Here is a 69,710-nt window from a genome sequence, read left to right as displayed (position 1 = left end):
GACATACGAGTCAAGAAGTTTTTCCCACAGCGATTCATAGTGCTGTGCGCCTCGGAGGCCATTAAAGATCGTGTCTTGGCGACCTCGCCGGCGCCGTTCGGAGTCTCCACTCTGATCCTGCTCCCTTGGTCGCGGGTGGCGAACGCCGATCTGACCACGCTGTACTACAAACTAACCATCGAGCTTGAGGGAGTGCCACCTCACGTATGGCGCGAAGAGACGGTGGCCAAAATCCTAGCACCGTACTGCTGGATCCAGGAGGTGGAAGCGGTCACTGCGGTGGCCAACGACCTGTCTGCATACAAGCTCACGGCGTGGACTGCAAACCCGAGCAATCTGCCCAAGATCATCTGGCTCAGCGTCGCCGAGCCGCCGGCCGACGCCATCCAGGGTGAAGGGTTTCGGTTCCGAGGTACGACGCCATTCCTCAACAAGAAAGACATGCTGCGCTACAAGGTTATCGTCCACCTCCGAAGCGTTCGCGACTTCGACCCACCGACCAGCAGCGACGACAGTTCCACTTCCGACGACCCGGCAGAGGAAGGACGGAACCGCAAGCGGCACCGCGACGCCAGGGGTGCTGGGGTGCGCCTCCACCCATTCCCCTGCCATCGCGGGACGCCGGACGGCACGCCGCCGACGAGCAACGCCATTGCCGACCATGGCAGGCAGCACTCAGCTGGATTGAAGCCGCGACGTAGAGTGCCAGCCACCGAGAGGGTGGGCCCGAATGCGGTACCGAGGGTGGCGGTCCACGATAGGCTCGGTACACGTGGACCACGCCAACGGGTGCCAGCTATCTACAGGGTGGGTCCCAACACCCAACCAAGAGTACCGGCGAAGGAAAGGATCTGTTTCGAACAACAAACTCAGCGTGGTCCAAAGTAGAGAAAGCAGAAGTGGCAGGAGGTAAAGAAGCAGCCGCTGCGACCGGCCTGGCAGCCAAAGACCCAGACGCGACCGGACGCAGGGCAGCAAAGCAGCGGCACGACGACCAATTCGATTGCTGCCGCTTCACCTGCCCCTAACGCCGCTGCCACCTATCAGAAGGGAGAGAGCAGCACGTCCATCGTGGCCACTCCAATGCCAGAGCAAGACAAGCAAGAGCAGATGACCACTGTTCACTTGCAGATGGAGTGCAAGGCCCACCAACACGATGACACCTCTGAGGTACAGCCAATCGCCAGTGAGCACGATGACGTGCTCAGGGAGGGCACAGGGACCAGGGAAGGAGCACCGGGGGAGCTCTTACCCAGGGACACACAGGTGGCCGCGCTGGGGGCAGCGCCACGATGCTGCACCCAGGCGCCTTCTGTCGCGTGCACAGCCCCCCAGAGAAGATTGGGCTCAGCAGCACAACCCATCTTCCATTCCTGGAAGCCCAAGACAAGCAGACCGAACCCGCTATGGGCCTACCAGAGCTGGAGCCTACGGAGGCGGCCCGTAGCGACGGGGGCCACCACGAACAGGCCATCGGCCAACTGGCGGAGGAGGACCGAGAGCAGAGCCTGGTGCTGGATTCGGAACAGGGCGCAGACTAGAACACACCTGGGCGCAATGCTCTAGGAGCAAAGCCAGCAGCAACGCCAAAGAGCACACCGTCGGCACAGAAGAGGTTCAAGGTCTTCGCGCGTAGGGTCAAGAAAGCCAAGACCTCACCGCTACTCAGCAAGCCACCCCCAATGGAATCGACAACGCCCAGGCCTCACATCAAGCGAAGCCGCCGGATCGCAGCGCAAAGTCTGTCCAGAATCCCCACGGCCAAGCGTGGTGAATATCTAGTACTCAAGCGGCTCGGCCATGCCTCAGCGCTCAACGAGGAGTCAGCACCAGGAAAGTTCGAAGCACTGTTCAGCGGCAACCCCGAGGATGAAGAAGCTCTATGGGAGCTGTTCCCTGTCGGCTGTCTCGATGGGCATAGCCGGAGGCGCCGTCGGGCGCCACGGTCCAGACCATGACCGGCCGCCGCCCACATCCAGTAGTCCACGTTTATGGCCAACACAACTGTCATATGCTGGAACGTCCGCGGACTGAACGCCACAGCCCGTCGCGACAACGTCCGAACCTTAACGGCTGATGTTCGTGCGCACATTGTATGTTTAGTTGAAACTAAGTTAAGCACTGTAAACCACTGGCTCATAGCCTCTATGTTGGGCAATAACTACAGAGACTTTGCCTATGTCCCCGCTGCGAGCACGAGGGGAGGGATTCTGATTGCGGCGCGATTCCCAGAGGTCGAGCTGAAGGAACCGACCATTGGTTGCTATTCGTGCACCGTCAAGATCGTCCCAACCGTGGGGATCCATGGTGGCTTTCAGTCGTATACGGTCCTCAGGAGGACGGCGATAAGAGCCTATTCCTGGAAGAACTGGAGGCACCACTGCCCCGGGCCATGGGCAATAACAGGGGACTTCAATCTAGTCCTGGACGAAGAAGACAAGAACAACGCCCGCATCAACCGCCGCATGATGCGGGCCTTCAGGCACACGGTGGCAAACCTGCAGCTACTTGATATACACCTACATGGCAGGAGATATACTTGGAGCAATGAACGCGAAAACCCGACCCTCGTGCGCCTGGACCGCGTGCTGGTGTCGCTGGATTGGGAGGGGATGTTCCCAGCGTGCCACCTTCAAGCCCTGGCGTCTGACGCTTCAGACCACTGCCCTCTACTCCTGCAAACGAACTTGGCGATCCATCCCAAGCCACGATTCCACTTTGAGGCCTTCTGGCCGAAGTTCGCGGATTACCAAGAGGTGCTACAGCAGGCATGGACATGTGACGAGGTTATCCTGGACCCGATCGTGCGCCTGGACTTCTTGCTTAGGAAGCTAGCAAGAGAACTCAGGAGCTGGGCGGCACGGCGGATTGGAATAATCCGAGAACAGCTGCTGATGGCTCGGACAATAATCCTCAAACTTGATCAGATTGGTGACACGCGCCAGCACATCGACTCAGAGCGTGCGCTGCGCTCGGACCTGAAATACAAATGTTTGGGGCTCTCATCCTTGGACCGCACGATTGCAAGGCAAAGGTCCAGAGTGCGCTTCCTGGCAGATGGAGACGCCAACACTAAGTTCTTTCACATGATGGCCAGAGGGCGAAGACGGAGGAACATGATCACCCGGCTCCGGGTGCAACGAGCGTTCACCGCTGATCAGAAGGAGATGGAACAAGCCATCCACGACCATTTCATGGGAGTTTTCGGCACGGCAGGTCAGAGTGATGTGACAATCGACTTCCAGGCAATCGGAATCGAGGCCCAGGACTTGGAGGCGCTGGAGCAGCCGCTGTCAGAGGAGGAGGTTTGGAATGCAATCAAGGAGCTGCCGCCGGACAGAGCGCCGGGGCCGGACGGTTATACTGGTGCCTTCTACAAGCACTCCTGGGGTATCAACGCCGTGCTGTTTGGGGACTGCAGATCATTCGGCAGGTTGAACGGAGCACTAATAGTGCTACTGCCCAAATCAGCGGAAGCCTGCGAACCTGCCCATTACAGGCCCATAACCATGATCCACAGCTTTGCCAAACTCATTTCGAAGATCTTGGCACTTCGGCTTGCTCCAAAAATGCATACACTTATATCACCCGAACAAAACGCCTTCATCCGTGGCAGGTCGATTCTTGACAACTTCAAGTACATTCAGAGGGCTGCCGTCATGCTGCGGAAGAAGAAGAGACCCAAGATACTGTTGAAGCTCGATGTAGCCAAAGCATTCGACATTGTCTTGTGGCCATTCTTATTGGACGTACTGCAGGCCATGGGTTTCGGGGTGCGCTGGAGGCGATGGATTGCCACACTCCTCACCACAGCGTCCTCCAGCATCCTAATGAACGGACAGCCAGGCAAGCGAATTCGACACCAGCGAGGTGTGCGCCAGGGAGACTCCCTCTCCCCCCTGCTGTTCATTTGCGCCATGGAAGTACTTGGCCACCTATTCGCAGCAGCTAGAGAAGAAGGCGTGCTCAGGAGCCTAGACAATGATGGAATCAAATTCCAGTGCAGCATGTACGCAGACGACGTCATCCTTTTCGCGTATCCGGACGCTGACGAAGCCACAGCCATCAAGGGATTGCTGGGAATATTCGAGGAGGTCTCGAGCCTCAAAACCAACCTGGCGAAGTGTTCGATCACGAACATTTATGGAGCAGACGAGGCTATCACCGACCTGCAGTTGATCCTTGGATGCTAGGTCGCGCCGTTCCCTATCCGCTACCTGGGATTGCCCTTAAGCACAACAAAGCTTCCCAAAGCCGAAGTGCGACGCACGGTCGACGCCGTCGCTCGCCGGCTGCCCGCCTGCCAGGGACCTCTCATGGCCAAGAGCGGGCGCTTGATCTGGGTAAAATCGGTCCTCGCAGCCATACCCACTTACTGCATGATGGCGGACGGTCTACCGCCCTGGGCGCGAGCGGAGATCGATGCGGTCTGCCGGCGATTCCTCTGGTGTGGGAAAGATGGAGATGTGAGAGGCAAATGGATGGTCGCCTGGAAGACATGCACTCGGCCAAAGGAACTCGGAGGGCTGGGCATCCCAGACTTCAAACTGGTCAACACGGCATTTGAGGTCAAGTGGCTCTGGCTCCAGAGCTCGGACGCATCGCGGGCATGGTCAGAGCTGCCGCTCAAGCAATCCGCCGAGGCACGGGATTTCTTCAGAGCATCAACACAAACCATCGTCGGGAACGGAAGAGGGACGCTGTTCTGGCTTGACAGCTGGATTGACGGTGTGTCGATCAGGACGTTGGCGCCAACACTCCTGAAGTTCGTCCCCAGGCGGGTCGCCAATTGACTGACAGTCGCCGAGGCGCTACCGGATCGGCACTGGGTACGCACCATCGGCGGCGGCGTCACTGCACCAGCGGCAGCCGAGTACCTGCGTTTGTGGCACGCAATCAACGGAATCACTCTCAATGGAAACCAGGACCGGATGATTTGGCGCTGGACTTCAGACGGCGGCTTCTCCGTCCAGTCAGCCTACCAGGCGCTGCACCTTGGTTCTCACCCCATACTGGGCTGTGTTCGTGTCTGGGAAGTTTGGGCGCCAACGCGAGTGAGGCTCTTCCTCTGGCTGGCAATTAGGCGACGACATTGGACGGCGGACCGACGACGGCGCCACGGGTTGGAAGCCCGCAGCGCCCGCTATCTATGCGACCAGCAGGGCGAAACAATCGACCACATCATCGTCGAGTGCCCGTTTGCTCGGCAGCTTTGGGTTGACGTTGCGGCAGCACTAGGGTGCCATATTCAGGAGCAGCCTGCCGGGGCCATCGTCGAATGGTGGGAGGTTTGGCGAGGCTTATGGCCATCGGAGTATACCAGAGGAGCAGATTCCCTTCTCGCCCTGATCGCCTGGGAGTTATGGAAGGAACAGAACGCTAGATGCTTCCGTAGAGCAAACACACAGCTCAGCGCGGTTAAGGACACGATCAGAGGACAGGCCGAGCTCTGGATCTCTGCAGGAGCCAAGAACCTCGGGCGTCTAGTTCAGAGAATAGACTAGACTAGACTGAGCTGCGAGGAAGAGCGATCCTGCATATGTAAACCGCCTCGCTTGTACTCAAACTCTCCTTCTTAATGAAAATACGCGCAAACCTTTTGCGTGATTGAGAAAAAACAAATCGATTTGATCAGTATCTAATGTAGTAACAATATATCTATTTATTTGAGCTGTGGTTTTTTTTTTAAAATAGTTATGAGTCGTGATTTTTAAAAAAGCAGCTGTGGGATTTGAGTTATGGGGAAAATAAAAAACCCTTTGGGCCTTGTTTAGTTCCCCAAAAATTTTGTAAAATTTTTCAGATTTCCCGTCATATCGAATCTTTAGAGGTATGCATGAAGTATTAAATATAGATGAAAATAAAAACTAATTGCACAGTTTGATCGAAATTGACGAGACGAATCTTTTGAGCCTAGTTAGTCCATAATTAGACAATATTTGTCAAATACAAATGAAAATGCTACTATTCTTATTTTGCAAAAATTTTTAGAAGTAAACAAGGCCTTGATTGAGCAGTACCACTAGGCGTCGCCCTCCTCACTCAACCTCTGCACCATGTGTCATCCATGGACCATGGAGATGCCATGAAGGAGTTTGCCTGTAAATCGCGAGACGAATCTTTTGATCCTAGTTAGTCCATAATTAGATAATATTTACCACAAACAAACGAAAGTGCTACAATAGCGAAATCAAAAAAATTTCGCATCGCCATATGTACTATTCTTCTACCGCGAAGGCGTGTTGTATTAAATATCTTTTTTAATATTAAAACATACAAACCTTTTACGTGATAAAGAAACAAAAAATGATCATAAGACTCAGAGGTGGAGGGAAATTGAATGTCAGGTTGGTGTAGAAGGCATTTCACACCTTGAAAATCTGAGATGACACATATGTATTTGCTTATATCGATAGTTCAAGTAGAACCAAATTATTATTCATATCGACATAGGAGTTTAAAATATAACAACGATAGAAGAAAAAAAAATATAAAAATAAATAAAACTATAGATAAATATCTATCAATAAATAAGTTTAGATATATATAAAAAATTCATCACTATATGAATAACTAAAGTACTTAAAATTAGTATGATCATACATATTAAAATAAATTAAAATTAATCTTTTTATGCCATTAATAACAATAAAATTAATTTAACTTCATTAGCCATATAGGTAAGTTTGAGTAGATTAAATGATAAATATCTTTTTTTGTTAAAACTTGTATCATTTATATAAATTACTAATTAGTTATAGATGTAAGTTTTAGATGGTTTTACCGGACACTTTGTTATTCGTTAATATGGATAATTTCAAATGCGGACGTGGAATCGGATGAAGAGAAGTCGCTATATATTCACTTAGCATCTATATTACCATAAATACAGATGTGGAATACGGATATTTATATTGACGTTGAATACGCATACTACATTTTATTTATATATATATATATATATATATATATATATATATATATAAGATCCATCCCTGCCAGGTACGACGTCTCCGTATTCACCCGTCAAGCCACGTCATAGTTACTACTATTCCCGTCCCGTCACTATGCTTCTTTATCCATCCACAGTCCTCCAATCGCTTCGCCTCGCCGTGCTGCCACCGATGGCGACGAACCCGGCCCCGGGCGTTCTCTGCCGCGCTCCCCGCCCCTCGCCTGCGCCAATGGCCGCCGCCCCCACGCAGTCTTCCTCTGCCTCCGTACCCATTCCGCATGCTACCCGCTGCATCCGCCTCGCCGCCGCAGCCCCACCACCACCACGTAAGGCACAAATCCATTTCTCCTTTCTCTGTTTCTTTTCCTTCTCTTTCTCTCTCCTGTCAATTCGTCGTGTGCTGGTTCGCTTGCTCGCGTCGCGAGGTGCTTAGTGTCAGCGGTGAATCAAATCGGTTGCGCTTGGCTTTTGCGGGGACATAGAATAGAAGCAACCTGCGGCGACGAACTGTGGAGTGACTATTCTGTAAGACTCGGGTTCTTTTCCTAGCTCGGACAGTTCGTGTAGGTAGGTTGTGGCGACTTTGTGTTGCCTTTACACGTATTCGATGAATTCCCATAATGGCATGTTGGATGTTGCTGAATGCTGAGCACCGACGGGATTTCGCTAAGAGGCGCAACTATTCTTAGGCCAATTGCGATGTTCTTTTAGCGAGAATTCCAAGTATTTGAGGGTCTGCTTCGGTTTATTATACAAGATATGGAATCTGAATATCTGATCCTTGCAAATTTTAGAACTAGGGCCCAAATCTGGTAGCAGTAAATATAGGGAAAGAAGTTCATTAACAAATCCACTAAGGTAATCTTATGGGAGGTTCGGGTCTCTTTTTTACGAAATTTTGAATTGGGGATAAGTGATTCAAACTAGAACTAAGTTCAAAATAATCGGAGTATATATATGCTTTATTGACAAAATCGTTTAGGGACTGATCTTATTGCGACTCAATTGGTAATTTTCTTCTTATGACTAATTTATGCTTGTTAAGGGGACATTTATTGAGTTAGATTATCATTTCCCCCCAGTTTTGCAAATAGTAGAAGCGTACTTCTCAAATGACACATTTGATCTACTAGGTGCATATACCCCTTTCTCTCTGTTTGTATGCTCCAAACACTCATGCTAACATTGCGTAATAACTTTGAAAAATATGCCCTACATCATGAACTACATTTAATTACAGGTTGTGTAGCTAGTCCAACCATTGCTAATGTGAAAGACCAAACTGAGGCTGAAGTTGCAATGGGGTACACGATGACTGAAATCTGCGACAAATTCATTGAGTTCTTCATGTATAAGAAACCAGAAACAAAGGACTGGAGAAAATTATTGGTGTTTAGAGAGGAGTGGCGAAGGTATAGAGAGCACTTCTACAAGCGTTGCCAAGTGCGCATAGATATGGAAACTGATCCTTCAGTGAAACAAAAGTTGGTTGTACTTGCTAGAAAAGTTAAGAAGGTAAGTCATTATCTATTCTCCTTAGAGCATCTCCAAAAGATTAGCTAAAAAGACTAGCCAAATTTACTAATTTAGCTACTCTCTAAAATAGACTTGACAAAAAGATATTAGAGTACTCCAACAGAGTCTATAAAGGATGACTAGTGAGATAGACTATCCAAAAGTAGAGAGCGAATAAGGTAGGATGGAGAGTTTCTAAATTTGAAGTGTCATTTACAGAGTCTATTGGAGACGTTTTTCCTTCAACAATAACAAAATATACCTTTAGAAAATGATTTGGCTAAGGCTGTCTCCAACAGGAGACTCATTTGGGAACCCAAACCTAAAATGGGTCTCCAATACAATACCTATAGCCTCCAACAGAGTACCCATACAGAAGACCCATTTTGGGTATCAGGAGAGGCATAACCCAAATTTGGGTATCCTTTCTCCTCGAGACCTATTTGCAGAGAGTGTTGTCTTTTAGGTCTTGTTGTTGGAGAAGACTAAAAATAGATATGGAACTTTTTACCTGTAGCGCTACCCAAAGGACAAATGGGTCTTGTATTTTAGATTTTTAGGTGACCATTGTTGGAGATAGTCTAATCTCTTGGAGATGCTCTTACGTACATTCACCCTTTTAAGCGAGCTTTCATAGTTCCCAGTATAATTTTTGTCACATCAACCTTAAGAACTCCATGTATTAAGATTACATGATATTATTATCAGATTAGGTGCAATATAATCAAACCAAAATAATATCTAGATGCTCTCATAACTATGTGGATATTCTCCATGTTTTTGATTCAGATAGATGATGAAATAGAGAAGCACATGGAACTGTTCACTGAGCTCAGTGAGAACCCTGCTGATATTAATGCTATTGTTGCAAGACGACGAAAGGATTTCACTGGGGAGTTCTTCCGCCATCTTAATTTCCTTGTGAATGCTTATAATGGCCTTGACGAGCGAGACGGTAACTACCTACCTTCTATCAATTTTTACTCACATATCACACTTTATTACTTGATTCATACCAAGGTGAACCGCTAACATATAATCACACCATAATATGGTTATTGAAACAGATCAAATTTGAGAATTTGATTCTTTGTTTCCTGAGCACATGGATCATGATTCTTGGTTAACCAAAATTGCAGAAGAAAAAAAAAGCGTTGCAAGCAGAACATAGAAGTTATCACTAGATTGTCTTTATTTTTAGTCTTGTTTGTTGCTCTGGGTTGGTTGACAAGGTCAACATATTCTAATGAGCATGTGGTTACTGGTTAGTACCAAATTCTTGTCGTGTGAATTGGCAGGCAAATGTATCTACTTTACTTGTAGTTATTGTTCTGAATGGTGTACTTTATATTATGGGCTGATTAGTTCTTAATATTATGCAGGAGTAGTCAGGCTCGGGGCCAAATGCCTATCTGCAATTCATGCATATGACTGCACACTAGAACAGTTAGACATCGAATCTGCTCAGTTGAAGTTTGATGATATACTGAATTCCTCTTCACTAGATGGTGCTTGTGACGAGATAAAAAGCTTAGCCAAGGCTAAAGAACTTGATTCATCTCTAATTCTTCTCATTAACAGAGCTTGGGCTGCTGCAAAAGAATCTACAACTATGAATGATAAGGTTAGTCTTAATGAAATATAAACAAAATTGTATAAGTTTTCCTGTGTTTAAGCATGATTTATTGCTACATTTTTGGCCACCTGGGCTGTTGGTACAGTGGTACACTCAACCCATTAAGATATTGTGCTGATTGGCCCACTGTGGTACTATCAAACAATATAGACCATCGAGGCTAGAAATATAGCCATCTTGTCAATCTGTGCTTCAGCAGAAGTGAGGCATGAAGTGATGAAAATTTGGTATATATGTATAATAAATGCAACATAGCATTTTGGTCTCCTGAGAGTGGATGTAATATCACACAGCTTCATTGTTCGGTAAATTTGCACAAAGATTCAGTTTCCTTTATATTCTCTTTGACATATTATTTTTGAACTTTTAGTTTTATGTAAACCTTGAATAGGCAAATGTTTAATGATTTCTATTGTGTGTTATGAAAGTTTTTTTTCATTAAAAAAAAGTCTGTTATGAAAGTTGACAACATATAATTCGTCATAATACTTATTAGGATTCATTTAGCCTTTGTAAAAATGTACACATGACTAAGTGTAGCAAATATCATGGTACAGTTAATCTAGATGAGTCTACTAATCTTCCACATCTTTTTAACTAAATAAAAATTGTTGTCTTCAGTACCAGTATTGTTTTTCTGGTACTTCTACAATGTTTTTCCATGCATCATTGTAATATAGTAATAATGTGCCTTTGCCTTTTACAAGTGCTGAAATGTAATCATAGCTTACGTGATACCAAATGAGTTGTTTGGCACAGCTCCAGGTTTGAGCTCAGATCTGTTTAGTCTGTGTATTCTACAATCAAGAACTTTGAGACAATTTTTTTTGTCTAGAGTAGAAAGCAGTTTAATCAAACAATTCAGGTGTATCCTGTACCCATCAACGCGGTTTTTTTGCCCTTAAGGGCATATGCCCTCACTCTCCCACCCATTGGATTCGCATTGAGAAGTGTGCAAACACACATCTCAAAGCAGATTCGCATTGAGATGTGTGTTTGCACACTTCTCAAAGCGAATCCAATGAGTAGGAGAGTGAGAGCACATGCCCTCAAGGGCAAAGAAAACTTTACCCACATTCGTGGAGTCTGGAGCTAGGAAAACCCAACTCCAACTCCACAGATTTCTGAAGCTAGGAGTATTCAGCTCTAAGAATTCTTGGAGCTAGATTTCTGCCAAACAAGACCTAAGTGGATTCTATTTCAAAATCATATTTGAAATCTGAATCACCAACATGTTATATAAAACGACAAACCTTTTTGGCACTTACTAATTGTATGATAAAGTAAGTAACATTGGTTAAGATTTTGAATTGGTAAATGACACTATTATAAAATTAGTGATTAAACCTTGTAGATAGTATTTTCTGATTCATATCCATGGCATAGGTCAAGGACATAATGTATCATATTTATACAACTACAAAAGAAAGCCTCAAGAACATCTCACCTCCGGAGATGAAGCTTCTGAAGTATCTGCTGAATATTGAAGACCCTGAAGAGAGATTTGGTGCTCTTGCAACTGCTTTCTCTCCCGGGGATGAGTGTGAAACCAAGGATGAAGATGCTCTTTACACGTAAGAGTTTTTCGACAAAGATATTTGTTTGTTGTCTCTATTGATTTCATTATTGCAAAAGTCTTCATGATGTGGCATATCAGTTTTGTTGGGGACATGTAGCTGTTCTTGTTCCCTCATTTTCCTTTAGGAATAAGTCTACATAATCCCCTCAAGTATTGATGTTTCACAACTTAGACGTCCAAACTATAAAACCAGGTATTGAGTCCCTCTAACTTTTTCAAAAACCATCATAATAACTTCCTTTTGGAGGGCGGTTTTACTGATGTGGCATGCTGGCATAGAAAAAATGTACTTACACCACATGCCACATCACTCTAGACCCACACTTCAGTGTCTTACTCTCTCCATCCCTCTAGTCCCTTCACCTCTCCCTATCACTAATGACACCATGTCAACGTAGACTGAGAAATGTCAAAGCTTCACCAAACCACAGCCCCCTTTCTGTGCAGCCAAGACAATGACAACATCTCTCTGTCTGATGAGGACGATCAACATCTCATTCACTAAGTCACTAGCACATGCACATCAGTGTCAATGTGATGTGCCACATGAGCAAAACCACCTACTGGTTATTTTGATGGTTCAAATATTTTGGGATGCTCGACCTGGCTCATAGTTAAGGGGGTTAAGTAGACAAACAGCACAAGGTTATGTAGACTAATTCCTTTCCTTTGCTACTATTTGAGTTGATTGGATTGATCCATGGGGAATTTGATTAGTTTATTATCCTCAAAATTATGTTTTTTTCTGGTCACATGCTCCACTTAACTGTCAGTTAATGTTATCAAGTGTTAAGCTGGCTTCTCCAATCATTATGTCATCTGTTCAAAAGGAACTCTCATGAGATAGTCAATTCTTAATGAGCATGTATAATATAAAATTGGCTGCATGGATCTGTATTCTGTTATCTAAATGCTTTGCTAACATTATAACTTATCAAGTTCCTTATGTGTTACCAAAAAAAGGTTTGTCATCAGAGTAATATCCTGGGAACCCAGAAAGTAATTTTTAATGAGGAAATTATAATATTTTACCTAAGAAAATAATAATAATTCACAATTGTTGCTGCCCTTATCTAAGTTTGTTTAGCTCAACTAGTTAATGTTTGGGACTGCCTTGGTGCTTAACTATTATTTTCAGTTTCTTGTGTGTCCATGTAAACTATGCATGCTAAATGGTTATGGGAACATTTTCTTTTTATGTTTATGCATTGGATTTTCATTGTGGAACAAATGTTCGTACTTCAAACGGAGGCTGAAATTTGAAGGCCAGAATAGACTCCATTTTTCTTGTTAGAAAGCAAGTCAGTTGGGTGCCCAATAAAATGGGTGCCATTTTATTTTTGAGCAGATCTTTTTTTTTGTATATATATTATTTGAGGTAAGGTTGTGATAAGATAGTAAAGATGCTTTCTATGCATTGGCATAATCGGGTCTTTGCATGCAGAACTCCCAACGAACTCCACAAATGGATCAAAATGCTGCTCGATTCATACCATCTCAACAAGGAGGAGACGGATTTTATGGATGCGAGAAAGATGAGCGACCCGGTGATCATCCAGAGGTTAACTTTGCTGAAGGAGACGATCGAGGAAGAATACATGAAACAGTATATACATCCCGAGGAGGAAGAATCCATGGACGAGGACGACAATTAGCACCAGAAAACTGAACGAGCCTGTATTTGTAAGCCGACTTGGAAGGAACGCATCTGGTGAAGAAGATTCAGAAGGGATACATTCTAATCGCTGACAACGCTGACGATAAGATAGCGGATGCCCTGCTGCTTTTATTTATTTACTAGTGATGGATGGTAAATTTGTATCATGGCAATGGCATCATCATAAAGGGTACTATCTGTTTTACAGGTGTAGTAAAGCTCAGGGTTTGTTTTGTTCTTAGGTTCGCGATTTTACCGGTTTTGAAATATGCCACGCTTAATTCTGCACATCTATTTTCCGGAGCTCTGATAATGGCCACCGGATGTCCGGTCTGGGACGCCTATATAAGACTTGCCCGTGACTCAGGAACACATTTTCTAAAGTTCGTGAACCTAATAAATGATATACATACATCTACAAAATTTAGTGCCGGTGGTATATATTTTAACTCTTGGATGGAAAAAAGAGAAATAATAAAATCAAAACGTATATATACCTATCCTCCAGGCTCCAGCATGTTTTCTACTTCCCTCCTCACCCGGAGGCCCATTAACGCTCAGGCCTACTTTGGCAACTCAGGGTAACAAACCCAGGGAAGAAAGAGGGGGAGGGATTTTTTTTAGACATGCTAATCCCCTGCCCACCCGAGGGGGAGATTTCACGGACAGAGTTATTTCTCTGCTGCTGTTTGGAAACATTTTTCCCATGGATGATAAGATGCGTGCAGTGGAGCTCTAGCACGAACAAAGTTTCTGGCAGGTAAGGACATACACGTACGTCGACCAGGCTAGTCAGTTCAACCAGCTCGGCCTTTGCCCTGTGCCTGCGAATCTTTGCCCTGTGCCTACAGTTGTTTCGAAAAAAATCCCCAAGATGCACATTCATGTGCAAAGTTTGATTCAGGAACCTAATAATATCCAAATCAAAACAAGCTAACACATGCATCACGAATTCATCTCCATCCACAAATTGTTGACAGATATATATAAAAAAATGGAATGAGTCTCTTCACTAAAAACTTGAACACTAAAAAACTATGACTTTAAGTTTTGCAAAAAAAAAATAAAAATAAATCTATGACTTAAAACCCTTTCCAGAAGCTTGTCACATATGACATAGGCATTGCCACCGCATGTTCAGTACCCAAGTAGAGAGATTATATAGCTCAAGGGCTCCTCAAATCATGTATTGCTTCCACCAAGAGCTCTACAAGTAACACCAGGGAAACACGTTAGATACTTGTATTGTATAAATGAAATAAACATGTTTCCATCTACGGTTCCTTGCACTTAGAACATGGTTGTCCATTGGTAAAGCTAGCTAGATGAATCACTCCGATACGAGTAGTGCACAATCAACCCCCCCCCCCCCCCCCCCCTAAACTCAAGAAATCAAATTCATATAACATAAGTAGGAGAAGACTGTTCTCATGATGTCCAAGACTATCTATCAATTCAGACTAAGATAAATGAAATACACAACTAGCACCGCACAAACATAAGTTAGATGGTGCTTTACTAGCAACCCTGATGGCCACCAAGTTATAAAAACCTGAAACACTATTGTGAAAAACTGAATGAAAACTTAAAAAGAAAAAGGGAAAAAATTACTACTACCTGAATACTGAGCAAAGGACAACCGTATGAGACTAATCACTATTCTACACTGAGATCAGCTGTATGATAGCACAAGAAAGAAACATAGCAACATAACAAGGACTACCAGAGTTACCATTACTAAGAGACTGAAAGAACAGGATAAAAGATCTGGCGTGAACTCTAAATAGCAGATTGACCTACTTACAAGTTTCAAGAGTAACAATGGTTAAGGCAGATTACAAACAGCCCCATATAATGTGGAAAAAAAAACAAACTGTCTTAACCATACTTATGCCTTGGATGCAGCCATTTCAGAATCTAAAGTGCCCAGGTCATGTAGGTCATTTCAGAATCTATATTCTCAGCAAGAATTGTAACTAAACTGCAAATGTGACAAGCTTAATAGCAAGATCGGTTCTGTTTGCAAACATGAAGAAGAAAAGGACCTACAACCCATGCAGCTAATTGCAAGATGGCAGCAAGCAGTACAGTTTAGAGGAAAGAAGCTTAATCATTTCTGAAGAAAAAACAACAGCTCAGTGAACTGAATTTTCTAAAGGTCGAACACTGAACTACAACTCTTTATTCGAAACAAAAGGTTGATCACCTTGAAATGAAAACACAAATCCGTATGATCGTAATATTAGCTAAGATAGCAGTAGTTGCTTCAAAAATAAAGGAATACCATGGTTCTAGTCCTACTAGTTGCTGCAAAAAAAAAAAAAATGGAACCTGACACAGCAGACTTGACCTGTCAGAAAACTATCAACCTATGGCTAATGCTTCCGTGTGCAATTGTGCAGAAAAACTTCTAGCATGCTAGGATGGATTATAGAACATGGGAGATGAAGTTGCTCCAAACGGCCGAAGCAAAGCATATAGCAATTAAAATGTATCCTTTTATCAAAATCTAGTGTATCAGTAAGAATCTCACCAATTCATATCAACTGTGGGAGTCAAACTGGATCTACCAAAACCAGTTCATGCTCCCAATTTGTATCAACAAGTGCATTCACGAACCAGTAAACTGGATCTACCAAAACCAGCTAGTGCTAGAAACAAGAAATTCAAGAACACACTACTAGAACCAGTAAACCTAAGAACCAATAATCTACTGAAACCCTAGATCGGCTATATTTGGGCACCTGTGAATCAACAATTTAGTAAACCCTAGTCAATCGGGTTGGGGCAAGCAAAGTGGATCAACCATGAAACAAGCACGTCACAGATGATGAAAACAATCTAGGCAGATGCTCACTTGAATTCGACACTATACAACAAAACATAGAGAAGGGGGACGAATCAAGCGGGTGCATACCAAATCGAGACCATCTTACTTTGTTCAGAGGGAAGACAAATCTGAGAAGAACTGAAGTGGATCTTGGAGCCGTCCTCTCAGTAGCTGCAGTGGTCACATCTCTCCAGTGTGTGGGGACGAAGCCGATGTGGAGGCGAGGACGACGATGGTTCAGAAGGGGGATGGTGGCTGGGAGGTGACGGGGATGGCAAGATGAGAGTCAAGGCGAAGGCGGAGGGGCCACGGCGGAGAGTCGAGGCGAGTGCGGAGGGGCGGCGACGGAGGAGTCGTCGAGGTGAGTCGAGTCGGCGGGGAATGCCGCCCGACGTGACGAGGTCGGACAGGTTTCCCCGTCAAAACCCTGCTCCTTCGCGGCGGAGAGCCCTGTGTCGCGTGCTTCCAAACCAGTCCGAGTAGCGGCGCGTGGAAACCATCCTCGTGGGCTCCCTCCACGGGGAAATGACCGGCCAAAGTGGGGCCTTACAGAGAAGGGACACATGGCCAGAAGTCCGCTGCTGCCAGGTGGGCCTGGGATAGGAGCGAGTGAGTGCGGCCCCACCCCACCCCACCCCACCCCACCCTAACGCACTTCACAGACACGGACAGAGCCCAGAGGCCACCCACCCACCAACGCGGCGCGCAGGCACGCACAATCACAAGTCACAACTCCACAAGCCACCCACTTTCTTCGACGACTTCGCCTGCCTGCCTTCCCGCTTCCCTCGTCAACCAAACCAAACCAACTCGTGAGGTCTCGTCCCCATCGCCACGCCACGCCACGCGCCGCGCACCGCCCGCCTCCTCGAATCTCTCGAGCCCGCGCGCCATCCGATCCCCTGAAATCGATCGGCCCGACCCTAGCCCCGCCCGCCGCCGGCCAACGCCCGCCCACCTCGGCTCGATCAGGCGGCCCCCGGGGGGGAGCGAGCGAGGCCTCCATCGCGGCGGACCCCGATGCCCCGCCTCCCGGTCACTCCGGCGGCGGCGGAGGCATGAGCCGGCGGGGACTCGCCGGAGCTGTCAGCCATGGACGCCACCGCGCGCCCGGCCATCGTCATCGACAACGGCACAGGGTAACTCCCGACCCGACCGATCCCTCCACCCTCTCTCTCTCTCTCTCTCTTCCTCACCAGCTCGCTGTCCTGTCTCCGACCCGACCTGACGACCTCCCTCCAAGTCGCTGGTGCCAGTATACTGCTCTATCAGCGCGCGATTCCCCCGTGTGGTCGGCTGGTTCTCGCCGAGCTTTCAGCCATGATCCCGCGGCTCGCCCCCCTGAAATGGGTTGTGCCCGTGCCAGAGGGGATGGGTGTCAGGATACCAGGTATTGATGGGGCCCGTTGTGGTTTGGTTTGTCGTGGGCTCACATTCTCGGTGTACACTTTGGAGGCACCGGTTTGGTGAGGACAACGGACTCCATCTGGTTGTGCTGTCTGTTGTGCAGTCAGGATAAATCTGTGCAGGGTAAGGGGGGAAGAGTTGGGGAGGAAACTGTTTTAGAGTGGTAGCCTTTATTTGATACTGCTCCTCAGTTTCTCTTGAAGTAGAATGTGAAATATTGCCTCTGTCCTGCTTGTGCTGTACTTTATGGTACATATGGTATCCACTATCCTCAACTCAAGGCAGATTCCACGATGACTTTTCCTCTTGTACTCTCAGCTTGCAGCAAGTTTAGGTTGTAAGGCATTGCATCGTTGTCACATTAAGATTCCATATCTTTTTATGAGCAACTAACAAAGTCACGAGAACAGATCCTAAAGTAATAACGCTCACAAAATGAACTTTCCCAGGATATAAACAGTTCTAATTGATTCTGGGTTGCTTCAATTTCTATGCAATTGTTAAACTATTTGCTAAATTATGTCACTTCTGCTTCTTCTTCTTTTCTTTGTCTCAGTACCACTTGCACCCTTTTTTCTACTATGAGTTTATGACTTGACTATCACCATTTTTTATTCTTACAAGATTTTTATACTCTTATTTTTTTAGGTATAGCAAACTTGGATTTTCTGGGAACTCGGAGCCGTCTTTCACCCTCCCTACTGTCGTAGCTGCGAACGAATCTTTTCTAGACCAGACAGAGCTGTTGAGTAGTGCAAACTGGATAGCACAGTATAATGCAGGCATCATGGCTGATCTTGACTTTTTTATTGGTGATGAGGCTCTATCGCGGTTTAGGTCTAGTGGGCTGTACACACTAAGAAGTCCAATCCGTCATGGTCAGGTATGTATATACATTTCCTTTTACTGATCCTGTCCTTTGTTTGTGTTCTACCTCCGTATGCCTTATCCTCTTTCCTGTTTTGCAGGTTCATGACTGGGACACAATGGAGAGATTTTGGCAGCAATGCATTTTCAATTATCTACGTTGTAATCCTGAAGAGCACTATTTCCTTCTTACGGATAGTCCTGTCAGTACACCTGAAAGTCGTGAATGTACAGGAGAAATAATGTTCGAGACCTTCAATGTCCCTGGACTATATATTTCTGTTCAATCTGTCCTCAGCCTTTCTGCTGGATATGCCTATCTGAAAAGTATTTCTGATGACGATTCAGATACCGTGGTAGGTTCTGAGAATACCTCCTTTCGTGCTTGTTTACCAAGTATTTGTTACTGCATAAACCACATCTTCTTGATTGGCATTCATTGCTTTTATTGAATTCTTTTTTTTAAAAAAAATGGAAATGTAAAGTTATTATTGTGATTGCATGCCCTCACAAAGATCAGCCACCCCTTTACTTATATATGTCTCTTTGAATCATGATGTGTATTAAAAAGGTCAGCATCATAATTAATATATAATCTGTTGCTTGTCAAATTCTAGAACTCATGATTGAGGGCAGTCATTTGTATAGCAAATCACTGTTTATTGTTCCAGTCTCTTGACCCTTTTTCATTTAATGCCTATAAATTCTTTGGTAGAGCACATTGCTTCTCATTAACTTTGGCCAATATACTTTGTCAGTCTGATATGACAGGAGTAGTAGTTGATATTGGGGACGGAGCTCCACAAATCGTGCCAGTTGTAAATGGCTATGTAATTGGGAGTAGCATAAAGTCTTTTCCTTTTTCTGGAAGTGATGTAACCCAGTTTGTTTCGCAGCTTTTACAGGTACATCATGCTCTCCATTTTTTGTTGTGATTACTTTCAGATGCAAAATTACTCGTATTGCTCATAAATAGGGCTGTATCGATCTCTGGTTCTGTGCTCTTAAATCAAAGTTTATTTTAGCGTTATAATAAACTTGGTGTTCAGTTTCTTTTTTTTACCAAGCAGACATATATACATATTGTTTAAATAGGGTTGCTTTGCATAGGAAAAATGTAATTATTGAATTTTATGGATGCCAACATCAAGTATTGTAAAAGCAAGAATATTGATCTGGATTGATCAATAAGATTGATTATTAGATAAGACTGCAGACTGGTCAATGTCGGTGGGAATGCTGCCTGCTGCATGGAAACAAGGGCAAAACCAGGCTATTTTACTGCTGTGAATGGGCAGCAATGGATATTTTGATATCCCAGGCTAAAATGTTGTCGATCCAAAAAAACAAGACCAATGCTTACTACTGACATCTATGATTCTCTATCCTGGATCTGCTCATGTGGCAAGTCCGCAAGTGAAACGTAGATTGGGTCGACCCTAGATATTTTTTGCCGGATTGCTTGTTATTCTTAATGCTAGTGTTTATCTTGTTTTATGTGCATAGATGATGTGTGGATAAATTAGCATAGCTCGTACTGAGTTATGTTAGATCCATTCAGATTGTTAATGACAATACCTTAAAAATGTTAGCCAGCATTGTCTCAAGAAATCAAGTTTTGACCCTCCAAAGTGTTAGCGTGCAGATCATACATTATCACTAGAAATTCAATCAGTAACACATAAAACCGGGATACTTGTTATTTTGGCCATTCTTCTAGAATAAATTGAATGGTACGTTATTCATTAATTCCTATTCCCTCTGTTCTAAATCATAAGTCATTTTGGCTTTTCCAAATATATAGTCTTTGCTATGCACATAGAACACTATGTCTTGATAATAGCAAAAGCTATGTACTTAGAAAAAACAAAACAACATATAATTTGGAATGGAAGGAGTATATAGTATTTGAATGCCATCCTATCCTTGACTATTATTGTGTGATTGGGAAAAATATTTACTTGAAAATGGGGAATTCTCATATTACCATGATTAGTCACCTGGTGAGAAATTGCATCTTACTGCAGAGCCACTGTGAACATAAACCATATTCGCAATTAGAGTTGTACTGATCGGTATTAGTCCTTTATGCTCTCAATATTTACTTCTACTTTTGAGGCATTCTCTTGTGGTCCCCTGTAAAAGCTGGATGAATTTTCTCGGGCGCATGGATGCTGTCCTGCTGATGGTGTATTACATTATAAATGCTGTTATTGACTAGTGTCATCTGGTGGTTTTGCAGGAAAGAGGTGAGCTTTTGCCACCTGAGGATTCTTTAGATATATCTCGTAAAGTGAAAGAAATGTATTGCTATACTTGTTCAGACATTGTCAAGGTATTGACATTTTATTTTCCATTGGTCTTCAACTCTTCAGAACTAGCAAAATTGTTTAATGGGAGTTGAAGTCCCCTAATGAAGTTAAGCGTGCTAGTAAAACTTGTTCCCTGTGTAAACACTACTTTTGACCTGGTTGTAGAATCTGTTTAATGTTATTTTATGTTTGCTTCTGTTGCTTAACAATGACTGTAGATACCTTTTGGTCTTCAGCTTCTCAACATGTAGACTAATTTTATGCACTGTTTTCTTTTATAAATATATATGTGGCAAGTTTGATATAAGTAGTACTTCTAGCAAGAGGCCATACAGTAGGCATCTATGTTAAACAAACAAAAAGATTTAGATTCTTATGCATCTCCATTACAATTTCAGGAGTTCAAGAAACATGACAAGAAGCCTGATAAGTACATCAAACATTGGACAGCTGTTAAACCAAAGACTGGGGTCCCATATACAATTGACATCGGATATGAACGCTTTCTTGGGCCAGAGGTTTATTCCTATTTCTGTCATCAAAACTGCAATAGTCTGTCATCAAAACTGCAATAGTTTTTTTGTTCCCAAACTATTGATCCAAAATGGTATAATATTATGGCCAACGATCATCTTTTGAGTGTCAATTACACTGTGTTGCAGTGATGAATTTATTATAGCTTTTGATCTTACATTACTCTGAGTAAGACAGAAATTTAGCTTGTTGTTGCTGTAAATTAAGAGATAAACTTCATACAAGACATCCCGGTTTCTTGTGAGCATTTGTTTCTGTTAATTGCGTAGTAAAGGAACTGGTTAACAATGTGAATGTACAGACTTCACTGGATGGCCATTTCACACTGTACTTATTCTTGTCCTGTGGCAATATCAATGGAGTTCATGGGAACAAGGGTCAAGGATTGCCAATCTGCGGTTCACATGATTGCAGCACTATTTGTTCATGAGTTTCTACGAGTTGTACTCATTTACATTGTCATACTGAACTAAAGCTTCATATTATAATGTAACATTTATGACCAACTTGAAGAATGAGGTCACATCAATGAATGGATTTGTAGATGTAGAGTTGCCAATGACAGTCTTGCATACTTATAGAAGCATCTTTTGGCATATAGATTTGCTACTATTTAGGAACTGAGATCATGGTTTCCTTGGTTCATCCGCAAAATGAAATAGATTGTAAATTTTGAAACTTTGGTATTTCTTTTCTTCTGGACAAGATAGTTGCCCTAGCGAGTACTTGCCAATTGCTATTATTCTCTGGAACTGTCTTAACCTTTGTTTGGCACTATCTTGGTTCATTACCTTCTTGTAGTTACTATATAAACATTGGTCTCTACTTCCAATCGAATACTACCGTGTGCTTCATTTTTACACTGTCAAGTGATATCGATAAGCTTTTGTAGTAGTTCAGCCCGTACATCATGGGTATGAAATTGGCACTAAAAAATGGGTGTTATCAAATATATCTTGAAAAGGTTATTAGGTGCTAGAAATTATAAGTTTGTTTTGCCTTGAGCTTAATTTTGTTGGTATTTAACCTTTTTGTTAGAATAAACTTTTAACTTTATACAGTTGGTTATGATTTTTCTAAAAAGTCAGAATTAGGTGTGCATCTCTAACCATCTACTAACAAATGCAGATCTTCTTCAATCCTGAGATTTACTCTGCCGATTTCTCCACTCCTTTACCCGAGTTGATTGATAACTGTGTTCAGTCTGCACCAATTGACACAAGGAGAGCTCTGTACAAGGTGCTTTCTTCAAACCCTGCATGGATATGTAAGATGGGAAGTGATATATGCGAATGCTGTGGCATTTATCAGAATTCTATTTTTTTGCAGAATATAGTATTATCTGGTGGATCTACTATGTTTAAAGACTTCCACAAGAGACTCCAAAATGATATAAAGAAGATAGTGGATGAGCGTGTTGCCGCGACTAATGCCCGTCATCGTGTGGAAGTGAGAGTAAGTACAGCTGATTGATTCTCGATCCCCATTTAATGTACTCTTGTTGTCAATATTGTACATGTTAGTAATTTTATGTACTTGGTACTGTCATTTAATTTGACTTTTTCCCCCTGTTGTCAGCCTATTGAAGTCAACGTGGTTGCCCATCCAATACAGAGTTATGCAGTTTGGTTCGGGGGGTCAGTAGCTGCGTCTAACCCTGAATTCTTTGAGGTACCTGCCACTTGACATTCTAGGGGCCTCAATAAATTGGCAATCTTCAGTAATCACTGTATTTCTGCTATCTTATCTTATCTTAAACTTATAATGCCAGTAAAATGTGGTGAATTGCAATGCTTTATAGCAGTGTTATAACTGAGTTATGAATACAATTATTCCTCGTGACCCTAAAAAAATAATTATTTCTCGTGACCTGAAAAAAATAAAACAATTATTCCTCATGAATTCATTTTATGTGAATGAAATCTAAGTGATTTCCCTTTTTCTCATGCAGTTTTGCCACACAAAGGAGGAATACGAGGAACATGGAGCCAGCATCTGCAGAACAAGCCCAGTTTTCAAAGGAATGTACTGAAATTTTCCTCACAACCCATCCTCTGTTAGGAGCTCATTTAGGTTTCTTTTCGATAGAATATAGCCAATTTTGATTCTTTTTTGGTCCGTTCCAACCATTATCGGGCCACCCTGACTAGATTTGTAGCTCTGTTTGTACCAGTTGTTTGTTCTGTGTTCTGCGTCGCATGTTGTGTATAGCCAACAGCTTGGTTCCTGTTCGAGGTGCTTGATTGTAGCCACAACCTTGGACAGTTTAGAGGAAAAATATTGGTTATTCTTTTACATTAGCTTGTTCAGACAGATTTACGGAACTCTTATTAATAAGAAGTCAGGCTAAATTTAGGACTCTGTTCAACAATACAGTGCGTGGAATAAAGAAATCTGTCGTGGATGATCTTGAACAGCAGCAGAGCACCTTATTTCAACTAAATAATATGGTACCCCTACTTTCAACAATTCATCTCGTGATCTCGTCAATCATTCGTTTAGTGAATGCACAGAGAAAGGGTATCCTAAAGAGGGACAAATGATCGCATGGCACATTTCGTCAGGGTTGTATATATACATTTAAATGACCGTTCCATGGCTTAAAAAAATGGTAGAAAATATACTTCTTATATCATATTGGTTTATAGTATATTAGTACGTATACATTGCGTATTATATTATAATATACACGGCAAAAAGAATGGAAGCCCCCGGATCACTTACCCGCCCAAAACTGTACACGTCACGACCCTAACCTTCATCCAGCCTTCATTCAGCCTGCAGCACGCTGAATGCCTGGATTTTTTTTTGAAAGTCTAGAATGCCTGGATTGGGAGCGCATATGATTTGCGCTTTCTGGAGCAAGACCAAATCTGCCACCATTCTTACTGGTTTCTCTCACTCTGACGTGCAAACCTCGGTAACCTGTCATCAAATCCCATCTCCTAACTGAACTTGAACCTGAATGCTTCAATCTGTACAACGCAGATTCGCAACGGTGTAGTAATCACGGGAACCCGATGTAGCTGTGTACCAGTGTCTTGGCTGGGATCACGACCGTCTTGCTAAGCACGAAGAGCACAAGAGTTAACTCGAGCATCAGGATGGTGTTTAGGAATGCTCGGTCGACGATCCAGCCAAATATCGTGATGCCGCCTGGGTTGGCCAGCAGGTACAGCACTGAAAATCATGCAGACGAGAAGCAGAGCATAAGCACTGAAATGATATGGATATTGTGGAGCATGCTCTTTGAAGTATCACATTGGATGGTTGGAGATTAAGCGCTGGAGAATCAAAGGAAGCTTTGTATTACATACCAAGTGATTCCCTCTTGTGGTATGAAGACATGTAGGAAGCCAACTGAGCAGTGCCATGAGAACTGCCATGAAGCGACGCACTGTCCAGGGACTCCAGATCACTTTCCGATAAATCTCTCAGAAACAGATGCGCAGGAAAGGGCACAAGGTTCCCAGAACTGTTTGGGGTGTTCACATAAGTAGAATCAGTAGAGCATGTTGCTAACGCATGCCATCGACTAGCCAATGAAGCGATGTTTTGAGCTCTGTGGGAGATCTTAGCAGCAGCATGCAAACAGAGGACGAGACCGACAACTTGAACGACTGAAGACACCTGCAGTATAAGAGGAAATGTGCTCGTGACTCGATTGTCGCACTACATTATGCCGAAGGAAAAGAAAAATGTAAAAGCATGAGGTACTCACAGCAATGTCACCTCCATTGGTGAAATTGATTGGCCCGCTGTAAGCTGTCGTCTTGAAAAGAATGGCAAACTGGCTTGCTGTAACAGAAAGGAAGAGCAGCAAGAGGAACATGCGGAACCTGTGACTGATTTTGGAGAGATTGTGGCGGAGCTGCAGGTGCTCTTTCAAATAGACCATAGGATCCGCGTCTTGCTCCAGAAGCTTGCCATAGTCATCAAAGTGGATAACTTGCAGATTGCAGACCAAGTTGAAGAGCATGCAGGACGACAATATGATCGTCGTCAAGTACATCCATGACATGATGGAAGCGAAAAATACAACGCAGGCTCTCCAAATTGATTCCTGCAAGATGTGGGAGAAGCGGAAGAATTCCCGGGTGACCTTCACAACAAAGCACGGCACTATCCACCATGTAAGAGTGCGGAAGAAGTCCTGTGGCAGGGTTTGCAACACTTGTCAACAGAAAATTGAATATACCAAAGCTCTTAGCATGATGCATGATTTAAAGGATGTTACGATAGATGCTGTATTAAACATGAGATTTCCTTCTTCATGGAGGTCCTCATGACAGCCGTTTGGTGCATTTGGAAGGAGCATAATGCCTACATCTTTTTCCTTAGTTGCTTGGAAGGCTCTTTTCACACAAGAAGTTAAACTTCAGTTGTGTTGCTTCCACCCCTCTCTTCACCCCTTAGTTATGAATTGGTTGCAAATTTGTAAAGTCAGTTTCCCCTTCTTTTTCCTCCCTAGTGGCTTTGTAAGTAATCTCTACCCTTGGTTAACACTTTGCTAAGTTGTCTTGTACTCAATCCATCCCAAATTGTAAGTCGTTTGACTTTTTTAATATCAAGTTTGACCACTCATTTTATTCAAAGTTTTGTACAAAATATCACTTTTTTTTTGTTATGTATTGATTTATTAATAAAAGTTCTTCAAGAATGACTTAAATTTGACTATATTTGCACAATTTTTTTGAATAAGACGAGTGGTCAAACTTTGGGTAAAAAAAGTCAAACGACTTACAATTTGAGATGGAGGGAGTACTTTCTTTGCGGGTAGTAATATGCTGGGGAGCAATGCTCAACAGTTTCAGTTCAAAAAAAATCCAATTTAAATTAATTTCCACTAGAATCACAAGGTAAATCTAGGAAGGGCAAGAGGCGTTCATTAGGAAATGGAAATGTGTGCTTCATTCTATAACAAAAAAAAATCACAATGGTAATAACAAAGCCAAGGAAATACTAGGTGTTCCTGTTCCAGATCCCAAATCCTTGACCAGCCCCTAACATGCGTTTCCGTGTATAAACAGTAAACAAAGACACAGAGACATGTCGGCACAAACATAAACTGAGTACCACACGCACATGAGCTCCACTCACATGGTAACATGAAGGAGGCACATGTAGATCACATAGGTAACTGAAAGAACAAGCCACTTCAGTAAAGGACAAAGCCAATGATCCAGGGCGGCACAGATTAAACAAGAGATTTTAGGATTTGTAGCTCCAATCGTTATGGTAACATGAGAAGACATATATCATCTCACAGACATGTATGCTCCCCCTGGCTCCACATGTCAATGAAACATGGAACAGAAAATTCAGAAGTGCCAATCAACGATCTAGTCTAGACATGAGGTTTCAGTAGAAGCTGCTAGAGGTTGCAACACGCAATCTTCCCATTAAATACTATAAGCAGGAAATGACAACCATAGCCTTAATATTCTCCAAGTTTCCTAGAAACAATCAAATGGCACCTGAATTCCACAATTCCTCCTTGAGATGCATAAAGTTGCACCAAATTTGGTCGAAATGGGACAAATTTGCACCAAATTATCCACTAGTGGAGCAGCAGTAAGTAGAAGTATCAGACGTAACACGAGTAGTGACCATTTATAGCAACTGCTCTCACTATCGGATTTGGACACTACTCCTAGCATTCGACTGTAACTGCTTGCCGTATTGATACAAATTCAAATAAAATCCGAGCAAGGACAGGATAGCGAGGAATAATCCCGACGAGATCGCGCGGGCACCTCACCTTGATCTTGGCGACGTACTCCTTCTGGAATCGGATCCTCATGCCGAGGTCCGGGTCGACGAAGAGGAACTTGCGGAGCCCATACATGGCCATCTTCCGGGAGACGCAGGCGAGCGCGACGGCGGCCGCGGCGGCCTGCGAGAGCAGGACGCAGACCTCGAACACCTCGACCTCGAAGTCGTCGCACCCGCCTCGGCCGCGGCGGCGGCGGCGGCTGCGTGCGCGGCACGGGGAGAGCGTGACGGCCGCGGCGGGAAGCGCCAGGCCCACGACGGCGAGCGCGGAGGCCGCCGCGGCCACGCCCAGCGGCGTCGACGCCGCCAGACCCGCCGCCGACAGGAACGCCTCGAGCCGCCGCAGCCACCGCGAGAGCGGCGGCGCGTCCGCGCCCGGCGCGGCAGGCTCCAGCAGCGGCGACGAGATCGCCGCCGCGTGGGTCGGGGTCGGGGTCGGGGTCTCGGCAGGTGGCCGCGACGGAGACGGAGGCGGGCGAGGCGGGGGCGGACCGGCGAGGCCGTCGCCTGTGGAGGCCATGCGGGCCGGCCGCGGGCGGGAAAGGAAGTGGCCTCGCCGGAGAGGGTGAGGTCAGAGCTGTAAAATGCCGACGGTTGAGAGAGGTCGAGTGGTCCGGTCGGAACGAGGAGGAAGTGGGCCTTTTTAAAAAGGCTCGCAATCTCGGGGGGAGGTGCCCACGGAGACCTGGTCCCACGAGGCAGTGGGAGTGGCAGGTGGGGTTCGAGTCGAGGGAGGGATTTGTGCTTTGCTTGGGCCTCGGGGGAGGTCTCGTCTCGTGCGGGGTGGGGGAGGGGAAAGACACGTGGCGAGAGGGAGAGGGATGATGCCAGAAGGATCCCACGTGGCTGGCTGAGGTGTCCGCAGCTGCCCGAGGGCAGGTGCAATTGCAAAGCCAAGCCAATGGAGAGGATTATCCCGTGATGGTTACACTGCTGATTGCACCCTCTGAAGCAATTTAACCTAATACGAGAAGACGTGGTCACTCTCAGTGCTACCGTCGTCCGTCGGCACTAGTAAGGGTTTTGCTAAGGGGGGCTCCAGCGGCTCCGGTGGCACTTCCTTCATGCTCCGGAAGCCGTTGGAGCCCAAAAATGGTAGCTTATCTAGCTTCGTTTATTTTTGCCGCCGCGTGTGTTTTGCACAAGGAAAAGCTATGGCTGCTGCACCTGCATCTTGAACCAAACAACGGCTTTTCAACTCATGGCACACCACAATTGAAGCATGGCAACACGCGGTAGGGGCTTGCAAATTAAAATTAGAAAGAGTTTCATTGTCACGGAAGCGGTAGGGGCAAAGGCTGCAGCCCCACCCACACCACTTTTATATTCGTCCCTGCATATACTCCATCTCACAAAGATACCAATGGAACCGGTAATTTACTCTGGGCACAGAATACCAAAAATCGAACCGATCGAAATAATGGAATTAAAACTGAAATAACCGGAACTGAAAAAATCAGTTCCTGTTCGGTAAATGACCAAATACCTCCAGTAAAGTTAGCCTATATTGTGTTTCTTATGGGTTGGAGTAGAAAGTGCTACATGTTTACCTATCACGACACTTAGGCCCTGTTTAGTTCTCCACCCAAAAATTTTTCATCCATCTCATCGAATCTTTGAACACATGCATGAAACATTAAATGTAGATAAAAAAATAAAGTAATTACACAGTTTAGTTGAGAATCGCGAGACGAATCTTTTAAGCCTAGTTACTCCATGATTAGCCTTAAGTGCTACAGTAACCTGCATATGCTAATGACAGATTAATTATGCTTAATAAATTTGTCTTGCAGTTTCCTGACGAGGTATGTAATTTGTTTTTTTATTAGTTTCTAAAAACCCCTCCCGACATCCTTCCGACACAGTCGATGTGACACCCAAAAAATTTTTATCCCAATCTAAACAGGCCCTTATTTTAGAAAAAAAAACTAATGCTAAAAAAAAGAGTACTCATTTTAATACTCACCCCTACCCGTGCAGTATACCCTCTAGTTTCTAAAAAAAAGAGTACTCATTTTAAAGAGCGGACGAACACGTATGTGCTTGTCTTTGACTCTTTTCACCGCCTTTGGATCAGCGTCAGCATGCTGCCTCACGTTTATAAATATTTACTAAGATCTTGTTTAGTTACATCTAAAACCTATTTACGGCACATGCATAAAACATTAAATATAGATAGAAAAATAACTAATTGCACAGTTTGCCTGTAATTTGCGAGACGAATCTTTTAAGCTAGTTAGATCAGGGTTGGACAGTAATTGTCAAATAAAAATTAAAGTGCTATAGTATCTAAATTTTTTTTCACATCCTCAACTAAACAAACGAGGCCTAAATATAGGTCTTATTTGATCCACTGGTGCTAATAACTATATGCTAGTCGATGAAAGCTATTTTTTTTTAGGAATCAGATGGAGCTAGCAGCTTCTACTGTAATTTTATTAAACAAAACAGAGTACAAATAAAAAAACAGAGCAAAAGCTAGTAAAAGGAAAAGCTACAGCTAGAAGGGAGAATCAGGGAATAGAGAAGGAGAGAAAAAAGATCCAGAGAATTACAAAGGAGTTTAACCATGATTCTAAATGCGAAACTAAACTCGCTTTTGCTCTGTGCAGCAGTAACAAGGTCTCTGAAACTAAAAATCTTTTTGCAAACTTTCATTGTTGGGTTCTTGTTTCTAAAGATGACAAAATTTCTTACCATCCAAATATCCCAACAGAAAAGGATAAAAAGATCCAGTAATAATTTCTCTTTCAATAGCAGTAGATAAAAGCTAATACTCCCTTTTATCTACAAAAGAGTGTAATTATAGGATTCATGCCGGTTAAACTAACTCAAGTCTGGCCCAATTTATAGGAGATAGTCTTAATATTTATGTCTCCAACTAAATTTATTATTAAAATATATTCTACAACTAATCTAATGGCATTTATTTCTTTTATCGTGCCTGTTTAGATTGGGGATGAAAAATTTTTAGGTGTCACATCGGATATGTCGGAAGGATGTCGGGAGGGATTTTTAGAAACTAATAAAAAAACAAATTACATAGCTCGTCAGGAAACTGCAAGACAAATCTATTAAGCATAATTAATCTGTCATTAGCACATCTGGGCTACTGTAGCACTTAAGGCTAATCATGGACTAACTAGGCTTAAAAGATTCGTCTCGCGATTTTCAACCAAACTGTGTAATTAGTTTATTTTTTTTATCTACATTTAATGTTCCATACATGTGTCCAAAGATTTGATGGATGGATGAAAATTTTTTGGGTGGAAATCTAAACAGGGCCTTAGTATATTTGTATATAGCAATCGCCTTGTTTAGTTCCCAAAAAATTTTACAAAATTTTTCAGATTCTTCGTCACATCGAATCTTGCGGCATATGCATGAAGCATTAAATATAGATAAAAAATTTAACTAATTACATAGTTTATCTGTAATTTGCAAGACGAATCTTTTAAGCCTAGTTAATCTATGATTGGACAATATTTGTCAAATACAAACGAAAATGCTACGGTGTCCGTTTTGAAAAAAAATCTGAAACTAAACAAGGCCTTAGTCATGGTTCATTTCTATAACAACTTTGTCTGCACCCAGGTTCATTTAATTTCTTGCGTATGGCCGGGTGCCACAGTCAAAGGCACAAAGCCGATGAAACACACAACCGTACAGAATTAGCACGTCAACATCCATAGCGCTAATTGCGTTTGTCAGATCGGGTTCCTTCCTAAACGCGCTACCTAATCGGTCGTCGTTGCATTGCACGTCATATAAGCACTGTTCGTCTAAACGGTCATTTAGACCATGTAATCACCGTATAAATACTACACATTGGTACGTCGTTTTCGTTTAATCATCCGTTTAGCCTGTTTAATCGACCATTTAGCTCGTTTAATGACTGTTTAGTCTAAATAATAGCCAAACGGTGGGTGACCGACTGTTTACCGTTTAGCGTTAGGAAAAAAAATTGCATATAAGTATAATAATATCTGCACAAAAAAGGGGCAGCACCGTACTCATCTAAAAATATATTGCCTCACCGTTGTCAAAAGAAAAAAAAAAAAGCAGAAAAGACCCGCCAGCGCCGGCAAAAGATGCGGCCGGCGTTGCTCGACGCCGATGAGCGATGGCGAACAAAAGTGGTAGCCTGCAGTTCAGGGAAATCATCCATTAGACTTTAGGGTTGCCGGTGCTTGCATGATACCGCATGATTACAACGTTGCTTGTAGTGGTTCCGTTTTGTCAGGCACACGCCTCACCTATAGATGCAGGGATATTCAGCAACATCAAAGAAATGCACACATGCGTGTACGAGAATTTTCTTTTTTTAAAAAAAAAACAAACAAAAGGAACGAAAATGAGCTAAATAAGGGCCTGTTTGGTACAGCTCACAACAGCTTCATGAGCTGTTGTGAGCTGTTTTTTTTGCCAAACACTTATTTCTAAAACAACTTCATGGGTGAAACTGTTTTTCTCCTTCTCTCACAAATACATAAGTTGGATGAAGCTGAAAAAAAGTAGCTTATTGCAGCTTCTCTCTCATTTCTCTCTCTCAACTATGTATGAAGTAGTTGGTGAAGCTATTTTGCTAAACACTTTTTCCAAAACAGCTCAGCTTCATCTAGAAAGTCACTCATAAAGCTATTTTCTAAAAAAACAGCTTTACTAGTGAAGTTGAGCTGTGCCAAACAAACCCTAAATATATGGCACTGTCAGATTTACCAGATACCCGTGCACAGCATGGATTTGCGCGGTGGGAGTTGGTGACCGTACGTGCAGAGCTTGCCTGGCCGCAACAGCGACGGCTCATCGCCGGCCAGCCTGCCGGTCGTCCGTCCGCCACCGCCTGTTCAACAACTGATGACAGTGGTGCCGACCGAAAGAAAGCTCTTTCAGATTCACAGGCTCACGTGATTAGTCAGTTTTAATTTAACCGTGACAGCCCCCTGTAAACGCCGGCAAAGGTTAATTAGTTATATGTGAGTCACCATCATATCGTAGGCTTGTTTGGCACAGCTCAGCTTCATGAAGCTGTTTTTTCAGAAAATAGCTTTATGAGTGACTTTCTAGATGAAGCTGAGCTGTTTTGGAAAAAGTGTTTGGCAAAATAGCTTCACCAACTACTTCATGCATAGTTGAGAGAGAGAAATGAGAGAGAAGCTGCAATAAGCTACTTTTTTCCAGCTTCATTCAACTTATGTCTTTGTGAGAGGAGGGGAAAAATAGCTTCACCCATGAAGCTGTTTTGGAAATAAGTGTTTGGCAAAAAAAACAGCTCACAACAGCTCAGTTGTAAGCTGTATATATTCCCTTTTCTAAAAAAGAAAACATCATGCCGTGTGTGTCCTCTCCCCCCCAACCCCCCCCCAACAGCTAAAGCTGGGCTGGATCGGCATCATGAGAAGGGAAAAAATTTATATAAATAATTATCGCAGTTATTGCGGATCTGACGATTATTCTAGCAGGACAAGCTAATTCTTCATCTTGGAAAATCAGTTCTCTCTTTTTTTGCACGCAAAAGAAGTATATTTGACAAGAGGAAAAGGATGCAATAATTGACACTACTTCAATGCAATTATATAAGGGGAGAACATTTCTGCCCATAATGCATGAATTCAGAAAAATGGACATTTTCTTTTTGTCATGTATGGTCAGTGATGACACAACAAGACTGTACAAACGGAATGTCTAACGAACCCAGCTGTAACGGAGGATAATTAAATAGAAAAAAAAAGACAAGGGGAAAAATCAAAAGACTGAAACAATTCCATCCTCTTTGCAACAGCTAGGGAAAGGAATATACATGAGCATATATGGTGGCTCTCCTTTATTCCATTGCTTTGCATGGAACATTTCAAATAGAATAATCTTTTTCAGAACAGGTCGACGATAGGTGCTTAAGTCTATTGGAGGGCAAGATTTCTTTATTAGGAACTTCAGATTCCAGACGTGTGTGGGAATCAAAACAAGTAGACAGCATGAACAAGAAATCAGGGCCCTGGCCCTGGCTGCAAAAAAAAGTGGGCTCAATAACTGGGCCCTGGCTGCAAGAGAATGGAGACCGATGAAGATCTACCTTATAACGTAAAAAGCCCTTTGCTTTCATAAGCAAAAAAAATATATATATATCTCTGTTGAAAAGAGGTAACTACAACAGCTAGGTTTTACTGTCAGTACTTAGGTAATTTATAAGAAGCAAATAACCTAAATGTTTAAGTTAAGCAAATAACCTAAATGTTAAAGTTAATCTATCTAACTAAAATAGATACTATGAGTTTGAAGCCAAACAAACACAGTGTAGTAGTTGAGTATGAGATACTACAGATCCGTGGCATATGGGAATTACAATACCAACCATGTGCATGAGCTTATTTGTTCAGTGAAAATGTACAAAAAAAAAAAGAAACAATAGTGTTAAAGATAGCATGTTTTCATGTTGTGAGTAAACTTAACATGGTCCAATGCAGTGCAGGTCTTGATAACCAGCAAATAAAGCACAGGTGCAGTACACACCACCTTATGCCTCGGTATGCATTTAAAACAGGTTAATTATCCGCAAAGTTTCCTTAAATTACAAATATTTGATTTTAGAAATTACATGTTGTCAATATGCCATCTATATCACAACAGAGGATAAATAACAAGAAAAAGACAAAAAATGACGTACAGTGTGTCCATGACGTAGAGACTCTCGCCGACGGTGAGGGAGAACGGAGAAGGGTGAGAACTTGGGAGCGGTCAGGCTGGGCAGGGGGCGGACGGTGAAGGGCTCATCTTCAGGGTCGCACATGAAGCTGTGGCCCGTGCGGTCGACGGCGACCACCTTGTCGTACTCGAGCTCGTGCCCGCGCCCACCCATGGCGGCCTTGTTCTTGAAGAGCAGGACCCCAACTCCACCGACCATGCGCGGCAAGATAGGAGGGCACAGCTTTATGCCTTTATTGTGGGGTCAGGCAGGCGACCGCCGTCATGTGCCGCCGACGGATCAGTAGCTCCTCCGCCGCCGCCGCCGCTGTCGAGCGGCACTGGTGCCCCCTGCTCCGCCGTCGGCGTCGATGCATTGAAGAAGAGGCGCGACGTGTCGATGCGGCGAAGGGAGCAGCTGCCGTCGTCGATTGCCTCGACGTCCCACACCACGTACAGGAACCGCCGGAAACTCATCGAGCCGGCCGGCAGGGATCCACACGATGACCCTGGGCTGCAACAGTACTTCGGCCTGAATGATGAAGGGGAAAAAAAACAGAAACATCAAGCCAGACATCCCTGATTTCTGTAGACATCTCTTAGATTAGCGTCCATTAGAGGGCAAAGATTGTTTTAGGACATCTCTTCTGGTTCTGGTTGTTTGGAGACATCTCTGAACTTCAGATTCCGGATGTGGGAATCAAAACAAGTAAACAATATTAACAAGAAATCAGGTTGACATGTTTTAGGATACAAAAAATGGGATGCACACCTGGGGCCCCCTGGCTGTCAGAAAATGGAAACAGATCCAGTCATGCAGATTTACCTCAAGCCAGAAACCTTTGCTTTGTTTAGGCAAACACCTCTGTTGGAAAAGGCGGTATTTACAAGGTTTTACTGCCAGTACTCAGGCAATTTACAAGCAAGTAGACAAAATGTTAAATTTAAAAAATCTAGTCAAAATAGATAATATGCATTCGAAGACAACAAAATAAATACAAGCAAATTCTCTGAGAGGGACCTAGCTGTTACACTAGAAATCAGACGCAAATCTACAAATTTTCAGAAAAACTGCCACAACTTCTACCATCACAAGTGTAGCCTCGTTCTCCACATACTTCCAACAACTTTCTTTGGAGCTGGATTATCAGGCCCACGATCTCGCTGCCCAGAAGTAAAATAGAGCCACCCCTCCCAGTACCCAGCTAAGGCTGTCTTGATTCGGAAAGGCATGCGCCCAATGACTGACCAGGTCTGCAAGAATGGCATAGAGATTTAATTCATTTAGTTGGACCCTCAAAATTCGGAGGATAACCACCATGGACTCAATAAAACGAAAAACAGCCATAAAAAGAAAATGGCTTCGACATAACTTACCAACGATTCCAAATCAAAACAGAAGACTTCACCAACAAGAATCATCTTTTTGGTGATAGGATGCTTCTCTGTAGTTCCTCCAACAATTACTATGGAGTTGTTAACGACAACCCATGCAAATTCAATGTGGGAATCTGGCTTTGGCATTGGAGACAGTTGCTTCCACTTGGAACCATCATCTAGCATATACACATCGCCATACACAACCTGCAAGAGTGCAATTCTGAACATATAAGAATTAAGCTGCAGCAACATGTTCACACAAAAGAGGAATTTGGACATCAGGGCTGATATTGAAAGTATAGGTTTTTATTTGAGGTTCAAGTTGAAGCGATCATTGCGAATTCACACAAAAGAGGAATTTGGACATCAGGGCTGATATTGAAAGTATATATTTTTGTTTGATGTTCAAGTTGAAGCGATCATTAGGAAGTAATATCCCAACTGCAGGAACTTATTTGTTTAAAGAAAATTGTGAACACCAAAAAAAGTGTTAAAGATACCATGTTTTCATGAGTACAACTCAACATGGGTCCAATGCAGGTCTTGATGACAAGTAAATAAACCACAAGTGCATGATAAGCGTCATCAGGAACCACATACACACCTCATGCCTCCGTGCACATTTAAAAATAGGTGATCCTGGTTTAGGCATAAAGTCTCCCTCTTGTCCACCAATCACAAATAGTTTGTCATTAGCTACAACACATGCCCTGCAAAGTAGAAGTCAGAAATTACAAAGTGTTGTTCATTTAGAAATGTGTACAACCAACAGAACTTCTGTACCACTACAAAGGATAAACAGTATGAGTGCCTAAGCACTAGATACCAACAATCATCCCTCAGAACAGGCATGACCTCATGGCGACTGCATGCAAATGACACAAGTTCACACCGACGTACCTATGAGGTCCACCTCGTGGTATGGGTACTTCAGCTTGCCACTCGTTCTCCAGTGCCTTGCCGTCCTTGACAGCAAGGCTCCAATGCTCCAATCCAGGTTCATGGCGGTCCTCTTTGCCTCCACCCATCACATGGAGCCGCCCACGCCAAAGCTGAGTAGCTGGTGCATACCTGAATTTTTCACAAAATAAGTTTTTTTTTCAGGTCCTATGTACCAGCTAAGCAGCATCAAATAGAGCAATACACAATGCAAGCAATGAACCATTTCAGCAGATTTTGAAAATAAATATTGGCAGTATATAGAGGGCCATAAAATAAATAATTCCATGTATTGCTAAAAGGTTAGTGTCCTTTTGTAGAATTAGGCTGATCAAGTGACATACTAAAAGATTATTCTCTATACAAAATACAACAATTTGATTGTTAATCAGCTGCTCAGACATTAGAAAATGCAAAATTAGAAGAAAAAGAGTATAACACAAGCAGATAGATGGCATTATGTGTTTAACATTTTTTTTGGACAGTACCATGAGTTGGTAAAGCCAATGGACTAGACCAAATTTGAACAAGCGTGTCCATGATAATAAATGATAGAAGCTGAAAATGAATAACACAGAAAAGACATAAGCATAACTTCATGAACGGGTTGTGGCTAATAAACTAAGTGCACTCTACCATACATACCTAGGAAGTGGTAAAGGGGGCAACTCATGCCACTCTCTAGTCTCTGTGTCAAAAACAAAGTTGCGATTGATCGAGGCGCGGCACTGTGGTCCATACTGTCCTGAAACTGCATAAATGTATCTACCATCTGAGGCCATTCCTAAATGAGAATGTGCCATCTCCTTGGGCATATCAAACCTTTCGGCCCATGTGTTAGAAGTGAAATTATAAACATCAACATGAGAATGGACCTGAAAAGCAAGGAACAAAGCAATATATCAGAAAGGAAGGATACTGCCAAGATTTTGCAATAGTAATCATTCAACATGTTAAGAAATGCTTGGTCTTGCCCATTTACTACAGATCCTCCTATTTTAAATCCCAAACGTTATGAAAAAAATTCCTGGAGAAGTTGAAACCTTACAGCTAGATACTGCACAGGTTGCTTCGATGTCATGGAATTAGCTCATAATTCGATTGGTGACTTATTTTAGTTATTTACCAGCACAACCGAACACTTACACTAGCCGCTCAATCTTGTTAAGTGATGCGTGAAAACATTGCTAAAAGGAAATCGTCCAGAGGAATAATAACGCAATAGTAAACTAACAAAGGTGCCTCACATGGTCGATGTCCCCGTATCCGGCGAAGACGTAGAGGAGATTCCCAATCTGAACCGACGCCCCGTCGAGGCGTGGCACGGGCGCTGCGGGCATCTCCTCCCAGTCCCAGTGCGGCGCCGGCAGGTCTGCGTACGTCGCGTTCAGGTGCCCCACCGCCTTTGCGCGCTTCCGCATCACCTGAGAGAGGAGCAATGGTTAGAGTAGATAGAGCAACGAGAAATTCGTTCAGAGCAATAGAGCATGTCGCTGGTGAGATCGTGGAGAGCAATGCGGCGCGCGGCGGCGTGGTTACCGTTCTGGAAGAGGAGGCCGAGAGCGGGGAGACTCGACGAGAGGAGGCGGCCCAGAGGAAGTTGGCGACGAGGGCGAGCGCGAGGAGGAGGGCGAGGGCCAGCGGCGCCGCGAGGCGGAGCGGAAGGGGCTTGGAGCCGGCCATGGCGGGTTCGAATGAGGTGGAGAGAGAAGAAGAGGACGACGCGTCGGCGTCGGCGTCGGCAGCGACGGCATGGGCGAAGCTTTTCTGTGGGGTGGCCGCGCAGAAATGGTGGGCGGCCGCGCCAAGGCGAAACCGCGGCGGATTTTGGCGGCGACGGCACCGGCGTGACGGCGTCCGGTTTCGGCGCGCACGTGCGAAAAAGGGACCCACGTGTCCGCGAGATAGTACGAGCCAACTTTGGTGTGATTGATTTAACAATTCTCAGAACCTGATTACAGTTTGCAAACATTCACGTGGAGATTTTGAAATGATAAAGTAAAATGTAAAATTTGGAACTACTAGTCAACATTTCAAAATACTAAATTTAGGGCACTTTGGAATCATGAATTGATATGAAACATACCGGATTATCACAGGAATTAGTTTATACTTATCCGCAAAAAAAAAGGAATTAGTTTATACTTTTTAGAGAAACGTAGGAAGTAGAAAAAAAACCTGTATTCTAAATGGGGTCTCAACATTTCTTCAAATTTTATTAAACACTTTCCAAAATGTACTTCAATGCTTTAATGTAAAAAATAAGAATAATGCCTTTAAAATGTTGAAATAGATGGTTTGAACTCCAATCTGCAGAACACAACACCAATGTTTTCGTAGCATGGCAAGCTACTTCTTCAGATTGATTAAAAAGTCTCCATGTACATAGTGCAAAAGAATGTGTACGAAAACACAGCAATCAGAAAAGCACGCATCAAATTTGAGGAGAGCCAGCATCTGAAACAACCCATTATATATTGCAGCTTTATATAACCAGGCTTAATTTAAATGTAAATTATATAAACTGAAGTGAACAAGGTTCTAAACAGAATCAATAAGTACCTCAATTGGGTAATCATATTGAAAATGTTCCGCAAAAGACTATTCCCGACGCACGTGCATTCAAGTTCCAGTAATCAGCCCTAGCCAGTAGTCACAATCCAAATCACCTAAACAGTGAAACGATGATGAAATGAAATATACATAACTAGCCCGTTGAATTTGAAAAATACAAGTAAATTTAAAATCATTTTCCTCACAAAGGAAGTTTGACTCAATCGCATTACGTCAAAGTAACCAGAGTACTTCTAGCACCTCGACATAATAACCAAAGTCCTTGCAGACGTGATAGTGCTACTTGCTAACATCGTAATCATGAGACACTTTCCACAATTTTTGCTTTGCACATTTTTTCTTGTTTGCCGTTATTGTTGACAATCGACAGAGAGACAGAAAACGACACGCCAAGTCTGGATCACAAATGGCTGTACTGAAGAGCCTCACAATTTTTTTGACCAGCAACAGTTCCAAGAAAGCCGGCAACCAAAGAAAAAAGAGAACTTCTGGTAAGGCATCATGATAACATGGATCCGATTCATACTGGTACTGCTTGCTCCTAAGATGCCATAACATATAATATTATCCAGAGATCATACCTGATTTTCTTGCATTAGAATGTTCTGATGTGAAACTCTTATGTGGTGCCATGTCGCACCAAAGAAAGAAAAGCGAGCAAAGAACATATTACATATGTACAGATCCAAGACTGAGCACAACTCAGGAACGGAGCATACTTTATTTCAAGTTGACTAACCAAAAGGATTTTTTTTTTTTTGCGAGTAAAGATCAACAGGTTCTGGAATGCATCACTGGATGGGGGAAACACATGTCTCTTCAAGGGGATCATTGTTGATCATTGCACACACTTTCCATGGAGAAACCAAACAAGCTAAAAGGTATGAAAAATGGAATTTACAGCAGTTTGAACAATGGACAGGGTTCAGACTACTCTGTTCATTGACTCAGCACTGTTGCCTTTGGAACTGGACAAAGCTGCAACAACCTTATTCAGTTTTATGTAATGACATATACATAGATAAGAGTAGAAGAAAACAATTACAAAACTGAACTACCCAGATTGCACACACATATGTACATTGCTGACAGAATTTCTGCAGTTCACTGATCACATTTGTAGCAGAACTGCAGCAGACACTGATCACATTTGTAGCAGAAGATGGAGATTATCTGTTCTTCAGGTTGAAACCACAAGAAGTTACCTGACAAATTCGATGGCGGCAGAAATATATCTACCGCACAAACTTATACAAAGATCCAGAGAAACTCAACCTTAAAAACTCAAATGCTGAGAACCTGACAGCTGACAAGTTCAGCAGCTGTGATACTCTTCGACGCGATGGCTTTCCAAACATCTGCCTGCTCCAAGGAGACATCTGGGACTTGACATGTTGTGCCAGCCGAAAGGGCTGGCGAATCCAATGGCTCCAGAGAGTCCGTTTGCATGACATTGATTTTGCTACCCACATCCTTGATGATCAAATGGAGCTTTCCAAGAAATCCAACAAGCAAATAAGGACTATCTGACTCGGCAAAGGCACCAACGGGTACCTGGCTTACAGCAACCTTCCAAGTATCCTCTTGAGCATCGTACATCTTTATCTTTGCACTGCCAGAAGAAGTTGCTGGCTCCAAGGCATACAGATTGCCATCTATAACAACGCTCAATTTCGTTCCAGCCTGCCTTGCAGGCCAACCTTCACCCATGCCTGTAGGCATTTGTTCCCATGAATTTCTCTCCGGATCAAAGATCTCTCCACCAACATCAACAGCAAAGGGCCAGGAATAAAGGCTCTGAGGAACATATAGCTTCCCTCGGTACGAGGTCACTCCAGTAGCAATAGGCTTCAGTAGATCAGCTAAGGCCATCGGTAGAGCTTGCGATTTGGAGAATAACATATCTGGCACCTCAGCCCAAACCCCAGTTGCTGGGTCAAACACTTCAGCGGATTTTAGCGGAGCTAACCCATTCTTGCCTTTGCTGACACCGCCAACAACATACAGCTTGTTGTTCAACAGGCTAGTCTTGCAAAAGGCACGCCCGGTGCTCATCGGGCTCACCTCCTGCCATGAATTGACAGCGGGATCATACCTCCACACGCATTTCACCGTGGAAGCTCTAGAGAACCCACCCAAAACATAGAGGCAACCATCAACCGCGCCGACGGCACAGCCACAGAATGGTATACTGCCTAGCAATTCCTTCTGACCAAGCCAGCCTCTGATAATGTCAAAGATACTTATGCCAGCGCTCACCAGATCCCCCAAGCCCAACCCATAGACTCTGCTATGACTGATCCCAGGCATAAGTGGCAGCCTCTGCCACTGGTTGCTAACCGGATCGAAAGCATGCCAAACCAGCTTCTGATCATCTGCCATCTTCATCAGTATGTACAGCCACTCTTCGGCCACGCCGAGCTCCTTCCTCAGCCGGTACAGCTCTGCGCCAGTTACCGCCGCCTTCCAGCTCCACGAGACCATCTTGGCCTTGAGGTACTCCATCCGCGGCATCCTCGCGAGGATTTGCATAGAGATCTCATCCGGGAGCCCCGGGATCAGCCTCGGGTGGCCGTGGCTGCAGAGAGGGGTCGAAAGCCGCATCTTCTTGGAGGAATCTGGTCTCGGAGCCTCGCCGTGCACCCACTGCTGGTCCTCCTTGGTGGCGGCGGAGCTCAAGAACGCCCCCATGTGATGTCTTCTTGGCTACCTGTATCTACAGAAATTTAATAAATAGAGTAATTAACCAGCAGACCAGTGGGCAAAGGCATAATTTGAGCAGTAAAAATGGAAGAAAAGATGGGAAAACCTATGCCATATAATAATAAGAATTAAAAGAATCAAACATCATGAGAAGAAAAATCTAATTCTTTGGTTCCAAATCTGAAAATACAAAGAACAGTTCACCGTAGCTCAAAAGCATCGCCAAATCACAGGCCCGGCCACCCTGGGCAGCTGGCCGGGCTCCCACGGTACAGCAGAGGCGGGAGGGGAGAGGGAGGTGCGTACCCAGGGTCGCCGGCCGGTGCGCAGAGGACGGAGGCGACTGGCGAGAGGCGGAAGGGGGAGCCGCCGACGCCGCCGCCGAGCCGAGCCTGAGCGCCGCTGAGCGCGAGTGGGGAAGGGAGCAGAAGTTCTGCCCTGAGCGCCGCTGAGCGCGAGTCGGATAGGAAACCGAGACGTTGGGGTGCGGCCCGTCTCCCCTAACGGGTCTGGGTAGAACCCAATTATTTCTGTCGTTTGCAAGCACAAGTATTCCACATGCACGTATATATAGGTACTTTTGGTATATACGTGAGTATTATTTATTAATCATCTGAGAAGCGTAACGGAGCACACATATATAGACATATTTGAACGTGTACATGCTTGTAAAAAAAAACGTGTACATGTATACTAGTACGTGTACGTACTTCTAAGATTATTGAGTATATATAAGAGAGTATGCGTATATACTATTTTATTATTTTTGGCAAACACATACTGTTCTTTTTGGTATGCACGTGTAGGCATTACGGACTGCATACTTTTTTAAAATTCATTTATGATTATATATATGAAGTGTTGTTTATTGGTAGTAGGTATGAATATATACTGCTTTGAAAGTATGAGTGGATACTTTTTTTTATAGAAAAATGAGTATATCTACATACTGCTTTTGAATATAAGAGTAGATACTTGTTATGATAAAAATGAGTATATTTGCATATTTTTTTACAATGAAAGAAGAATTAATTAGATAATAGCGAGGTAAATGAATACGTTACAAGCACTCTAGATTACACAAATATTCAAAAAAAATCATCTAAATTATATCCAAGCTGTGAATAGCTCCAGATCTCAAAACCAAACCTGTGTGACACTTTGTATTATGGATGACTGCATAGTAAACACTCGGCGAAAGGCCTAAGAACAGATGTCCAATGAACGACGGCCAACATTCATGTAGGCGGAGTTGAGAAACTTCTTCTTTTCTGGTTGTTGGGTACCATAAAAAGGGATACCCAAATCAGAGCAATAAAAAACGCAAAGAACAAAGCAAGTTAACCACAATCACCAGGGCACGGGCCCCAGCTCATCTGACTCCTGGGCCTCGGGTCCAAACCACCACTCGCCCGACCCCCTGGGCCTCGGGTCCAAACCACAACTCGCCCGACCCTCTGGGCCTTGGACGCAAGCTCCGCCTCGCCCGACCCCTCAGGGCCTCGGACGCAAGTTCCGTCTCGTCCGACCCAGGGGCTCGGACGCAAGCTCCGCCTCGCCCGACCCCTCAGGGCCTCGGACGCAAGTTCCGTCTCGTCAGACCCAGGGGCTCGGACACAGACACCGCCTCGCCCGATCCCCTCAGCCTCGGGCGTAAGTTCCGTCTCGCCCGACCCCTCCAGGGCTCGGGCGCCAAACGCCGCCCCATCATATCAGGGCAAGACTTCCGACGCACGGCGCCCGTACCCACGACGTGACAGGCGCAGTGACTCCCATATCGCAGCAGGGCATGGTGGCGACTATTCCAACCACCCTGGTCACTGTAGCCTTACCTCTTTTACTATACAACCTTACCTCTTTCAGTGTAGAGTACCGCCTCACAGTGAAAGAGAAATGGGGGAGATTAACCAGCATCACTATTGGCTGTCTTCTCCCACTGTTACAGGACAAGCTGCAGTATCACCGATCCGACCCCCACGACTTCAATAGGGCTCGGCGACCCTCCACAGGAGTAACTACTCCTATACAGTCAACCATACCTCAAGGACGGCATGGGCAAGCTTCTATAGGGTCGGGGCTGTAGTTTCACCACTCATCGGAGGAAAATCACCCATCGCACATGTAAAAACCTGCGCCCCCTTGAGACTATAAAAGGGGAGCCGGGGCTCACAACCAAGACAGGTTGATCCATACACACGACCACCACACTCACCCGCAGGGTAGCAACCAGCACTCTGTCCACCATAAAGCCGAGACTTGGGACTTAGCCCTCTCTCGCAACCCGCTTGTACCCCCTACTACAAGCACCTTTGGGTGCAAGGCAATACAGACCTCTGATCTCACTGGACGTAGGGCATCCTTGGCCCGAACCAGTATAAATTCTCTGTGTTCCACTTGCATCACCATCCAGGCTTAGGTAGTCACGCATACTCATACTCGTTTGTGTCTAGACCACGAGTCTAGACGCCGACACTGGTGTCTTTCTTCTTCTTCTTTCTACCACCGAAGAATGAGAAAGATTGATCTAAAACTTGTTCTACCTAGTTTTTCATCGTGGCCAGATCTAACCATGATAAAACGGAGAAGAGACCAGACAAAATTATTCCATGCCCGTGACATCATCTCCATCTTGATGTCACCGTTTGAAAATAAAAGTCTCCATGCATCAAATCGATGAGGATGCCGACGTTGTAGTTGTTTCCCGCATCTTCAACGGAGCCGCCATAGAGAACACAATTCCACCCTACCATCTCATAGTCGCCGAAGAAGAGGAGAAAATAAATCCCAAAACAAATAAAAACTTGCATAGAGAGACCCTAACCCTAAAGACTCGACCTAGTGGAAAAAAATTATTAAAACGATAGATCCCCACGCCCTTTGGCCTCCGGTGATTATCATCGAAGGGAGAGGGAGGGGAACCAACGTTGATCTAGGTGACTTTAAATCAAAAACTTGTCAATATCAAACATGTAGATCAGGTGGACCACTAGAACTTTGGTATTAACGATGTGAACATTGGAGTTCATTGAGGAATTCAAAATTTTAAATTTCAAAATCTATAACCTTCAAACGCATGTTTGAGACTCTAAACATATTCAAATTTAAAACAGTTCAACTACAAAGTTGTAGATTCTATCAAGAACTATAACTTTTGTATAGACCATGTCAACATCTGAGATTGATTGATAATTTTAAATTTCAAAATCTGCACACTTAAAATGATATTTTTTGGACCCTAAACAGTTTCAATTCATAAACTTTTCAACTACAAAGTTGTAATCTCGTCGAGGGCTACAATTTTGATATAAAGTTTGTCTTCATCCGAATTCATATGAAAAAGTTATAAATTATTTTTTGTTGTAACTATTAACCGAGGCGGGCAATGTAACGTAACCGCCACGGTTAATAAGCTATTAACCGTGACGGGCATTATAAGCAATCGCCACGGTTAATTATTAACCGTGTCGGTTATCCTACAATGCCCGCCACAGTTAATAGATATTAATCGTGACGGTTACTTTAAATTGCTCGTCATAGTTAATTCTTAACCGTGGCGGTTGTAGTGTGGGTTGTCCGGCTTCGGCCAGCTCTGAATAACCGTGGCGGGCAAAACTAACGCCCGCCTCGGAGCCCTTATGTGAAACACTACACAAAATGAAATGTGTAGTAGTAGTGAGTTGTATAGTTTTGCATCTATTTCATCCCTAAATTATAGCACACCTATAAAACAATGGTTTTCATATCAATAGCAGAGCAGTGTCCTAGCGAAAGATGGGTTTTTAAAAAGGTCAAGCATGTCCAACCTAACGTTCGTTAATTAGAAAAGAAAAGGAGAGACGAGCCTGAAGGAAACCAAGGACGTCAACCGCAAAACTTTGGGACTAAGCTACGGAGCCGCCTTCGGGCGCCTTGCTCCACAATTACAATTAAAAAATACGTGCTCATTCACATTTTTGTTGAAAAAAAATTCTGGTTTCGATGTTCACCAATAATACATGCTTACCTGGATTCTAGAAAGTCAAGCCACAGAGGGATACATTAGGCAGGCCATTACATATGTATAAATCGTCATCTAGTGACGTAAGCCTCGAACGTGAACCAAGGGCAAGCATGCATCATACTATCACAGCCATTTTAAAAGAAACTCCTAGCTAGCTAGGTGTAATGACGAATTTTAAAATAAGAAGGTTGTACCTTCTGGCACACTAAATATAATGCCTGCACGTTCATACTATATAATTCAGAAAATATTGACTATTTTTAAGAGAGCCATCGGGATCTCAAGTAAGGCATTGTTTAGTTCACACTAAAAACCAAAAACTTTTCAAGATTCTTCGTCACATCGAATCTTGCGGCACATACATGAAGTATTAAATATAAATGAAAACAAAATCTAATTGCACAGTTTGTTTGTAAATCGCGAGACGAATCTTTTAAGCCTAGTTACTCCATGATTGGATAATATTTGTCAAATAAAAATAAAAGTGCTACAGTGTCAAAATCCAAAAAAAATCGGATCTAAACAAGGCCTAACATGGCCTTAATCTTTGTCAATATGAATACAAACATAAGTATCAGCGCTACTATGTGCCTCTATCTCAAGATAAATTAAATTCTAGAGTTATTCTAAAATAAATTTAACAATAAATTTTATATATTTCATGGAACATCTAGTGTTAGTTTGACGTTTATAAAAGTTAGCGGTCTTTTGCTATAAATTTATTTGAATTTGAAAACCATTGATTAAGACACAAATATTAAGATATTTGTATGATATTACTAGAGGATCTAAATTCCAGCGGGACGTGTTTGCACAGAATCATGCATATGGTTAATTAATTAGTAGTGGCCACAGTTGAGTCATCGTCGTCTCACAAACAGACAGTGCCATGTTGCTTTCGCCCGTCCATCTCAATCGACTCATCAAGATGTTGTCCATCAATCATCCCAAGTAGCACGCACTCCGTTGATTTAATTATCCTAGTCAAGTCCTACGCCAAAGTGATGATAGATAGAGACAGGCCTCTTGCTAGAATATACACTTTGTCCCAAAACAAATGTAATTCTAGGTATGATGAATCTGGACAAGCATTTGTGTAGATTAGTACATAGAATTGCATGCCTAGAATTCATATGTTATTAAAGGCTCATTTGGCATGGCTTCAAACGGCTCTGACTCTGGTGAAAAAATATATAGTTCCACTAGTTTCTACTCCCCCTATTCCTGAAAGCTTCGAGTTTTAGAATTCGTGTCATTCAAATCCTTTTTAAAGTTTGACTAACTTTATAGGAAAAAAACTTCAATATTTATGACATAAAATGAGTATCTTATAAAAATATATTCTATGATAAATCTAATAATATTAATTTGGTACTATAAATCTTAGTGTATTTTTTTAGAAATTCAGTCAAAGTTTTAAAAGTTTGATTTAGGAAAACTCTAGAAGTTGAAGCTTTCAGGAATAGAAGGAGTAATTTATTTCAAGAGTAGAGATTAAAAACAGCTTCTTACTATGGTGTATAAAAGACAAACAAGAGCCAAACGAAGGTCACCAAACAGGGTTTAAATTTCTCATCCTTCAATCGTAGACGTACGTAGTCTAGATAGCTATAGCTACTCCCAAACATACGTTTGCAAGTTAATTAGCTTGGCATATGTAGCAAGTTAGATCGTCCCAGCTGTTGGCCGAAATCATTAAAATGTCCAACGTAGTCGATCTAGCTAGTCTCAAACAAAAGTTCTTATAAGATCCGGATGTAGGTTTTTGTTCTTTAATTTGCCAACGTAGTCTAGCAAGTTACTAGCTTATATATATTTACCTTGTCTTTGCGTTTGCGATGAAGAGGTCTCTTGTAAATACAGTAATTTGGATGGGTAGGCTGATTGCTTAAATATATTTCTGATCAGCTAGCTTCGTAGTGAATCTTATGTCCTGGTTAATTAAGGATCGATCTTTGTTGAAATAAGTACACTTAAAACATAGAGATTTATTACTGGAGCATCCGTGCTTGGCGAGAAAGAGCAGGAACGTCTGCGGGGATGCTCGTGGGCCGTTGGGGCCCATTTATTCTCCTGCCTGCCCCGGGCCAACATCATGGGCCCACGCTCTCTGAACCGCTTACGTGGGCAGCCCGCAGCCCGCTCGCCCCTCCGTCACGTGCGATTTTCCTTTTCCTTTTTACTCGTTGGATGGACAAAATCCGCATATTTTTGCTGATTGGATCCACGTTGAGAGTTTGTATACTAGGGCTCTGTTTGCTTCCCCTTGCTAAATTTTAGCTAGTATTAACTTTAGTCACTTTAGTACCTTACAGTATTAGACTTATCAGGCTTGCCTATTGAGAATATTCCAATTCAATTGGGGAGCTATTTTTTTATGCACATGCCCTCACTCTTTCAGCTATTGAATTTGCTTTGAGAAGTGTGCAAACACACATCTCATGAATTTAATAAATAGGAGAGTCAGGACACATGCCCCCATAACGGCAAAATAAATTTTACCAGGCGTGACCAGGCCATTGGCCGCCGTCAGGAGGGGATTCATTTCACAGCTCCAGAAGGTGGCGATTCCAGGACATGGAGCCGCAAAGCTCTCTGCCGATTGATCCGAAGGTAATTAAGACGCTGTTACCGAACTGAATGAGGAACTCGATATCACTAGTAATCGGTGGAATTGGATAGATAATCAGACAACGGCGTGTGATTCTTCTCTCAGCTCCCGGACGGGTTAACGGGCCGCGCAGGGTCCCTTCTAATTACTTGGCCCATAGACACGAGGATGGGTACAAAAAAGAATACCATTTTATCTGCTAACTATTTCTCTCAACTGCAAACTATCTAACTAGACAATCCATTATCACACATAATTAAAATTCACTAGCTCAAACAATTATAATATTTACCTTAGCAAATCATCTATTTCTACGAACATACAAGCTGTCCAATTAGACAATACATATTCTAACATATTTGTATTCTTTCGTCTTTGTATCCACGGCAACGTGCGAGGAATCCTCTTGGTTCATGTTAGTGTCAATATCCTTTTCGAAGAACCAAGAGAATCGGATATATCTTCCTCATTTCAGTCTCTTAGCCTTTAAGCGATATATAAACATCATCGACGATTCCCCTCTTTTTGCTGCAAGTTGGGGAGCTCATTCGTTCACAATGCAAGGATAAGAAATGCATGGTCGGCTCCTCCGGCCGGCCGGCCGGCTTGCAAGTTGCGAACTTCCAAGCTACACGCCAGGCCAGCCGCCCCTGTGGTGAGGAAAATGAGTGCAAGTTTCCTGGCGATTACACCAGAATCTGAAGGTTCGCCGTTTGACTCAACAACATGAAGCTCTCAATCGCTCTGATCTGAAAGTAGCAGAGACTTATATACTCGGAGAGAAATTATCAAGAGGGTGATTATATTGTTCTGTGCATGTGCATGGAGAGATGAAGTAGGACTATTATATACACGTACGTACATGGCACAAGGAGGTCAGTGCTTGGGCAGCTCGGCTGGTTTTGCTCTAAGTGTTAAGCTGCCTCCTCATGATCTACGAGCAAACATGACCCTAATGGCACGAGCCACCTGATAGTCTCGAATTCAACAGTGTTATTCTCTCACAATAAATCAACGAACGTTACTTTTAGCCATGACTTTTCAGAACAATGAACAATAATTTGTTATGGATGGACCGTACGAGAAAAAATAGTATCCTGACGGTAACTTTGGGGAACCATAATTTTTCTGCGTTGATTTCTTATATCGAGATGTGTGTCATTTTTCCTATACTCCCATGTTGGGACTAAAAATTGTATTGTGTAGTCCATGAGTCCACTTTGAGTGTGTTTGTTTGCCGGATAGAGATTGCATCGTATATATCATGACGCATACTGAGTGAAATCGTATTCTGAATATCTGTTTGGTAGGTTGCATTAGCAAAAGAGAAGAAAAACCAAAATATTGTTTGGTTACCTATAGGAGCGAATGCAACTTGCCTAACATGTGAGATTGATATGAAAGTATAGATACAACCTGACATCCAATAAGTCATCTCCGATTGTTTATACAAATGTGTAGATGCTAGCTAGGTGGAAATGGGCATGTAAATAAATGCTTCGATTTATAGAGTTGTCTTTGGTCAAACTTTACCAAATTTCTAAGAAAAAATGCTAAGATTTATAGTACCATTAGATTTATCATAGAATATATTTTTATAAGATATTCATTTTATGTCATAGATATTAATACTCTTTTCTATAAAGTTGATCAAAATTTTAAAAGTTTGACCAACACTAATTCTAGAAATTGAAGTTTTCAGAAACAGAGATAGTATTAACTTGTACGTGTTGCATAACTATATGCCCTGCCATTGCCAAACTATAGCAAGACAGAAGATTTCTGACTCCCCTAACATTAGGGGCTTAGGGCCTAGGTATTTGTGACCGCTAAACTGTATCAAGACAGGAGATTTGTTAATCGGATCAAGTCAGCTTTTGAATGGTCTTAAGTTAAGGTTTCAGAGTATTCATCACCCCACCCCGGCCCACACTCACAGAAGAACAAGAAAGAAAAAAAAAACAAGAAAGAAAAGCTAGCTAGATCGTGCCCACATTGATGTCATCACTCATCACAACCCACTGATGTAAGAAAAGAAGCATCCAGCTGCAAGTTAAAACGCAGGCAAGCAAAGCAACACAACCGCAAGGGGAAAAAAAAAAAGAAAGGGCAGCGATGGGAAGGAAGAAGATGCTGGTGCCCGGTCCCGGCGGCATGCCGGCATCCATTCCAGATTTCCAGCTGTGGATGCCGGCCGGTACCCAATGAAACGCCACATGCTCCATTTTCTCACCCGCTGAATTCGCATCAAAAAATATACAAATACATATCTCAATGCAGTTTCACTTTAATATGTGTTTGCATATTTTTTCCATACAAGTTTAATAGATAGGAGTGTGTGAGCATGTGGGCAGAAAAAAAAAAAACTTTACCGTACCCAATGGCAACTGCCAACCAGTGTGGGAAATGCAAGCGCGGTCAACTGCATGCCAACCAGAAGAAGAAGCAGCAAAGCAGGTAGCGTGAGTCTTACCCGCGGCAACCACCGAAAGTGCTCCCGACTTCGTTCTTCTCACGCCAACCCCACCTATAACTTTACTCACTCATCACCTCTGCTAGTTCCTCCACCATGCAAGGCTCCTCCAACTGACAAACCTAAGCAAGCAATCACTCTCCTGCACCTGCACACACGCACGCACGCTCTCGCTCTCCCGGTCGCGGATCCATGTCTTGCTTCGGCGTGACCACCATGCCGACGACGACGGACACCTACTATTACGCGTCCTCGTCGTCGTCGGGGCGGCCGGCGGGCCCAGGCGGCGGCGGCGGAAGGAGGCCGTGGCGGTGGTGGCGTGCCAAGTGCGTCGGCATCGCGGCGGCCGTCGGGTACAGGCTCCGGAGGTCCGTCATCGGGGGTGTCGACGTCCGCCGCCGTCGGCGCACGTCGTCGACCTCCGTGCACTACTCGCAGAACGGCTGGTGCCACCACCACCACCAACGGAGCTTCGCGCCGGTCTACGTCGACGACCTCTACAGCCACCACCACCACCTGCAGCAGCAGCAGCCAGCAGCCAAGGCCCTCCGCGGCGTCGTGCAGCAAGAGCCGAGCACCAGCGCCCGCGACAACAAGCAGCTGGCGACAACGGCGGCTGCAGCACCCGCCACTGCACCCGCGCGTGACACCGCCGCCGGCGGCGGGAGCGGCAAGCAGCAGCAGCAGCAGCAGGCGCGTGCCATGGCGGCGGGCGTGGGCGCGATGAGGAACGTGCTGCTGCGGAGCCCCGGCAGAGGCGGAGGCGTGCTCGGGGTGGTGAAGGGGATGGGGGAGGTGGACCTCAGGGCGGAGCTCTTCATCCGCAAGTTCAGGGAGGACATGCGGCTGCAGAGCCAGCGCTCCGCGGAGGAGTTTCAGGCCATGCTCGCAAGAGGCCTATGACATCAACACATGACGACATCTTTCTTAATAATTGATATCTACTAGCATAGCATAACACATAGCATAGGGGATTGGTTAAAGGTTTAAGCTAGTAGTTTGCATGGATTTGTGGTTTGGTAAAAATGAAGAAGATTTAGGGCCTAGATTACTGGAGTAGATAGATGATCAATCACGGTGTGCTAATAGCCTAATATAAACTCTGTTAGTTGTGGCTTTGGTTGAGAGGTTGGTTTTCTTCGTGTAGTAGATGTACATACAGGATTGTTGTTCTATTATATTCATTGGTGGTGTTGCTTGTAATGTAACGATAAGTGTACATATTTGTTTGATTGATGTTCATCACTAGGAGAAGAAAAAAAAAACAAAAGATGTAAATATATATGTATATCCATGTCCACCACAGGTTGATCTGATTACAGCTGAACTGCGTTAGAATTGTTCTGGCTTTGGATGCCAAATGTAATTGAAGGCATGTCATGGATATTACATGCTGCTAACTTATCAGGCGAACCATGGTTGGCTCACCAGTTCTATCCAAGATTCAAGCGAACTGGTGACCAACAAAACAACAAAGCATACAGCTCACCCAAAAAAGAGAAGAAATAAGAAACCACACGCACTCCAATTTCGGCAGTTCACAAATAGGAACGTAATTCCTTTGGCGCATCAATCGTCATAATAAATACCAGGAAGCAAAGGATTCTGATTATCAGAAATTGTGGCATTACACATTTTCAACACGCAGCTTGTAAAAAAGTGTAGCCAGGTTTTACATTCTACTACATCACAGCACCACCCTGGGTTAGGACAGGCATAGCCATCTTACAATTACACAACATCCCTGCAAGGCAGGGTGCTACCAATGTGATACAGCAGCGCAAACATTTATTTACCACACTTCACTTGAGAAAAGCTCTCATAGGATCATCGTGGTGAATCTTCGTCATACGGTAGGCCTCCATGTCTTCTACAGTAACCTGATCGTCAAAGTGCACGTTATACTTCCTCTTCTTCTCATCCCTCTCCTCATTCCTCCTTCCTTTCTCCTACAGGATTAAAACCAAGCTTCAGCGTTTTACAATAGGGGGGAAATTATTGAACAGAAAAATACCAAAGGTCAAATACAAGACACTAACCTTCTTTAGAGATTCCGCGAGCTTCTTCGGATCAAGAACAAGATCCTGAGGCACATCAGTTCCCCAAGTGGCTAATCGCTTTTCTTCATGTTGTACAGGTTCATCTGCATTGAACAATTTTTAAGTTAATCCAATGCATAATGGTCGCCGCGCATGGGTAATTAAATCGAGTGGCGTGCCATCTCATTCAAACAAATTTATTCGTAAACAAAAACAAATTGCGCCTAGCTATATTTGCATCCCATTGTCTGTCTCAAGTTATCTTGACATAAGACAGCATGGGAGTATGAAACTAACAAGACCTGATACCACACTAACTTTAACAATACAGGGTTCATATAATTAGGAGAATAGTTAACTGATGGCAACAAACAAAAAACTGGCACTTAGCTGTGAGGTCATGCTTGAGAAAAAAAAAACAGGCACAAATTATGATTTTATGAATAGCAGGTGCGAATTTTTGAACAGGTAAAGGTTTACTCAATGGCACCAATTATCCTACACACAATGCAAGTTGTCCAGATATAAATAAATAATAGAAGTATTTTCTTGACAAAATACCTTCTGCGGCCTCCTTGCGGGCCATATTGGCCTTCATTAGATCTGCTGATGCCTCAGCAGCTTCTATTCCAGCCAAGCCTGTGCAGTAACTATTCTTGATAGTCTGCTTGCAGCACTTGTAGCCCCATTGATGATCTTTCCACCATGAACCCCACACAGTTGTGTGATTATTAATGAATACATCCTCTTCATATTTGCTCTTGGGAAGAGATACATCCTGTAGATTTAAATTAAGGTTACTCAACATCATTTAGCACTCATGACCAAACCAAACATGGAAATCCCAACAGTCCAATAATTAGATTGGATTGTTGGCATCCAGTCTAAAGCCACAGACTAACCATTCATTCAAAGTGAAAGAGGATACAGTTCTTAGTATTTTTTAGTTGCATGCAAACATAAAGTTAACTCGCAATCTTTGCATGCACTCCTAGTGTGTGGTAACTAGGAATACATGTGCTGAACCATGATCTAGGATATCGTTCTCCTTTTACCTGTTGGTACTATTAATAACCTTTTACTTCCATATGATCTATCTTTATGGCCCTTGCTGTGTTTGATCTCTAGCATATTCCAACATACTTGAAACAAGGCAAAAAAAAAAATAAAAAATAAAAAAAATAAAAATAAAAAAAATCAACCAATATTATGACTAGCCCATATAGCACAATCCTAGTTCCAAGGTCAATTGCAAGAACTCCACAAAATGCACATGCATTTGTGGAGGCTAGAGTAGGTCCTACTTTTATTAATTCACATTATTAAGATTGGATATAAGATTTCAGATTCTTCTCGTCGTATATGGCACAATGCCTCTGTTAATATGATTCCTTCTTCTAAAGAGGCAAAGCTTATCATCATCTCTGATGTTGTAACATGCAGACACAATTAGCCATTTAGCCAGAAAGCCCTACCAGACACAAAAATATATAGAATGCGACAGCAAGAAGAAGCAGGAACAGTTATAAGAACAACAAGAGACCAGAAAGTAGACAGGCATAATTAATAACACTCATTATTTTTACCAACCTGTCCTTTGATTATTCGACCAGTACGGTCATACTCAATCTCTCTCTCACTTTGCCCAAGAAGTAGCTCCCGAGGAATTGTATCTTCTGATGCAGCATTCCCATACTTCTCCATAATTTTATCCTTATGTTCAGACTTCAACATTTCTTTCTTGACCTTGAAGCTCTTGTACAGTAGTTCTGCTTGAGATGGGGCTGCTTGCATATGGATATCTTGACCCTTTTCAAAAGCTTCCCATGCATGGATATTGAGTTGCTTAAACTCCAGAGCTTGACCACTAAGACGATTTTGGTTGTCACCCTGCACCATAATATCACATCAGATAACAGAACCCAAGAGCCTACAGAACAGAGGGTTTTCGCATTTAAAATTGTGTAAAGCATTAAAGCTATATGTCGTCAGTTACTTACCACATAGAACTTATCATTTGGATCAGCATCTGGCAAGGGGTCTTCCCTCATGGAACGGGTTTTTGGATCATAATATGCAGAGTTGACATCAAGATTCAAAAGATATTTTGCCGTGTCTTCTCTGATACGCAAGTTCCTGTGGAGACAAAAAAAAATACCATCAGCATTTAAATTGGTTTCTGATAATCCTTGACGTAGGAACCCTAGTACTAGAAGGAACATGATCTATTTTCTGAGTAGTAGTGCAGTATATACCTAACAGTACCGGTGCTTCCACCACCAGTTGTGCGCACACGCTTCTCTACCTTAGCAAAGTCCATCTGGGCACTCTCATCAACTTTGGCCTCATCTATCCTCAGGCCATCTTCTTCATCATCTTCACTACCCACGTTCTCATCATCCTTCTCAGTATCCTTCTCCTCAAGTTTCTTGAGCTGCTGCTCTTTCAGATACTTTTTCCTAGCCTCTTCTCTAGCTTCATAGTCAGCGATAACACGAGTGTAGGTCGATGGGTCATAACCATTCCAACGATCACGCTTTCCATCATAGTCCAGCTCAAATGATTCAACTTTCTCATCAGGAGCTATGTTGACATTTGTCCATTTAGCTCCCACATTTCGAGGCCGTTCCATGCAAGACTTCTTGTCATGAGTCATGGCTCCACAGCTAAAACATCAAGGAAAACCGTTTGTTGGCAAATCTTCAGACAGTTTATTTATTATGCATATATTATACTAAATAAATGGACTGCAAACTCTAGAACTTAGAACCCAACTCTAGAACCAACAAGATGATGCCATACTAATAACAAGCAATAAGTACATGTTGAGCAAGGCCTCAAAAGAAATGTGGTGAAACAAACACCACTTACTTTTCGCAAGCGCCTTTCCTGTACTTGTTGGCCTGGAAAAGCTTTGCACCCCTATCATACCACGACTTGGTGTAGTTCGGATCTGACTTCCACTTCCGTTGATGCTTCAAACTCTGAATTCATAAAACCAACAAGAGTCAGCCCTCCAATCAGCCAGATCCTCATTCACAGCTTTGGGCATCAACACGCTAAATAGTGCAAGCAATGACTTACCGGCTTCTCGGCATTAAGATACCATGGAGCTGAGGACATATACTGGGGGATATGGGGATTGATCTCGTTTCCATCCTCGTCGACCTCCGCAGGGGCGAGCCCCGCCTTGCGCGCCTCCTCGAGTTCGAGCTGCTTCCGGTGATCCTCCCGTGACTTGAAAGTCACTGCCACAAACGACACAAGACATAAGTCGCTAATTCAAAACACCGCAGTAAAAATCCCCAAAAATTCGCGGGGCACAAGCACCCACAGAAGCGCCGATCCCCAAATTAGGCAGAACACCAGGTACACCGCCCCCGAACAAACCCTAATCCACATCGAATCGAGGATAAACAACACGGATAGGGAGATAAGATAACCACCCAGGGCAACGGATCGGTTCACGCGGTTTTGGGAGAATCGAACCCACGGAAACTTAGGGTTAGGGTTACGTGATGCTCTACTCACCTGAAGCGGTCGCCATGGCGTCCTCTCCTCTTCCCCCCCGCTCTCCTTCCCTTCGCCTCGCCGGCTCGACTCGACGGCGGCGCTGCGGTTCGACGGCGAACGGCGGCGAACTAACGAGACGAGGAAGATAAGAACGAAACGAATTGCGCTTTGTACGTGATGACGTTGACGGCGAGCCGCCATTTCTGGGTTTTCTTTTAGAGCCCGAGCCCGAGCCCAGCCCGATACCGATACCGCCTCTGTTCCATGGGCTTACAGGCCCAGTGGCTCCCGTAGATAATTAGAAGGCCCATTATTGGCCCATTTGTGGCCCAAGGCACCTTACCCACCTTCCACGGCGATCCACCCAGATAGACCTCGCCCTTGGCTCCCATGGCTTCCGCCTTCTTCCTCCTCGCCGTCGCGTGAGACTGCGCTAAAACCCTAGGCTTTGAGACCCCGCAATGGCGTCCGCGACGGCGACGGCGACGGCGACCGGCGCTGCTGCGGCGGCGCCCGCATTCGCTCTCGCATCGTCTCTCTCTCGCCGCGGCTTCCTCCCGCTCCCTCGTCGCGCCGGCCGGCCCGTGCCCCAGTCGCTACGGTAACTCCTGCGCCAGCCGCCTATGTTTTTCTTGTCGAGGAGGTTTTTGAGGACGTTTTGGGTGGATAAATTTTTTGAATTCCTCTTGTTTTTCGCGGGAAGTGAAGGCTCGTCGCGTCAGCCGTGAGGCGGCGCCGCGGCGCGGTCGTGGTGGCAGCGGACGCGGCGGCGGCGGCTGGGAGCGCGGAGTTTGGCGACGAGGAGAACCCGTATGAGGTAGAATCTGAGTGAAATGGGAGGCAGAGATTCTCTCTTTTTCGATTCGTGTTGTGATTATGTGCTCTTTGGGTGTTAGCTTCTGGGCATCAGGCCGCTTGATAGCTTCGACCACATGAAGATGGCCTACAAGAAGAAGCGCAAGGACGCCGAGGAGACTGGAGACGACGAGTTCCTTGCCAAGGTAGGGAAGAGTATTCTTGTCTGAGCTCTCTGGGCTAGCATATGGCATTAGCTTTTGCAAACTGTACTAATGGTTGAGTTATTGGGGTTATGATGATAGTTGGACAGGGCCTACGACACTGTCATGATGCAGCAGCTGCAGTATCGGAAGAAGGGAGTCACATACGGGTCTGTTGAGGTCAGTTGCCATTCCATGCTTGGATGGGCATGATTCTCCTTGATTCAAAACACTGTTGTGTAATTGCAAGAAGTACATTATGTTTGTTATATGCTCCTTCATCATCTATTCAAAGTTAAAATTATTACGCTATGGAATTGTATTAATAATGAGCCGTACTGAGTTATGCAACATAAATTTGTGTTCATTGATTGAGCCTTACACATTAAATTGGGGTTGCTAGCTAAGCAATGTTATAAATGGTACTATAGGTCATAGTTGTGAATATTAGATAAGCTTTGCCTTAAAATATCTATTGCATAGATCATCAAGAAGGGTCATACTTGTTATTGGCTCTACTTACCTACTACAGTGAGCTTATGTGATTCAACCATCTATGGTTGCTTTTTCTAAAATGCACTGGTGATTGGTGAAACTATCTAATTCATTCAGTTGCCTCCTTATGGTGATTCTATTCATTTATTATCTAATCTTGTTCCCATTATCAGGTGTCTAAGGATATCAAGTATGCTGATAATCAACCAATGGTGCCTTGGGGACCAAGGTACTTTTTTACTCAAGCTAACTTAGCCTTCATTTCATAAGTCAACCCAGAATTTTAGTGGGTATGATTGTGTGAAGCATGTTTTAGGAACTGGTGACTTTCTTTGCGAATGTGGCCTGTGGGCACTAATAATCAGTATGAGTTAACCTTTTTGTCATATAGAAACATGATGGAATGGGGTTAGCATTTCTGGTAGGCAACCTACTGACTGTTTTGTTGGAGTATTTGCCTTCCCTATTTTTCTGCTGATGGTTATGATTTATGAACCGGTGTTCTTATTCTATGTTTATATGGTCTATCAGAAACATTTCTTTACAGAAATCTACATCTGAGTGCTTATTATGAGTTAAGATTAAGACAACTAAACAGAAACACAGTGTGAAGCTGTTAATGGGTGGTCAACTTATCTTGCAGATTCTCCAGATCCACAGTGAAGGATATGCGCATAAATATGGCAATATCAGCAGCATTTGTATGTACTATTCTCTTAATTCATAAAAAATATCCCAGCTATTCCTGACATGCTCATTGTTTTATGGTTATTCACTTCTATGTCTAGTATCTTGGCTATCCACTGTGCTTTCGCATGATTATTCTTGTCAGAAAAGCTACCATCTAAGATATCAGCTTGAAACTTTTTTGTTAAAAAAAATGAAAGCTTGAAACATGTTTGGAAGCTTAAATCATAAATTCCGAGCATTTAAGTTTGGATTTCATGCTTTATTACTCATATTTAATCTGTAAAGTTGTTAAAAAAACTACTAACTCGAGTCCAAAACAAATATCAATTTTGCGTAATGGATTTGGGCCAAGTGACTGCAGCACTGTTTTCACCACATCGTATATTTTCCATAGTTCATTTTAAGAGGGCAAACATGTTAAAATACGAAAGGCATTTATCTTTTGGAACTGTGTATGCAATATACTCATACGCTCGTACCTTGAATAATATGTATGATGGACTGGATGTAGTAGTTTTTAACCTTTTTGTTCTATCTCGAATAAGGCTTTGCGCATATCCTTATCACTGTCGATATGTTGTATTCCTCGAAAATATATTTATCTACACTTTACATACAGGTTGTTTGGATAGCTATTATGGGCAATGCAGACTGGAAGCCTTTGCAGTTCCTATGTTTTGCTTTCTTCTACAGAATACTACAGAAGCTAAGAGCTACTGAACCAGCAATAACTCCAATATACAATGTGAGACTGTTTCTGATGCTCCATGTTTGTCATCTAACGAGCTTACAGTTTGTACATTTTTTATGGTTATCATCTGATGATGTTGCTATCAATCACTTTTTGGCTTATCCAAGATTTCTCTCCTTGTTATGGTGATTCTATTGACGCAGAAATAATATGTATTCACATAGCATGGCGCTGTGTGGCCTCTGGCCTGCATTTCATTTTCTTATGTCTTATCTCTTTGATGATGGGCATCCAAATATAAAGTTAATCTGAACTCAGTTCATTATTTTTTCCTGGTAACTAATTATGTGCCCTACTAAAAGCTTATGCAAAATTACATAGGATGGTTCTTATTGATGATGGGACCTGGGGCTACCATTTTTTTTAAATGATTAGTAAGATAGTCGCATCTGGTGTTTGTAACAGGAATATGGTGAGGTTGAAGGAAGAGGGATAAGAATGGCAAAAAGAGTAGTCCGTGCTTTGGGTTTGATATTTGGATGTGTGTTCACTGCATCCCTGGTATGTGGATTCTTATCTGATGCAACTCTGCTAAAATTTTCTCAGTCCATGTCCTCCAGTTTTATGTCTCTGGTTGTGGTATGTTTGATTGAATTTTGGTTTAATTGTTCTCTCCTAATATTTTCAGGGTTACACAGCAGCTGTTAACTTGATTGAGCTTTCAATGCAGTATACTCCCCGTGTTGTTTATTACTACCAGGTATGATGACTGCTAGCCCGATTCCCCCTTTAAAGTCAGAGTGCCTGCAGATCTATCTGTTAACATTAATGTGATTATTGAGAGCTTTAGTATAATGTATATAGGGTACAAGTCCTTGGAAAATAATGAGCACATATTTTTTTTCACTCAAATAGACAGAACTGTGTGTGATTGCATTAGGAAGAAATAGAGTTTGTTAAATTATATTTGTGCCCATTTTGATGTGTAAACTACACAGCCTAAACAATAGAATGCATAGGGTACATAGCAGTAAGTCATGGTATGTGTCGGTTGTAGGGATATAGTTCATGGAATGAGCTCTCCTTTGGTCCTTTTGTTACATGGTATATATCATATTTATTTCAGTACTTACTATATGCTTTTGATGTAACAAACCCTTGTTATTCTTGCTGTGAGGAGGGTAACTAACTGGTCGATGCTTTGCCCCAGGAGCTGATTGTTACTGCGGCTGCCTCTGTTCTTCTGTACATCACAGCTTCATACTACCGATAAACACACACCGTGAGCAATTATTGCCTGGCTTAGACGACTGTGAGATGTTAGGACATGCCTGGAGTTTCAGTTGGACACCGACTTGCGGACTGGCGGCGGTGCCTTGTGCGTCAAGGGATAGCCGAGAATCCACAGATTTTGTAGCATACTTCCACCAGCATCTGTCAGTTTTGAGGCAGAGAGTTCTTAGTGCAGGATCTTATGTGACCAGTTACGGTTTCAGTAGCAAACGCAGATGGCTGATGAGAAACATTTCACGTGAATATTTCAACAGCAGTGTTGTGTATGAATTTGTTTTATTAGATCTTGGACATGCTTAGGCAACATGTTTAACTGCAATGTGCTTGTGCTTTGTTTTTACCTTGATCAATGAATGAATGGTCAACTGTGATCCGTAACTATAATCTCTTTGACGAGGGCTAGTTGCAGTGTCCATTGGAAGGAACTCTGAAGATCAACTCTGCTGCTTCTTGCCGAAAGGAGACGAGTGACGAGGGCTAGGGCAAACGTCATACGAAACAGCAACAGCGAAGTAGTCTGAGCAGGAAGGGGGCGCCCTACGCCATGTTCTGGACGCCTCTTCCAGGACGATTCGGCCTTTGTTTAGTTCACCCAAAAACTAAAAAAACTCAAGATTTTCTGTCATATTGAATCTTGCGGCACATGCATAAAGTATTAAATATAGACGAAAATAAACAATAATTGCACAGTTCTGAAGCATCCAATTTCAGTGTGTACTGGGATAGCTGCATGCACTTGTACTATGTATATTCTGCATTTTGTTTTCTTATAAATTATATTTGGTTTGCAGTGTGAGTTCTCTTCTGGAACAGAGTCAACACCCCCTCCCCCCCATCATTTCCACTGATTAGATGCTACTTATTTGTACTTTGTGGATATTTTGCATTTTGTTTGCTCCTAAATTAGATTTGGTTGCCAGCGTGTTCTCTTCTGGAACAGAGTCACCCCCATCATTTCCACTGATTAGATGGAAATTGTCATTTGGTCCTCGGACAGAATTGAAACACTCATATGAAAAACCAGATTCTGCTGTAAATTGGTGTAAAAAAAGCAACTGTATTGTTACAAGAATTAGGATTTGTAATTGGGCATAATTGGATGAATACATCTTTGCTCTCTAGAAATAAGCCCGTGCTATTATTGGCACTATGTTGCCCCAGCTCTAAGCTATAAGCAGTAATTGATTTGCTCTGCTTTTTGTTGACGTTGACATGGAGTCGTGGAGAAACTTAGCATTGTTGCATCAAGCAGCCAAGTCAGTTAGGGCCTTATCGTGTTTTTATCATCGATAGGGAGTAATTAAGGTTAGTTTTAGTCTGTGACTAACAACTTAGATCAACAAATTTGCCTTTTAGTTTCATCCAACCTAACTCACTTAACAAAACCTCAAATGCCATGGAGAGGACTCTCCGTGCACCACAGTTGAGCATCATTGTATTTTACAGCTTCCTTCTGTATGTGGTTAAATTCCAAGATTAGTTATTTTATCTGCTCAGGCTGTTGTTTCCAGTGATAGGGTTCAGCTACTTTCCGTAATCTCAGACCTTACATTCTTGCTGTGATAACAATCTGTAAAAACAAATTGCTTGCGCGTAGCCAAAGGGTAACAGGGCCTGTGATTTCCATCGTAGTTGATAGTGATAGCATTTGGTTTTCATACTCCATTCTGTTTGTGCTGCGAATGCAGAAAGTGCAGTTCCCCATCTGAATTCGTTGTGTTTTTTTCCACGGCAGACTTGACTCGCCTTCCTCCCTTTCAGGTTCTGAATCTGGAAGTGATGAACAGCAGCAGGCACTGGAAGATTGTGGGCTGCAGCGCTTACACAGGAGAGGGGCTTCTCGAGGGCTTCGACTGGCTGGTCCAGGACGTCGCTTCTCGGATCTACGTCCTGGACTGATGATATTTGTAGCGTCGGTGCCAAGTTGTTGTGCAAAGTTTGTTAGCGCGTCGGTGCTATGCTAATTTGGCATGCCCTCTCAAAGATACAATTGTTTGGTGCCAATTTTTCTCATGTTCCGAGAAAACTGGACAAAAACACTGTTTAATGGCTAACATATCCGACAGATTTTTGTACAGCAGCTTCTGGGAGGTGTACACCTGGACGACTCGACAGACAAGAGACTCTCGGTCTTCAGCAAGGGGGAGGTTGGCCTTGACACCGGCGCCCTGTACAGACTCCTCAAATCCAGGGGGCAACGCAATGATCTTGGGGCCAATTTTGTCTGAAAAAAACTCTGCTCCACCGCGTGTGCAATTGTTCATGTGGCTCCTAGTCCAGGAAAGGATTCAAAGCAGGTCTCTACTCCGCAAAAAAACATATTGTGCAAGACCCAACCTGTCAGGTGTGCAATGCGAGCGAAGAAACCCCGGAGCATATCATTGGTGGCTGTGCAATCGCTGTAAGTTTCTGGGCTCGCCTGAACCTCAACTCTATGATAGGAATCCAGCTTCAAAACCTTCAGTCGGTTACTCCACCTCCTGGGTTTCCCGTTGACGAATTTCCGGCCTTCCTAGCGCTCGCGTGCTGGGAAATTTGGAAAGTGCGCAAGGTCTTCAGGCAAGAAAGTATCTCAGCAGTCTAACTTCTCAACCGTTGCAAATCCTCTGCCCAGCTATGGAGCCACAGATTCTCAGCCAAGAAAAGACACATACCCCAGTCTTGGTGCAGCTATTTCGAAATGGCTAGTTCAGGTCAAGGTTAGATAGATTGTTTATTTTTTGTAGTGCTGTGGTTTCCACAAACACCACCCCCCTATCACCATCTAGGTGATCTGTAATCTGAAAACATGTATTACTCCACGGGCCGTTTTTGGGGCCAATAAAATAAATTCAGGTGGGGAACGCCTCCCCCCGTTGCTTGTCAAAAAAACATATCCGGCAGATGCTCAAGCAAATAAGATTGTTTTGATTTACATAACTTTGAAGTGTGTTTATAAAACACTTGTGTATCTTAGGAGCCTGTATGGCGTATCGAAGCGTACCTTTTTGGATCCGTGTTATACGTATATTTGTATGAAAGCGAATTCTTCAGATCTGTTATCCCTGTATTTGTAGCGTTCTCGAGAGTAGTCGGCTGATATTAAGTAGACAATAGATATTTGTATCGGCAGATAGTAGATATTTGTATAGCGCCATAGATACGGAGTTATTAACGAGTTCAAGCACGATAACAGAGCAATTTGAGATCAGTAGATGGGAACAAAAACCTTGCTCACTCTTCTCTCATTTCATAGCGGACAGTAACATCATCGAACACGGGGTACCAACACCTAATCCGAAGGTTCCAAACGGACACGGACAGCTACCTTTAACACGGAACTCTCGGGATCTTGCTACGACTACGCCTTCCTGCCGGCGTCCGGTGTGGCTGGTGGTGCGTCCATCTCCTGGCGGGGGACCTGTGGGAGGTTTCCACCTCAGATCGACGCCGTTTCTCTATTATCATTGCGATCCGTTCTCTTGCGTCTCAGCAGCTGTGGTGGCTGTCTAACGTCTATGGTCCGAGCTCAAATTCGTCTTCCGAAAAGACTGCCTTCCTGCAGGAGCTCAAGGACATACGTGCGGCCTGTGCTGGGCCGTGGCTCGTGTGTGGCGACTTCAATCTGATTTATCAGGCGGCTGACAAGAACCACGGTAGGTTTCACCGTGGGCTCATGCGCGCCTTCAGGGACACGATAGACGTGTTGCAGCTCCAGGAGCTCCACCTATCCGGTTGCTTATACACTTGGTCAAACGGGAGAGACAACCCCACCCTTGAGCGCATCGATCGGGCCTTCGCCTCCGTTGAGTGGTTACAGCTCTTTCCCTTTCACCACCTACGAAGCCTCTCGTCTGACTGCTCGGACCACTCTCCGCTGTTACTCGTGTTGAACTCCAACCCATGGGCGGTTCCACGGTTTCGCTTCGAGCGCTTCTGGACGCGGGTCCCCGGTTTCCTCGACACGGTGCAGACGGGCTGGGGGCAGCCAAACCCAGATGTCGACGCCTGCAAAAATCTTGACACCAAGCTGCGGGGTCTCGCCCGCTCCCTCCGTAGCTGGTCCGCCTCCAGGGTCGGCAATGTCACGGCCCAGCTAGCCTATGCACGGGCTATCATCCATGCGTTCGACGTCGCCCAAGAGTCTAGGCGCCTGTCTGCAGGGGAGCAGGATCTCCACCGGGACCTCAAGGCGCACGTTCTTGGCCTCGCCTCCCTGGCAAGGACCATGGCACGTCAGCGCGCCCGCACCAGGCACCTCCGTGAGGGCGACGCATGTACCAAATATTTCCATTTGCAAGTATGTCACCGTCGACGGAAGAATTACTTGTTAGCAGTTCAGCACGAGTGCCAGACGTTCTCCGAGGATGAAGCCAAGGCTGGTGCCGTGTACAGCTACTATAACAGCATCCTCGGCATGCCGTTTGCACGCACTCACAGGATCAACCTCGCCCAGCTCTCTTTGCCGCGGCTGGACCTCTCCACGCTAGCTGAACCGTTCACGTTGGAGGAGGTGGCGCGTGCGGTCATGGAGTCCCCGTCCGACAGAGCCCCCGGCCCGGATGGGTTCGGCGTGGGCTTCGTCAAGGCGGTGTGGGCCGTGATGGCCGCGGATATCATGCGTGCCTTCTCGGCGCTCTGGAGCATGGACTTCCGTAATTTCAACTGCCTTAATGAGGCGCTCATGGTGTTGCTGCATAAAACCCAGAATCCGGTGACGCTCCGCTATTACCGACCGATCAGTCTAATCCACACAATTGGCAAGCTCTTCGCTAAGACTCTCGCCTTGCGCCTTCAGCCCTTCATATGTGACCTCATCAACTTGAACCAAACAGCCTTCATCAAGGGCAGACGCATCCACGAAAACTTCCGAACGGTCCAGCTTGCTTGCCGTTGGCTGCATGGCCGCAAAATTCCTATGATTCTGCTAAAAGTGGACTTGGCAAAAGCGTTCGATACGATGTGCTGACCGTTCTTGTTGGAGGTCTTGGAACACATGGGCTTCCCAGGGCGTTGGCGCAACTGGATTTCATACATGCTCTCCACTGCCTCAACCAAGGTGCTGATCAATGGTCGGCCGGGACATCGCATCTACCACGCGAGGGGGCTGCGACAGGGGGACCCGCTGTCTCCATACCTTTTCATCATCGTCATAGAAGTGCTCAACGCCCTTCTCATTGAGGTGGATAGGCAGGGTCAGCTTCACCCTTTGCCAGGCAATGTGATTAAGTTCCGGACCTCTGTCTATGCGGACGACCTTGTCATCTTCGTCGCCCGCGCCCCCTGGATTTCTCTTGCGTCCGGCAGATTCTTCAGCTTTTCGCGGGGGCGTCTGGACTCTCCACAAATTTTGACAAGTGCTCCATCACGCCCATCCGCTGCTCGGACGAGCAAATCCAGGAAGTGCTCCATGTCTTCCCTTGCCGCCTGCAGACCTTCCCCCTAAAGTATCTGGGGCGCCGCTCTCGGTCTCGAGGCTGCCGAGGGATACTGAGCAAGCACTTGTCGACTCCGTTGCCGCCAGGATCCCAGGTTGGAAGGGCCAGCTCCTCACCTCGGTCGGCCGGAGCGTTCTCGCTCAAACCACTCTGTCTGCGATCCCCGTGCACGTCTCCATCTCCTGCACTCTTTCTCCGTGGGCAATTTCCGAGATTGACAGACGGCGTCGTGCATTCGTGTGGGCGGGCACGGACAAGGTGTCGGGTGGACGTTGCCGTGTTGCTTGGCCGGTGGTTTGCTCCCCGCGCGATGTGGGCGGCCTCAGACTTCCTGATCTCAGGTTCTTGGGATTTGCGTTGAGGCTGAGGTGGGAGTGGCTCCGTCGCTCTGACGTGGATGCTCCGTGGGCTCTTCTCCCATGCCGTGCTGAGAAGTGCGTGGAGGCAATGTTCAATGCCTCAGTCGCTGTGCAGATCGGCGACGGCGAGCGAGCCTTGTTTTGGACAGACTCCTGGCTCCCGGACGGGCCGCTCGCGATAACTGCGCCACGCCTTTTCGACAGGGTCAGCGCGCGCTGCCGGAGGCGCACTGTACGCGCAGCGTTGGAAGCTGATCGATGGGTGCGAGACATCACTGGCTCCAGGACACAGCATATCATGCTGGAAATTGTTCAGGTGGATGAGAAGCTACGCGCGGTGACCCTCTCGCCGGGTATTGCTGACAAGTTCACTTGGAAATGGACCTCCGATGGACAGTACTCCAGCTCTTCCGCGTACCGCGCCTTCTTTGCGGGGTCCACCACACTTCTTGGGGCCAAGGAGTTGTGGAAGACCAAGGCGCCGCCTAAGGTCAAGTTCTTCTTCTGGCTGGCTCTTCACGGACGACTTTGGACGGCAGCTAGGCGGGCACGTCATGGACTCCAGCAGACGGCGTCCTGTTCTCTATGTGGGCAGCAGGAGACTTCCGACCACCTACTCCTCTCGTGCGTCTTCAGTAGGGAGGTCTGGTTCCGCCTGCTGAGCTTCACAAACCTTCAGCAGCATGCCCCGGGCTTGGACGACACTCTCGTGGACTGGTGGCTAGGGACAAGGAACGTCATTCGTGCCGACATGCGCAAGCCATTCGACTCCATCGTCCTCTTGGTCACCTGGGAGATTTGGAAGGAGCGCAACAGGCGGACGTTCGACGGCGCCTCACGCCCCTGCTCCTTGCTTCTAACGCGCATCCGGGAAGAGATGGAGTCGTGGGTGGCCGCAGGCTACCGGCTGCTATCGTCATTCGTTCACCCAGTCTCTTAGAGTGTCCCCCCTCTCTTTTAGCGGGTTAGTTCTTTTCTAAGTACATCGGTCTAGCTCCACCGTTAAAGCCGGTGCTCTGTGTTAGTGTGTTTGGCCGTCAGCCTATGGCATCTCGCCGCGGGTTTTGACGTGCTTGTACTCAGACTCCTTTTTCCCTTAAAGCAACACGTGCTAAGGCACGCTTTCGAAAAAAAAAAAAGCGGACAGTGATGTAACAGTGGTATTGCCGCTAAATGGCCTGGGATACCAAAGACTTGAATTTCTACTTGGTACATAGTCTACGGAAAGAGTCTAAGGGTGAAGTTTGGGCCATTTATTAATCCTTTTGATAGGATAAGGTTGTAGGTTTTTGGTTACGGTAATTGTATGAGGAAATCTAGGCCATACTCTGGAATCTTGTGTAGCTGAACAGGTATTTGAAATTCGTTGCTGCTTGGATGGCTTTTGGATAGATGCAGTTTCTCTCCTTGGCCGGGTTATAATCCATGAAAATGAAATTGGTCTATTGGCAGGAGTATGGACATGGGTGGCCCACATTATTAGAGAAAACAATGGCATCTATTATTAGAGAAAACAATGGCATCTAGACAACAAATATCACATTAGTCATTTGAAGTGTAGGGTAAGAGTGTTACGTAGCACACACATAGCAAGTGGGTACAATATTTTTTTCTGATGAAATCAAAACTATGGAAGGGCCTCAATAAATCATTAAGCATCGTGTGTCAATTTTTGCCTCCATGTGTCCATTTTCTGTTTTTGTTTCTAGTATGGACAAAGTACTTTTATATCAAGCAAATTATTATGTCACTAAAATAAGCAAACTCTAAGTCAATAAAATCATGAGATGATGGCCTATAAATTAGACTTACCTTTTCTTTTCTTCCAGAAGTCAGTGACCATCTGCATCAGGAGAAATGTAACAGAACAATAAAGGGATCGGCTAAGTCAGCACGATAAATTAGAATGTAAAAATAAAAAGAAGGCTAAGTTTTTGTATGATGAAAGAGGTGACAAAATATATAATACCAACTAATTAATGACCAGGGCTCTATCTGTGAAAATTGTCAGCATTTTAATATGCTGACTATAGAGGGAGGATGAAAAATACATCAATCAAAAAACATGTGCGCAGTAAAAAGATATGTAGGCAGTTTATTCAAACCAAACCAATAGACATTGTGCAACTGCCATTGTTCTTATCAGGAGATCTACACACATGATACAAGATGATGACCAACAAATTTAAATATTTGTAGACATTACAAAGTAGTGGAGCATAACACTATACTATTTTGAGCCACCGACATACCATGCCCTTCCAAATAGTGAAACCCAGATAGAGGTCCTGAATAAAGCCACATCTGAACCAAGTTTCAGGTGCCAGTCAAACAATTCATGAGCTCAATATGTATTATTGTAAAGCAAATGTAAGATCGAGTGATCGACCCACACACACACACCTCCCTCTTCCCACTGCATAGTATTCTGTGAAGGTAGACTAATGATTTCCAATAAGGCTAAAGTGTGGACATGGTGGATGAGTATGCTGTGAAGTGTGAACTGCACTAACCACAACTGTGTTTCTCTGTATCTTCAGATAGGATAACTTCATTGTCCTCCCACTGTCCAACTCCACGGCAGGGGAAATGGAAGTGATAGAATAAGAAGAACCTCAATGATGGGATAAAGTAAACACAACGATCCGCAAATTTATTTTAGAGAAAATGATTCTCCAGCTTGATTTATCTTCCAACATAGTTCATCACAGGTTCACAGTGTATTCTAGGCATGCCTACGAATTTGTATCTGCAAACCCAGCACAGAGATGAAAAAAAAAACAAATAGAAGTGGATCACCCATTGACATTTGGCTTCAAGGAATGCAGAGTTTACCTCACTCTCTTTCACTATGACCAACCTCCTGTCCAAGAGGCAATTTTATACTCCTACGAAGCTAAACTCCACTACCTATTTCTCTTAACATGCACGTTGTTCAACTAAGCAAACCACTATCACACATAATTAAAAATCCACTAGCCCATGTAATTGTAGTGTCCACGCCAGTAAGTCACTATATTTCTTTTTTCACTATATTTCTCTCAACATGTAAATTGTCCATCTAAGCAATGCACTATCACACATAGCTAAAATTCACTAGCCATACAATTATAATGTCCATGCTAACAAGACATATAAATATTTTGTTTATCCACATCATCATGTCACGTAATCCACCGTATTCCCGCAGCAACGCGCGGGGTATTCTCCTAGTAACAAATATATTAAGGACTCTCAGCCCAATTAAACTACACAGTGAACTCTTACGAATAATAGTTGTGAGAAGTCAGGAACGAAATTGACATTACATTTGTTGCCGATTTTGCAGTTGAACCAAATTAGGTATATTAACTCCAGCAATGCTAGATTTTGAACCCAATCAAAGAAGATGTTGTGACTGAAAGAGAACTCTCCATATCACATTTAATCGAATAGGCTATATGCATATTTGTGATAGCATTGAGCTTCAGTTGCGTACTTGCGTTGCTCACCTTGGCATGGTTGATTGGTTGTAGGCGACAGAGACACAGAGTGAGCTCAATCTTTTGACTGAGGCCCTGTTTAGTTCTAAAAAAATTACATTAAATATAGATAAAAGAATAATTAATTGTACAGTTTGTATATAATCTACGAGATAAATATTTTAAGCCTAATTAGTTTACAATTAGATATTAATTATTAAATAAAACAAAAATACTATAGTAGCCAAATTCAAAAACGAACTAGACAGATGGTGGGCAGAGCAGGTCGTAGGCCTGGACAGGTAGGAGTGGAGACGGCGGCCCAC

At 44.1% G+C, this 69,710-nt stretch overlaps 8 protein-coding genes and 1 long non-coding RNA gene across 11 annotated transcripts; 4 read left to right on the top strand and 5 right to left on the bottom strand.

Moving 5' to 3' along the window:
• On the top strand, window positions 7,034-13,609 carry LOC8074060 (uncharacterized protein At4g37920, chloroplastic). The gene is made up of 6 exons (XM_002444938.2): window positions 7,034-7,281; window positions 8,196-8,470; window positions 9,260-9,425; window positions 9,853-10,094; window positions 11,493-11,680; window positions 13,130-13,609. The coding sequence occupies exons 1-6, from the start codon at window positions 7,068-7,070 to the stop codon at window positions 13,338-13,340; spliced, it is 1,296 nt and encodes a 431-aa protein (XP_002444983.2). The 5' UTR covers window positions 7,034-7,067; the 3' UTR covers window positions 13,341-13,609.
• On the bottom strand, window positions 14,257-16,677 carry LOC110437069. Its single transcript, XR_002455129.1, has 2 exons — window positions 16,279-16,677; window positions 14,257-14,549 (listed from the first exon to the last, which is right to left on the bottom strand). It is a non-coding gene; the product is annotated as an uncharacterized LOC110437069 (long non-coding RNA).
• Window positions 16,929-23,696, top strand: LOC8066138 (actin-related protein 3). Its single transcript, XM_021464853.1, has 10 exons — window positions 16,929-17,311; window positions 18,228-18,462; window positions 18,548-18,802; window positions 19,205-19,351; window positions 20,689-20,781; window positions 21,157-21,276; window positions 22,421-22,531; window positions 22,622-22,747; window positions 22,871-22,963; window positions 23,244-23,696. The coding sequence occupies exons 1-10, from the start codon at window positions 17,265-17,267 to the stop codon at window positions 23,322-23,324; spliced, it is 1,308 nt and encodes a 435-aa protein (XP_021320528.1). The 5' UTR covers window positions 16,929-17,264; the 3' UTR covers window positions 23,325-23,696.
• Window positions 23,902-27,773, bottom strand: LOC8066137. Its single transcript, XM_002443759.2, has 4 exons — window positions 27,054-27,773; window positions 25,014-25,445; window positions 24,610-24,922; window positions 23,902-24,472 (listed from the first exon to the last, which is right to left on the bottom strand). The coding sequence occupies exons 1-4, from the start codon at window positions 27,585-27,587 to the stop codon at window positions 24,300-24,302; spliced, it is 1,452 nt and encodes a 483-aa protein (XP_002443804.2). The 5' UTR covers window positions 27,588-27,773; the 3' UTR covers window positions 23,902-24,299.
• LOC8074059 (kelch repeat-containing protein At3g27220) lies at window positions 34,536-37,959 on the bottom strand. Its single transcript, XM_021464533.1, has 7 exons — window positions 37,607-37,959; window positions 37,315-37,491; window positions 36,713-36,942; window positions 36,029-36,199; window positions 35,733-35,838; window positions 35,126-35,332; window positions 34,536-35,002 (listed from the first exon to the last, which is right to left on the bottom strand). The coding sequence occupies exons 1-7, from the start codon at window positions 37,748-37,750 to the stop codon at window positions 34,838-34,840; spliced, it is 1,200 nt and encodes a 399-aa protein (XP_021320208.1). The 5' UTR covers window positions 37,751-37,959; the 3' UTR covers window positions 34,536-34,837.
• On the bottom strand, window positions 39,456-41,892 carry LOC110437121 (F-box/kelch-repeat protein At1g22040-like). Of its 3 annotated transcripts, none has more exons than XM_021465385.1 (2): window positions 41,549-41,892; window positions 39,456-41,357 (listed from the first exon to the last, which is right to left on the bottom strand). In XM_021465385.1, exon 2 carries the CDS (start codon window positions 41,330-41,332, stop codon window positions 39,926-39,928), a length of 1,407 nt encoding a protein of 468 aa, XP_021321060.1. In that variant the 5' UTR covers window positions 41,333-41,357; window positions 41,549-41,892; the 3' UTR covers window positions 39,456-39,925. The 3 variants fall into 3 exon arrangements, with proteins under 3 accessions (XP_021321060.1, XP_021321059.1, XP_021321061.1); XM_021465384.1 differs by having other exon boundaries at window positions 41,651-41,892; XM_021465386.1 differs by having other exon boundaries at window positions 39,456-41,351; window positions 41,651-41,892.
• On the top strand, window positions 50,339-51,631 carry LOC8066136. Its single transcript, XM_002444936.2, has one exon. It carries the CDS (start codon window positions 50,621-50,623, stop codon window positions 51,329-51,331), a length of 711 nt encoding a protein of 236 aa, XP_002444981.1. The 5' UTR covers window positions 50,339-50,620; the 3' UTR covers window positions 51,332-51,631.
• On the bottom strand, window positions 51,989-56,179 carry LOC8074058 (pre-mRNA-splicing factor SLU7). Its single transcript, XM_002443757.2, has 9 exons — window positions 55,999-56,179; window positions 55,552-55,715; window positions 55,339-55,451; window positions 54,723-55,133; window positions 54,468-54,603; window positions 54,058-54,357; window positions 53,029-53,245; window positions 52,468-52,571; window positions 51,989-52,377 (listed from the first exon to the last, which is right to left on the bottom strand). Exons 1-9 carry the CDS (start codon window positions 56,012-56,014, stop codon window positions 52,231-52,233), a joined length of 1,608 nt encoding a protein of 535 aa, XP_002443802.1. The 5' UTR covers window positions 56,015-56,179; the 3' UTR covers window positions 51,989-52,230.
• Window positions 56,420-60,525, top strand: LOC8074057. The gene is made up of 10 exons (XM_002444935.2): window positions 56,420-56,581; window positions 56,689-56,797; window positions 56,877-56,981; window positions 57,081-57,158; window positions 57,647-57,702; window positions 58,117-58,174; window positions 58,783-58,908; window positions 59,320-59,415; window positions 59,543-59,614; window positions 60,065-60,525. Exons 1-10 carry the CDS (start codon window positions 56,442-56,444, stop codon window positions 60,125-60,127), a joined length of 903 nt encoding a protein of 300 aa, XP_002444980.1. The 5' UTR covers window positions 56,420-56,441; the 3' UTR covers window positions 60,128-60,525.

Source organism: Sorghum bicolor, chromosome 7 (assembly GCF_000003195.3).
Source record: "Sorghum bicolor cultivar BTx623 chromosome 7, Sorghum_bicolor_NCBIv3, whole genome shotgun sequence".
NCBI lineage: Eukaryota > Viridiplantae > Streptophyta > Magnoliopsida > Poales > Poaceae > Sorghum > Sorghum bicolor.
This window is presented reverse-complemented; position numbering and strand designations above follow the sequence as displayed.

Coding starts and splice junctions, on each gene's coding strand:
- LOC8074060 (XM_002444938.2), top strand. CDS start 7,068: ATGCTTCTTTATCCATCCACAGTCCTCCAATCGCTTCGCCTCGCCGTG. Junction 7,282..8,195: donor CGCAGCCCCACCACCACCAC/GTAAGGCACAAA, acceptor ATTTAATTACAG/GTTGTGTAGCTAGTCCAACC. Junction 10,095..11,492: donor CTACAACTATGAATGATAAG/GTTAGTCTTAAT, acceptor TCCATGGCATAG/GTCAAGGACATAATGTATCA.
- LOC8066138 (XM_021464853.1), top strand. CDS start 17,265: ATGGACGCCACCGCGCGCCCGGCCATCGTCATCGACAACGGCACAGG. Junction 18,463..18,547: donor GTCCAATCCGTCATGGTCAG/GTATGTATATAC, acceptor CCTGTTTTGCAG/GTTCATGACTGGGACACAAT. Junction 19,352..20,688: donor TTGTTTCGCAGCTTTTACAG/GTACATCATGCT, acceptor GTGGTTTTGCAG/GAAAGAGGTGAGCTTTTGCC.
- LOC8066137 (XM_002443759.2), bottom strand. CDS start 27,587: ATGGCCTCCACAGGCGACGGCCTCGCCGGTCCGCCCCCGCCTCGCCCG. Junction 24,923..25,013: donor CCAATGGAGGTGACATTGCT/GTGAGTACCTCA, acceptor CTTATACTGCAG/GTGTCTTCAGTCGTTCAAGT. Junction 24,473..24,609: donor CCACAAGAGGGAATCACTTG/GTATGTAATACA, acceptor CATGATTTTCAG/TGCTGTACCTGCTGGCCAAC.
- LOC8074059 (XM_021464533.1), bottom strand. CDS start 37,750: ATGGCCGGCTCCAAGCCCCTTCCGCTCCGCCTCGCGGCGCCGCTGGCC. Junction 37,492..37,606: donor CGGCCTCCTCTTCCAGAACG/GTAACCACGCCG, acceptor CTCCTCTCTCAG/GTGATGCGGAAGCGCGCAAA. Junction 35,839..36,028: donor CCACGAGGTGGACCTCATAG/GTACGTCGGTGT, acceptor TCTACTTTGCAG/GGCATGTGTTGTAGCTAATG.
- LOC110437121 (XM_021465385.1), bottom strand. CDS start 41,332: ATGGGGGCGTTCTTGAGCTCCGCCGCCACCAAGGAGGACCAGCAGTGG.
- LOC8066136 (XM_002444936.2), top strand. CDS start 50,621: ATGTCTTGCTTCGGCGTGACCACCATGCCGACGACGACGGACACCTAC.
- LOC8074058 (XM_002443757.2), bottom strand. Junction 55,452..55,551: donor ATCTTAATGCCGAGAAGCCG/GTAAGTCATTGC, acceptor TTATGAATTCAG/AGTTTGAAGCATCAACGGAA. Junction 55,134..55,338: donor AGGAAAGGCGCTTGCGAAAA/GTAAGTGGTGTT, acceptor TTGATGTTTTAG/CTGTGGAGCCATGACTCATG.
- LOC8074057 (XM_002444935.2), top strand. CDS start 56,442: ATGGCGTCCGCGACGGCGACGGCGACGGCGACCGGCGCTGCTGCGGCG. Junction 56,582..56,688: donor CCCGTGCCCCAGTCGCTACG/GTAACTCCTGCG, acceptor CGGGAAGTGAAG/GCTCGTCGCGTCAGCCGTGA. Junction 56,798..56,876: donor ACGAGGAGAACCCGTATGAG/GTAGAATCTGAG, acceptor TTTGGGTGTTAG/CTTCTGGGCATCAGGCCGCT.